Source organism: Mercenaria mercenaria, unplaced genomic scaffold (assembly GCF_021730395.1).
Source record: "Mercenaria mercenaria strain notata unplaced genomic scaffold, MADL_Memer_1 contig_3773, whole genome shotgun sequence".
NCBI classification, from domain to species: Eukaryota; Metazoa; Mollusca; class Bivalvia; order Venerida; family Veneridae; genus Mercenaria; species Mercenaria mercenaria.
The window spans coordinates 2,696-66,442 of record NW_026461945.1 but is presented as its reverse complement, the minus strand read 5'-3'; the positions used below and the strand labels follow the sequence as shown (position 1 = coordinate 66,442).

Below are 63,747 nucleotides of genomic sequence, written 5' to 3'. Positions count from 1 at the left end.
GATCTGTATGAAAGTTGGTCTGAATGTTCAGCTTGATGATATCTAGGTCAAGTTCGAAACTGGGTCACGTGCCTTCAAAAACTAGGTCAGTAGGTCAAATAATAGAAAAACCTTGTGACCTCTCTAAAGGCCATATTTTTCAATGGATCTTCATGAAAATTGGTCTGAATGTTCATCTTGATGATATCTAGGTCAAGTTCGAAACTGGGTCACGTGCACTCAAAAACTAGGTCAGTAGGTCAAATAATAGAAAAACCTTGTGACCTCTCTAGAGGCCATATTTTCCATGGGATCTGTATGAAAATTGGTCAGAATGTTCATCTTGATGATATCTAGGTCAAGTTTGAAAGTGGGTCACGTGCCATCAAAAATTAGGTCAGTAGGTCAAATAATGAAAAAACGTTGTGACCTCTCTAGAGGTCATATTTTTCATGGGATCTGTACGAAATTTGGTCTGAATGTTTTTCTTGATGATATCTAGGTCAAGTTTGAAACTGGGTCAACTGCGATCAAAAACTAGGTCAGTAGGTCTTGAAATAGAAAAACCTTGTGACCTCTCTAGAGGCCATACCCTTGAATGGATCTTCATGAAAATTGGTCGGAATGTTCACCTCGATGATATCTAGGTCAAGTTTGAAACTGGGTCACGTGCCTTAAAAAACTAGGTCAATAGGTCAAATAATAGAAAAACCTTGTGACCTCTCTAGAGACCATATTTTTCAATGGATCTTCATGAAAAATGGTCAGAATTTTTATCTTGATAATATCTAGGTCAAGTTCAAAACTGGGTCACATGAGCTCAAAAATTAGGTCACTATGTCAAATAATAGAAAAAACGACGTCATACTCAAAACTGGATCATGTGGGAAGAGGTGAGCGATTCAGGACCATCATGGTCCTCTTGTTATCTAGTACCTACTTTCACATTTCTCAAGCTGCTGCCTCCAAATTTGAAGCACATGCATAGTTTTGTATACCGAAATGAACTTTGACCTTGAAATTGATCATGTGACCTACTTTCACATTTCTCAAGCTACAGCTTTCAAATTTGGACCACATGCATTGGCCACATGCACAGTTATGTGTACTGAAATGAAATTTGACGTTGATTTTGACCTTGAGCTAGTCTTGAAATTTGGAACAATAAAAAATGGCTCATTGGTGGGCGTCATGATCTCTTTGTGATCTCTTGTTTAAGATACAGTCTTGAAATTTGGATGGCATGTACAGTTTTGCACACCGATCTTAAAACTGACTTTCAGTGACCATGAATGTAACCTACTGACCTACTTTCTAATATTTTAGCATCAGTTTGCCATTTTAAACATGTGGCTCATATTACCCAGGTGAGCGATTCAGGGTCATTATGACCCTCTTGTTTAAACTTTTGTACTGAGTTACTTCCCCTAGTCTAATTTTATGCCCCCGAAGGGAGGCATATAGTTTTTGAACCGTCTGTCAGTCTGTCGGTCTGTCCGCAATTTTCGTGTCCAGTCCCTATCTTTGTCATCCATGGATGGATATTCAAATAACTTGGCATGAATGTGTACCACAGTAAGACGTCGTGTCCCGCGCAAGACCCAGGTCCGTAGCTCAAAGGTCAAGGTCACACTTGGACGTTAAAGGTCATTTTTCATGATAGTGCATTGATGGGCGTGTCCGGTCCATATCTTTGTCATTCATGCATGGATTTTAAAATTATTGGGCATGAATGTGTACCACAGTAAGACGACGTGTCGCGCGCAAGACCCAGGTCCGTAGGTCAAAGGTCCTAAACTCTAACATAACTATTCATTCAAAGTGCCATCGGGGGCATGTGTCATCCTGTGGAGACAGCTCTTGTTTATTATTAGTCCTATGTAAAAAGTAAATACATTTTTCTGTGGTAACATGTGTCGGTAACACATTTTTATGCCCCCGAAAAGTGGCATTTAGTTTTTGAACCGTCTGTCTGTCTGTCCACAATTTTCGTGTCCGGTCCATATCTTTGTCATCCATGGATGGATTTTCAAATAACATGGCATGAATGTGTACCACAGTAAGACGACATGTCGCGCGCAAGACCCAGGTCCGTAGCTCAAAGGTCAAAGTCACACTTAGACGTTAAAGGTCATTTTTCATAATAGTGCATTGATGGGCGTGTCTGGTCCATATCTTTGTCATCCATGGATGGATTTTCAAGTAACTACGCATAAATGTGTGGCACAGTAAGATGACGTGTCGCGCGCAAGACCCAGGTCTGTAGCTCAAAGATCAAGGTCACACTTAGACGTTAAAGGTCATATTTCATGATAGTGCATTTATGGGCGTGTCCGGTCCATATCTTTGTCATTCATGCATGGATTTTAAAATTATTGGGCATGAATGTGTACCACAGTAAGACGACATGTCGTGCGCAAGACCCAGGTCCCTAGCTCAAAAGTCAAGGTTACACTTAGACGTAAAAGGTCATATTTCATGATAGTGCAATGATGGGCATGTCTGGTCCATATCTTTGTCATTCATGCATGGATTTTAAAATAACTACGCATGAATGTGTGGCACAGTAAGACGACGTGTCGCGCGCAAGTCCCAGGTCAAAGGTCCTAAACTCTAACATCGGCCATAACTATTCATTCAAAGTGCCATTGGGGGCATGTGTCATCCTATGGAGACAGCTCTTGTTTTGTATTCATTTTTAACATATCTCTAATATTATACCTCATCCCTCATACTAGTGTTACTTATATGTGCCACGGAAGCCCAGGATGATAATTTTTTACGTTTTAGATTATTCTAAGTATTTTTAAAATTTCTTATGGTTGCCATTCTTCTGTGACAAGACCGTATTGTGGGGGTATAAGTCACTCCTGTGACAGTTCTAGTTTAAAAATGAAATTATATTTAAAATTAGATGATTGGTATTGATAAATATGAAAAAGCTATTAATTATTGTAGATTTCTAGAATGAAAACCCAGGCATAAGGTATAGATTTATTGTATATATAGGTAAATGTAGTATTATATTTATTCAGTGCAGTTCTATCCCTTTCCCCCTTACATACTCATTTTTACACATCTATCCATTACCCCATATATACTCGTTTTAACACATCTATCCATTACCCCATATATACTCGTTTTAACACACTTAAATACACTGACAGTTTAAATGCAAAATACCAATAAAATCGGTGCACGACAATTTGTTAAAAGACATTTGGTCGAATACGACAGTTTGCCGATTATGACATTATGCCTACTGCGACAGTTCGTCGAAGCCTGTAATGCGTCAAATGGTCGAAATAAAAATTAAATAATTAGACACTTGGTCGAATGATGATAATGGCAAAGATTCGACTAATTGTCGCACGCAGATACAATTATCTACTTACTTTCAATTCTGTTGTGAAGGAACATGTTATTTTGGGGTCTACTTGATTGTTTGATTACAATGAGAAGAACTGATTCTCGTCAAATACGCATACCTCATGACCTTAGGGCCGGATACAGCCAATTTGGTAGTGCAACAGTCGGTTGCATGGATTAGAGATGCTGCGGAATCTTCACATGAAGCAGCATCTAAAATTCTAAATAAGGAGCTTGCGACATCTTTTCCTGCAGAGTATCACGGATATTGGCCAAAAAGTCTAGCATCAAACGGACAATTCAACCTCAGCGCCGAAAAGTGCTCCCGGAAATACCTCTCTCCTTGAGTGAAATCAGCCTTCCCGAAATTTGGCAGAAAAATAGCACTGGTGAGCAATGGTTACTATGTGATCACCAGCTAGAAGGTAATGAACGCCTTCTTATATTTTGTACTGATATGCACTTGAGGCACCTGTGTCGCAGCCCGGTATGGTTCGGTGACGGTACTTTCAGTGTTGCTCCCCAGCATTTCTATCAACTCTATACTTTACATGGAATTGTCAAGGGGCAGCTACTACCACTTGCATTCTGTATCCTTACAAGGAAAACCCGCATCATGTACCGTGAAATGTTTTCATCGATTTGTGAGCAAGCCGAGAAGAGAGATATTCTGGTGTCCGAATCTCAGTTTAGGGTGGACTTTGAAGATCCGTGTATTAAGGCATTCCAAGATGTTTATCCAGAGGCGAATGTTGAATGCTGTTTCTTTCACTTGACACAGGCCCACTGGCGCAAGATTGGTGATCTTGGATTAAGAATGAGATATGTTGAGGATGAGAACTTTGCTATTAGTTTGAGAATGTTTACAGCCCTAGCATTTGTGCCTCAAGATGCTGTGTTTGCTGTTTTTGCAGAACTTTGCGAGGCTATCCCTGAGGCGGCATGAATAGTTTTTGATAATATAAATCAAGTTCAGCTGATTAAATAAAGTTGTGTACAGGTTTATTTTTTGTTGTTTAAAAAAATTCCAGCCAATTTTAGACGAGTTTTCTACCAATTTTCGACCAGCTTGGTCGAAAAATACAGTAGACCAACTGTCGTATTCAGCTAAATATCCAGTTCGACTAAATATCGTATTCGGCAAATTGTCGTATTAGACGAAGTGTCTTACGACGAATTGTCGTGGAAGCCAATAAAATATATCAGCAATGAAGCCAACAAAAGTATATTTGTGAAGTTTAAACTATTAATAAAAGATAAATTTCAGAAAACTTGTGGTTATAATTAAAATTTATTGGTAATTTTCAGTTTAAATTCAGGTGGCATTTTTTGAAAATCACATTGTCTTTATATATAATAAGGGGGCTGTTGGTGAATGGAAAAGTACACAGGTGACCCAAAAGCATGTTATTGTTTGCATTCTAACATTCAATTATGGCAAATTATGTAGAAGTGAGACATAAGATTGGAGTTTAGGTCAATGTAATAAAAGATGTGGTTACCATAACAACCATTAAAATCCATAGGTCACTTGTGGAATTTATGCTTATTGACCTGGACCCCTAGGAAGTCTTTATTAGGCACAGCTGTCAAAACAGTGCAATTAAAGTGTTGTTTGCATCATTTCTGAATATATGGACCAAAAAAGTTATAGAAAGTGTCTTTGATCAATGCTTCTTATCAAAATATTATGTAATTAATTAATTTTATGATCTATGACCTATGAAGTTTTGTAAGTTTGGTCCAAGTGTAGATTTTAATGACTGATCAGATGAGTTTGTTGATTTTGAAAATCACTTAATATAATCCTTTCTAGACTGACATTTACCTTCAGTTAATAAAATTGTGCAATATTAACAGTGAAAATTTTTTTTTTTTCTGTAGTATCACATGCTGAAAACAGCTAAATTATAATAGTTTTCTAAGGTCTTAGGTTTGTAGCTTTCTATCTTGAAAACTATTTATCATAAAAGTATGAAAAATATACCATCAGAAAGAAAATTAATTCTGAAAATAAATTTTATTGGATACTAAATGGTTAAAAAAAGTATTCATAGACTAATTTTGATCTGAGTAACACAGGTATAAATTTTGCAATTTTTCTCCAATAACCTGTATTGGGATGGTGTACAGATAATGCTACCAGGCACTAGACAACTTTTGGGGACTGGTACCCATACCCTCAGGAAGGGGAAGTTTAAGCCATGTATATGTAACAAAAAGGGGAAGTTTAAGCCATGTATATGTAACTACTTTTCACACTTATTAATACTGTTTTCAATCATTTCTAACTGATGTCACTATATTGCAACAGTAATCTTCCTTAGTGGCACTATATAATATTAAAAGAAAGAGTTAATATCTATTTGTGTCAAACAACCTATCATCAGGGGAATTTTTTCTGAGAAAGGGGAAAAAAACATATTATTTTAGGAGGGGAATGGTACCCATATTCGGCCCCTAAAATGGCCAAATGAGTGCCCTGGCTACAGAGTGTATTGGTTATCAATAATCAATACTGTTGTATCTATATGGGGTAAAGGAATGTAGGACGTTTTGGCCAGCGGACGTTTTGGCCTGGACGTTTCGGCCTAGGATGTTTTGGCCAGGCATTTATTGGGGGTAGGACGTTTTGGCCAAAAATAAATTGTGGTTCCATATCATGCAAAATATGGTCTGGAGATTATTCTAAGGAATGTTACAGTCAAGGAAGTATAAAAACATTTATTTTTATAGCTCTTTGTTATAGTGTAAGTAAATAAATGAAACTGATAATAAAACATACTCATGGTATTTTATTTTTATTTCTTTATAATCTTTTTATATGTATACATATATATATATATATATATATATAGAAAAGAAAAACATCCAATGGGTTTCCTCTATCTGTATTTCTGTCCAGATAGAGGAAACCCATTGGATGTTTTTCTTTTTTATTTATTATATACTTGTCCAGGAGTAACTTTTAATATTTTCTATTATATATATATACATTGTGTATGTGTGTGTAGTCCTGTTTGGCGCCATATAACCTATACTGTGTTGGTGCGCCGTAAAACCTAAATAAATAAATAAATGTGTGTGTGTATGTGAGAATATTTGCCATTTACAACAAATCAAAAGAATTATGAAAATAAATTTTATTCACAATTATTATTTTTCTTAAAAAAATGATCAATTATACTGTAACATCTCATATTAATATCCATATCATATTTTGCATATTATGGAAATAACTTTTTTTGGCCAAAACATCCTACCTCAAAAATTTTCTTGGCCAAAACATCCTAGGCCAAAATGTCCATCCTCCGGGGTAAAGGGCTATGCAATGACCAGCACTGGTATGAAGTTTCTTTGGTGTTGCATGTAAAAACAAGTTTCATAAATACTATATAAATGTTTTCTCCCATAGTAATGAATGTCATTTGTTTAATAATTACTTCTCCTTAATATGATAAAATATTTCATTTTATTTTTATTTCTGTTTCCTTACCAGTTTAAAAATTGAATTGAATTAAATCTTTAAATTACAGATATTTATATTTGAAAGCATTGCCAAGGTTATGTCTCTAGACATCTTTCAAAACTCTTCATGAATAATATAATATATATAATAAATGAACTATGTTAAATAATAATGATTGATATACATTTTTCTTACTTCAAAGATGTTGTTTCGGCATGAATATGTTTTGTGAAAAATGTCCCTGGGCGAGGGTGGTTGGTAACTTACAATTTCTAATGTAGTTTCTTTTGTTTCTTGATATTGTCTCTTAGTATCAAGTCATCAGCCCCAACGCTGCCCATGTTACCCCCAACTCTTCTTTACCCTCATTCTGAAACTAAATTTTTAGCTCACCTGAGCAATGTTCAGGTGAGTTTTTCTGATCGCTCGATGTCCGTCGTCCGTAGTCTGTCGTCTGTCAACATTTAGCTTGTGTATGCGATAGAGGCTGTATTTTTCAATTAATCTTTATGAATATTGGTCAGAATGATAACCTTGATAAAATCTAGGCCGAGTTCGAAAATGGGTCATCTCGGGTCAAAAACTAGGTCACTAGGTCAAATCAAAGAAAAACCTTGTGTATGCGATAGAGGCTGTATTTTTCAATTGATCTTCATGAATATTGGTCAGAATGATAACCTTGATGAAATCTAGGCCGAATTCGAAAATGGGTCATCTCGGATCAAAAACTAGGTCACTAGGTCAAATCAAAGAAAAACCTTGTGTATGCGATAGAGGCTGTATTTTTCAATTGATCTTCATGAATATTGGTCAGAATGATTGCCTTGATGAAATCTAGGCCGAGTTCGAAAATGGGTCATCTGGGGTCAAAAACTAGGTCACTAGGTCAAATCAAAGAAAAACCTTATGTATGTGATAGAGGCTGTATTTTTCAATTATTCTTCATGAATATTGGTCAGAATGATAATCTTGATAAAATCTAGGCCGAGTTCGAAAATGGGTTATCTCGGATCAAAAACTAGGTCACTAGGTCAAATCAAAGAAAAACCTTGTGTATGCGATAGAGGCTGTATTTTTCAATAGATCTTCGTGAATATTGGTCAGAATGATTGCCTTGATGAAATCTAGGCTGAATTCGAAAATGGATCATCTCGGGTCAAAAACTAGGTCACTAGGTCAAATCAAAGAAAAACCTTGTGTATGCGTTAGAGGCTGTATTTTTCAATTGATCTTCACGAATTTTGGTCAGAATGATAACCTTGATGAAATGTAGGCCGAGTTCGAAAATGGATCATCTCGGGTCAAAAACTAGGTCACTAGGTCAAATCAAGGAAAAACCTTGTATATGCGATAGAGGCTGTATTTTTCAACTGATCATCATGAAATTTAGCCAGAATGATAACCTTGATACAATCTAGACTGAGTTCGAAAATGTGTCATCTGGGGTCAAAAACTAGGTCACTAGGTCAAATCGAAGAAAAACATTGTGTATGCAATAGAGGATGTAGTTTTCAATTGATCTTCATGAAATTTGGTTTGAGTGATTGCCTTGATGAAATCTAGGTCGAGTTTGAATATGGGTTATCTGAGGTCAAAAACTAGGTCACTAGGTCAAATTAAAGAAAAATCTTGTGTATGCGATAGAGACTTTTTTTTTCAATTGATTTTTATGAAATTTGGTCAGGATGATTGCCTTAATGAAATCTAGGTCGAATTTGAATATGGGTCATCTGAGTTCAAAAACTAGGTCACTTGGTCAAATCAAAGAAAAAACTTGTGTATGTGATAGAGGCTGTATTTTTCAATTGATCTTCATATATTTTGGTCAGAATGATTGCCTTGATAAAATCTAGGTCGAGTTTGAACATGGGTCATCTAGGGTCAAAAACTATGTCATATCTAAGAAAATGCTTGTTTTATCGCACGAGACCAATTTTTTGGTCCAATCTTAACGAAAATTGGTCAGAATATTTGTTTCCATGAAATCACTAGGTCAAACATGTTTTACACTGTTATGGTGTGTTTCTTAGGTGAGCGACCTAGGGCCATCTTGGCCGTCTTGTTTAAAACTTTTTCTTGATACCGTGTCTTAGTATCCTGTGTCATTATCTGCTTAGACCCCGCCCCCACTTCCCCAACCCCACAAAAAACAATCTTTCAAACTGAAACTGAGGTGAGCAGTCATGATGGCCCTATTTTGAAAGATATTAACATGCCTTTTGCAGCTGACGAGCGAACCACCTTTGTCAGGAAGGGAGAGGATTTCAGACTAGATTGTCTGAGTGCTTGGGATCATGGATTTCTTCCTGCTGTTGACTGGTTTGTCAGTGGAAGTCAAGTGGGTACGGATCCAGAAAATGGAATGTATACATCAGGTTCATCGTTGTATGTTGCACATGCAGGTAGGCAGAACTCACACAAACTGGTCCCATTTTCTCTTGCTTTGTAGTATATCATATATTTAGCATTGATTATGTTTTAATGCCCTTTGCAAAAAAGTGAAGCATTAACTTATTTCAGTGTTCATGCAACCATTCAAAATCTTCAGTAAATTTTAGCACACCCAACTCACAAGCCATCATTTTTGTTGAGCCCACTGGTGGTGAGCTCTATGTAGTTGTCACAATGGCGGATGGGTGTATGTGCGTTGTCCGTCCGTCTGAGTTTGTCCGGGTTGTAACTTATCCATGGATCAAGGGATTCTTTAGTAACACATATGTTTGCCTCAATGACATGGTATGTCACATACAAGAACCAGATTGGTACCTTAAAGCTCAAGGTCATACTTTGAGGTCAAAGGTCAAAACTTAGTGCTGTTTTGTTTGTCCGGGCTGTAACTCAGCCATGGATTGAGAGATTCTTAAATACTTTGGCACAGGTGTTGCGTCAATAAGATGATGTGTTATGTGCAACAACCAGACAGGTAGCTTAAAGGTCAAGGTCATACTTAGAGGTCAAAGGTCAAAATTTAGTGCAGTTTTCCTTGTCCGTGCTGTAACTCAGCCATGGATTGAGGGTTTCTTAAGTAACTTGGCACAATTGTTTGTCTCAATGAGACAGTCTGTCAGGCGTAAGTAGTTGAAAGTTCACACTTAGGGGTCAAAGATCAGAAATTGATGCAGTTTCTCTTGTCTGGGCTTTAGCTTAGCCATGGATGGAGATGTTCTTAAATAACTTGGCAGAAATGTTTGCAGCAATCGCCGCCAAGATTAAAGCATTCTTTTAATAGTATCATAAATGTTAGTCCTTTTGACAGCAGGTGGGCTCGACATGTTGCCTATGGGCATCTAGTTTTGGCATTTGTAGTATGTCATTAGGTTTTTTTCATGAACCACTTGATGGTTCTTCGACTAACTTGTCAGAAACCTTTTTATTTTATGAATTTTTCGCTGCTTTATACAAAACTGTCGGACTGAATTTAGGGGGCAAGTAGAGTTCAAAATAGAGAAATCCACGAAATGCTGTCTTATGAACTGCTGTTTTTCAAAACATGGTCAGAAGCAACTTAGCATGGGCCTTTCTAAAGTTGATCAGTTGTTATACAAGATGATTATTTACACTCTAGAAATCACATCTTTGGTTCGTATTCTTCTCCATTTAGAACTTCTTGAGCTTGTCTCATTATTCATGTCCTCTTTACTTGAATATTAAGAGTTATAGCTTTTAAACTTTGTATGATTGTTATCATCATAAGACAAGTATGTTTGCCAAGGGCCATAACTTTGACTTACAATTTGTCAGAATTGTGGCCCTTTATTTTCTTAAGAAATTGGAAATTATGAGCATAATACAGTAATTACAGCATTGTTTAGCACATTCATTATTTTGTCCATCCAGATTTTATGTCTGGTCAGTAACTGTCTAATGCATGGATGGATTTTAAAATAACATTGGACAAATGATCAGCATGATCTTTTTTTAATCATAACTCTACCTTTATTTCTTTTTTAGTATATACTTTTAACAAATTTTCTTGTCCAGTTCATAACTCAGTAATGGCTGCATGGAATTATGAAAATTGCATACAATGATGGAGGACATTTATAAGATATGCAGTAGGGCTGGGACGATTTCAAAATTTTGAAACCGGTTAATCATTTGTTTGAAATCAAATCGAACCGGTTAATCGGCAGCCATATTGAAAATGCTGTTTTCTTTCCTAACGACTGTATCAAGGTATTTCTAGTAGCTGACTTCATTAGAAACTTACGGACTTTATCGATTGCAAGCAATGTGACAATAAGTCATATTTTGGTGTATTTTATTTTAGATATATCACGAGAGGCAAATCTGAGACTATTTATTATGTTCAGTTCATGTGTTTAGCGGAAATATTACTGTGGATCTGTGTGCTGGTCTAAAAATATATAAAGATAAAGTACGACTCGTGATGTTTACTGATTGATAGCGATTAATGGTTTTGCAAAATTGAAACCGGTTTCAAGAATCTTTCTTGTTTACTAATGGATCAGTTTTCTCTAGGGAGTGACTCAGGTCCAACATGGTTCTCTTATTGTCATCTTGTTATTATATGGCATATACTGGGTTGGGCAAGAATTATTTGTATGGATAGTTTATATAACTTTGAAAAACGGAAAAGAAGACAAGCCCCCCTCCCCCCACCCAAAAAAAAAAAAAAGATTTGTTTTCATTAAAATAGAGTAAAAAATATAGTGTATTCCCTTTCAGCTATAGCTAATGCATTCCAAGATATCAGGTGTAAAGTGGTATCTGAAAAGGCGTATAAAAATCACGGAAGTGTTGACGCTGCATTTGATAGTGGATCTGTCACTGAGTTTCACAAATCACTTTCAGGTGAGGATTTTATTCGTTTGCTGGGGTGAACTACTGGTAAAGGTTGACACTCATAACGTAGACTAGAAAACCTTGAACAACTTTCAAATACCGCAAGACTGATTTTGGTAGGATTTAACAAGGGTCTTCACCAGACAGTAAAGTCTTCAATAGACTGGAAGGTATTATCAAGACTGTAAGGTCTTTGCCAGACTGTAGGGTCTTCACTTTACTTTAAGGTCTTCACTAGACTGTTAGGTCTTCAACAAATTAAAAGGTCTTTTCAAGACTGTACGGTCTTCACCAGGATGTAAGGTCTTCACTAGACTGTTATGTCTTTACCAGACTGTACTTTTGGTCATCACCAGACTGTAAGGTTTTCACTAGATTGTAAGGTCTTTTCTGGACTGTAAGATCTTTTCTAGACTGTAAGGTCTTCACCAGACTGTAATGTTTTCACTAGACTGTAAGGTTTTCACTAGACTGTAAGGTCTTTTCTAGAATGTAAGATCGTTGCGAGACTGTAAGGTCCACCAGACTGTAAGGTCTTCACTAGATTGTAAGGTCTTTTCTAGACTGTAAGGTCTTCACCAGACTGTAAGGTTTTCACTAGACTGTAAGGTCTTCACCAGATTGTAAGGTCTTCACTAGACTGTAAGGTCTTCACTACATTGTAAGGTCTTTTCTGGAATGTAAGGTCTCATCTAGACTGTAAGGTCTCCACCAGATTGTAAGGTCTTCACTAGACTGTAAGGTCTTCACCTGACTGTAAGGTCTTCACTACATTGTAAGGTCTTTTCTGGAATGTAAGGTCTTTTCTAGACTATAAGGTCTTCACAAGACTGTAAGGTCTTCACTAGACTGTAAGGTCTTCACTAGACTGTAAGGTCTTTTCTGGAATGTAAGGTCTTTTCTAGACTGTAAGGTCTTAACCAGATTGTAAGGTCTTCACTAGACTGTAAGGTTTTCACTAGACTGTAAGGTCTTCACCAGATTGTAAGGTCTTCACTAGACTGTAAGGTTTTCACTAGACTGTAAGGTCTTTTCTAGACTGTAAGGTCTTCACCAGATTGTAAGGTCTTCACTAGACTGTAAGGTTTTCACTAGACTGTAAGGTCTTCACCAGATTGTAAGGTCTTCACTAGACTGTAAGGTTTTCACTAGACTGTAAGGTCTTCACCAGATTGTAAGGTCTTCACTAGACTGTAAGGTCTTCACCAGATTGTAAGGTCTTCACTAGACTGTAAGGTCTTCACCAGATTGTAAGGTCTTCACTAGACTGTAAGGTCTTCACCAGATTGTAAGGTCTTCACTAGACTGTAAGGTCTTCACCTGATTGTAAGGTCTTCACCAGACTGTAAGGTCTTCACCAGATTGTAAGGTCTTCACCAGACTGTAAGGTCTTCACCAGATTGTAAGGTCTTCACTAGACTGTAAGGTCTTCACTACATTGTAAGGTCTTTTCTGGAATGTAAGGTCTCATCTAGACTGTAAGGTCTCCACCAGATTGTAAGGTCTTCACTAGACTGTAAGGTCTTCACCTGACTGTAAGGTCTTCACTACATTGTAAGGTCTTTTCTGGAATGTAAGATCTTTTCTAGACTATAAGGTCTTCACAAGACTGTAAGGTCTTCACTAGACTGTAAGGTCTTCACTAGACTGTAAGGTCTTTTCTGGAATGTAAGGTCTTTTCTAGACTGTAAGGTCTTCACCAGGTTGTAAGGTCTTCACCAGGTTGTAAGGTCTTCACTAGACTGTAAGGTTTTCACTAGACTGTAAGGTCTTCACCAGATTGTAAGGTCTTCACTAGACTGTAAGGTTTTCACTAGACTGTAAGGTCTTTTCTAGACTGTAAGGTCTTCACCAGATTGTAAGGTCTTCACTAGACTGTAAGGTTTTCACTAGACTGTAAGGTCTTCACCAGATTGTAAGGTCTTCACTAGACTGTAAGGTTTTCACTAGACTGTAAGGTCTTCACCAGATTGTAAGGTCTTCACTAGACTGTAAGGTCTTCACCAGATTGTAAGGTCTTCACTAGACTGTAAGGTCTTCACCAGATTGTAAGGTCTTCACTAGACTGTAAGGTCTTCACCAGATTGTAAGGTCTTCACTAGACTGTAAGGTCTTTACCAGATTGTAAGGTCTTCACCAGACTGTAAGGTCTTCACCAGATTGTAAGGTCTTCACCAGACTGTAAGGTCTTCACTAGACTGTAAAGTCTTCACTAGACTGTAAAGTCTTCACTACATTGTAAGGTCTTTTCTGGAATGTAAGGTCTTTTCTAGACTGTAAGGTCTTCACCAGACTGTAAGGTCTTCACTAGAAGATTTGCACTCATAACCTAGACTAGAAAACCTTGAACAACTTTCAGAAACCACTAGATTTATTTTGGTAGGACTTAACCAGACTGCAAGGTTTTACCAGATTTAAAGGTCTTCACTAGACTGTAAGGCCTTTTTGTACCCCCCGACAACAAAGTTGTAAGGGGGGGTATACTGGTTTCAGGTTGTCTGTCTGTCCGTCTGGTCGTCTGTCCGTAGACGCAATCTTGTGCGCACCATCTCTCCTCATCCCCTTGACACAATTTAATGAAACTTCACACAAGTGATCAGTACCAACAGTAGTTGTGCATGGGGCATGTTAGGTTCTTTTAGAAAAAAAATTGGCAGAGTTATGGGACTTTGTTTTTTTGTTACTATACTATATACATAGACACAATCTTGTGCGCACCATCTCTCCTCATCCCCTTGACACAATTTAATGAAACTTCACACAAGTGATCAGTACCAACAGTAGTTGTGCATGGGGCATGTTAGGTTCTTTTAGAAAAAAAAATGGCAGAGTTATGGGACTTTGTTTTTTTGTTACTATACTATATACATAGACACAATCTTGTGCGCACCATCTCTCCTCATCCCCTTGACACAATTTAATGAAACTTCACACAAGTGATCAGTACCAACAGTAGTTGTGCATGGGGCATGTTAGGTTCTTTTAGAAAAAAAAATGGCAGAGTTATGGGACTTTGTTTTTTTGTTACTATACTATATACATAGACACAATCTTGTGCGCACTATCTCTCCTCATCCCCTTGACACAATTTAATGAAACTTCACACAAGTGATCAGTACCAACAGTAGTTGTGCATGGGGCATGTTAGGTTCTTTCAGAAAAAAAAATGGCAGAGTTATGGGACTTTGTTTTTTTGTTACTATACTATATACATAGACACAATCTTGTGCGCACCATCTCTCCTCATCCCCTTGACACAATTTAATGAAACTTCACACAAGTGATCAGTAACAACAGTAGTTGTGCATGGGGCATGTTAGGTTCTTTCAGAAAAAAAATTGGCAGAGTTATGGGACTTTGTTTTTTTGTTACTATACTGTATACATAGACACAGTCTTGTACGCACCATCTCTCCTCATCCACTTGACACAATTTAATAAAACTTCACACAAGTGATCAGTAACAACTGTAGTTGTGCATGGGGCATGTTAGGTTCTTTCAGCGACAAAAATTGCAGAGTTATGGGACTTTGTTTCTTGTTAACATACTATGTACATACAGTCTGCATATGCAATCTTGTGCGTGCCTGATCTACCAAACCCTTACACACAATTTAATGAAACTTCACACAAGTGATCAGTACCAACCCTAGTTGTGCATGGTGCATGTTACATTCTTTTAGATAAATATTCTGCATAGTTATGGGACTTTGTTTTTTGTTACTATACTGTATACATACAGTCTATATACATACAGTCCACATAATTATGCAATCTTGTGTGCGTCAAATTGCAATGTACTGTGTCAGTGCATGCGGGGGGTACATTCATCACCTTTAGTGATAGCTCTAGTTTAAGACTGTACAGAATGTAAGGTCTTCACTTGATTGTGAAGTTTTAACTAAACCACAAGGTCTTCGCCATACTAAAAGGTCTTCACTAGACTCTAAGGTAAATGATTTTACAGTCAATGTCGGAGAACTTTTCCTTCTTTTCTGAACCAGGCAAATTTCTTTACTGCTGCCAGAGCTATATCTCTTAATTTAAATTATTTTATCTCTATGGCTATATACATCTTTTTGGACATCATATCTTCAATTTTGTAACAGACTTTACACAGAATTAAACAGTAGCTTCATGATAATCATAGGAGCCTGATTTGAAAGAATGATAGTTTGAAGCAAATGTGTGTTAGGAGTTTTTAGTTGACAGTTCAGTCAAACTTTCAAGAGAAGCATGTAAAGTCTTTAACCCTTAGTCTGCTGGCGGCAAGTGATTCTGTCTTTGCGACCAGTGCAGACCAAGATCAGCCTGCACATCCATGCAGTCTGATCATGGTCTGCACTGTTCGCTATTCAGTCAGTAAATTTTCAGTAAACACCCCTTTGAATAATAAGTGTTACTGCCCAAATTGAACGATGGACCAGTCTATTTTAGAAATTTAGCAGGCTAAGGGTTAATATATAAAAAATGTAAATATATAGGCTGACATAACCTGATTGTGGCTCATTGATTATTTACTCTGTACAAAAGTTTAGTCAGTACTTTAATGTAAAACAAAATAAGATTTCAATGTATTTATAGATTCACCTATATTTATCAAAGCCTGTAGAGAAACTTCAATAAATTAATTGTACCCAAAGGCACATATTATGTGATGATGCAGATTGTCTGTCTGTATATATGTCTGTTAACAATTTTACATTCCATTAACTTCAGAATGCTTTAATCTACGACCCTGAAATTGCTCATGGGTATCACTTGACCCCTTTTAATTTTGAGATCAGTGGGTTAAAGGTCAAGGTCACAATGTTAGTACAAAAACCATTTCTTCTAAAAATTTATTGGTCTATTTGACCTGTGACCCTTAGTCTTTGCGGTCACATTGCCAGATGGCAGTTGATGAGCAGTTTTGAGGTAAGTGGGTCAAAGGTTAAGGTCACAGTAATGGTTTTAGGAAAATTTGCCACAATATATTGAGAATGACTTGAACTTTGGCCCACAAAGCAGGCAGTGTCATTACTCACGGGCAGTGAATAACCATGACTTATTTTTAGGACAGTGGATATAAGTGTAAATTACAGCCACCATCAGTTAAAAAACATTCTCCATGGACTGCTCTTAATTTTGAGATTTCTCGGTCAAAGGGTATGCTAACTGTTGCCTGATATCAGATGGACTTATTATGTCTCCCCCCCCCCCCCCCCCCCCCCCCCCCTCTGGGGGAGACATATTGTTTTTGCCCTGTCCGTCCGTACGTCACACTTCATTTCCGAGCAATAACTGGAGAACCATTTGACCTAGAACCTTCATACTTCATAGGTTGGTAGGGCTTATGGAGGAGACGACCCTATTGATTTTGGGGTCACTCCGTCAAAGGTCAAAGTCACAGGGGCCTGAACATGGAAAACCATTTCCGATCAATAACTCGAGATGACTTGACCCAGAATGTTGAAACTTCATAGGAAGATTGGTCATGCAAAGTAGACGACCCCTATTGATTTTGGGGTCACTCCGTCAAAGGTCAAGGTCACAGGGGCCTGAACATGGAAAACCATTTCCGATCAATAACTCGAGAACGACTTGACCCAGAATGTTGAAACTTCATAGGATGATTGGTCATGCAGAGTAGATGACCCCTATTGATTTTGGGGTCACTCTGTTGAAGGTCAAGGTCACAGGGGCCTGAACATGGAAAACCATTTCCGATCAATAACTCGAGAACGACTTGACCCATAATGTTGAAACTTCATAGGATGATTGGTCATGCAAAGTAGATGGCCCCTATTGATTTTGGGGTTACTGCGTCAAAGATCAAGGTCACAGGGGCCTGAACATGGAAAACCATTTCCGATCAATAACTTGAGAACGACTTGACCCAGAATGTTGAAACTTCATAGGATGATTGGTCATGCAGAGTAGATGACCTCTATTGATTTTGGGGTCACTCTGTTGAAGGTCAAGGTCACAGGGGCCTGAACATGGAAAACCATTTCCGATCAATAACTTGAGAACGACTTGACCCAGAATGTTGAAACTTCATAGGATGATTGGTCATGCAAAGTAGATGGCCCCTATTGATTTTGGGGTTACTGCGTCAAAGATCAAGGTCACAGGGGCCTGAACATGGAAAACCATTTCCGATCAATAACTTGAGAACGACTTGACCCAGAATGTTGAAACTTCATAGGATGATTGGTCATGCAGAGTAGATGACCCCTATTGATTTTGGGGTCACTCTGGTGAAGGTCAAGGTCACAGGGGCCTGAACATAGAAAACCATTTCTGATCAATAACTCGAGAACGACTTGACCCAGAATGTTGAAACTTCATAGGATGATTGGTCATGCAGAGTAGATGACCCCTATTGATTTTGGGGTCACTCTATTGAAGGTCAAGGTCACAGGGGCCTGAACATTGAAAACCATTTCAAGTCAGTAACTTGAGAACCACTTGACCCAGAATGTTGAAACTTAATAGGATGATTGGTCATGCGGAGTAGATGACCCCTATCAAATTGTGGGATCACTCTGTTAAAGGTCAAGGTCACAGGGGCCTGAACATCGAAAACCGTTTCCAATCAATAAATTGAGAACCACTTGACCCAGAATGTTGAAACTTCATAGCATGATTGAACATGCAGAGTAGATGACCCCTATTGATTTTTGGATCAGTCTATTAAAGGTCAAGGTCACAGAGGCCTGGTCATGTAAAATCATTTCTGGAAAATAACTTGAGAACCACTTGACCTAGAATGTTGAAACTTCATAGGTTGATTGTTCCTGCAGAGTAAATGACATCTATTTGTTTTTGGGGTCACTCCGTTAAAGGTCAAGGTCATAAGGGCCTGAACATTGATAACCATTTCCGATCAATAATTTGAGAACCACTTGACCCAGAATGTTGAAACTTCATAGGATGATTGAACATGCAGAGTAGATGACCCCTATTGATTTTTGGATCAGTCTATTAAAGGTCAAGGTCACAGAGGCCTGGTCATGTAAAATCATTTCTGGAAAATAACTTGAGAACCACTTGACCTAGAATGTTGAAACTTAATAGGATGATTGGACATGCAGAGTAGATGACCCCTATTTATTTTGGGGTCACTTGATCAAAGGTCAAGGTCACAGGAGCCTGAACAGTTACTTCAGAACCACTAGGCCAAGAGTGTTGAAACTTAGCGGGATGACTGGACATGCCAAGTAGATGATCCCTATTGGAGCCAACCATCAGTGTCTCTTTGACTTTCGCTCCTGACCCCTATTGACATCTTGCCTATAGGACTTTGCATTGGGGGAGACATGTGCTTTTTTACAAAAGCAATTTCTAGTTATAGTTTGGTGCTGGCTATCCATCTGTCTGTGTGCTCAGTAACTAAGAATGCCCTCAAACTTGATAGGCACATTGCTTCAGGCATATTATGCACCACCCAGCAGTACTGTTGTTTTATTCATTCTATGGTCTGTCTGAAAGGTCATTGCCCCTTAATGTTATAAAATTGTTGTTCTTGTCAAATAAAGGCATTATTTATCTAGTTGAAATCTGAAATGGTGTAAATGATGGGAGATTACATCAGAGAATAAAAGACTATTTACAAAATCTTCACTTACAATCACCTGTACTCTTGGAGGTTGAGAAGTGGATAAGATAACTCCAACTGAAATTGTCATGATGGGGATAGATTTAGTTCGAAAATACAACATGTACTATATGATTAATACTTTTAGCAATCAGATATTTTGAGCTTGCATAGATTGATGTCTATAACTTTGTGCACCAGGTAACTTGAGCTGACATAAATTGTTGTAAATAACTTTGAGTAGCCAGGTATCTTGAGCTTACATAGATTGGTGTGTATAACATCGAGCAAACAGATATGTTGAGCTTACATGGATTGGTGTGTATAACATCGAGCAAACAGATATGTTGAGCTTACATGGATTGGTGTGTATAACATCGAGCAAACAGATATGTTGAGCTTACATAGATTGGTGTGTATAACATCGAGCAAACAGATATGTTGAGCTTACATAGATTGGTGTGTATAACATCGAGCAAACAGATATGTTGAGCTTACATAGATTGGTGTGTATAACATCGAGCAAACAGATATGTTGAGCTTACATAGATAATGGTGTGTATAACATCGAACAAACAGATATGTTGAGCTTACATAGATTGGTGTGTATAACATCGAGCAAACAGATATGTTGAGCTTACATAGATTGGTGTGTATAACATCGAGCAAACAGATATGTTGAGCTTACATAGATTGGTGTGTATAACATCGAGCAAACAGATATGTTGAGCTTACTTAGATTGGTGTGTATAACATCGAGCAAACAGATATGTTGAGTATACATAGATTGGTGTGTATAACATTGAGCAAACAGATATATTGAGCTTACATAGATTGGTGTGTATTACTTTTAGCCACCAGATATTTTGAGTTTTTATAACTTTTAGCTGACATAGATTGAATTATTAGAACTTTCTGTTTTGAAGTTAAAAGAATTTCTTTGTGTTTGTATGTTAGTGGTGGATGTGTCAGCCTGCAAAGTGGTACCATGCCAGCTACCTATAGAAGCGAGAGTGTATGGAGGTACACCAGTAAATATATCATGGAAGCTGGATGGCAAACTGCTCAATTCATCAACAACTTTGAATGACAGTGTATCAATCTCTACAACAGATGTTCTAAACAGTACAATTTCTGTATTGTTGATTGTAACTGGAGGACAAAATGTGTGGTCACAGAATGTATCATTAGGTAAAACTGCCTTATTAAGTGTTATTTTACTTGCATTATCGGCTGTTTATATATGAAGTTTTACAAATGTATATTAATTTCATCAATTAACATATCTGTATACATGTATAATTCCAAGCATATTCATGTAAGCTGCAGTATATTGAGTAAATAAGTATTTACTGTAAAAGCACTTCCAGGTAGCACTGTGTATATATACTTCCAGGTAGCACTGTATATATACATCCAGGTAGCACTGTATATATACATCCAGGTAGCACTGTGTATATGTTGAGCGCAAATAACCAATCTGCGCTATTTACCAAACGCGCAGCGCATATAACAAATTTTTGCACCAATCGTTGCGCAGGATAAATTTAACCTGCACGATTTACCAAATGCGCAGCGCAAATAACAAATGTAACTTTATATATCAGAAATTTGCATTTCGTGTTTGATAAATCATGTAGTTGGTCAATTTATTAATAAATATAGATGTCAAATGCTGAATATCTCGGTACTTAAATTAGGTGTCATAAATTTGTTTCTACATCAGTAAATTCACGGCAGTCGGTCACCAGGTGTCAATACCTCCAATCTTATACAAGATGCAATAAAACCCAAACATGCGTGAAGGTGTGATTTCCTCCAGCTTGCACACGTCGTCCCCTGGTATGTTTTAGGCTATTTTTATAATTTTCTACTTCACCCGAGCACACACTTAACAAAATATCGTTTTTATTATAATGAAATATTTTGAAATTTCCCAATAATATTCTTTCTGCCAACGGCAGCATATCTCTCAACATGTCTAAGATAAAAGATGAAATAAAAAAGTCACAGAATTAAAAGAAAATTCTTACAGATCTTATCTATATTATTATTATTATTATTTTATAGTACAAAATCGATTGAATAAAGAGTAGGCCTTTGATTACAGACTAAAACTATAGAGTTTTTTTACAAATCTAAATGGATCTATAATGTTACACCTGTAACTTGCGTGGGAGGTCGGTCCTGCGCTAATAGCAAAGTTTGAAATTACACTGTATTTCAGATATATTTCATTCATAAAACATACTATTTATGTAATTTTCAAATGAATACAGTAGAAAAATGAATAGAAAAAAGAGTGATTTCTGTCATAACGAGAACGAAATATTACATTTTTTATCTGCGCAAGATTTGTGTCTGCGCTAATAATAAATCTGGAAATTACTCTGATAACTTGAATATCTTTTATAAATCATATTAACTTTTACTTTGATTTACGATTACAGACTAAAACTATAGGGTTTTTTTACAAATCAAAATGGATCTATAATGTTACACCTGTAACTTGCGTGGCAGGTCGATCCTGTGCTAATAGCAAAGTTTGAAATTATACTGTATTTCAAACATATTTCATTCATAAAACATACTATGTATGTAACTTTCAAATGAATACTGTAGAAAAATGAATAGAAAAAGAGTGATTTCTGTCATAACGAGAACGAAATATTACATTTTTTATCTGCGCAAGATGTGTGTCTGCGCTAATAATAAATCTGGAAATTACTCTGATAACTTGAATATCTTTTATAAATCATATTAACTTTTACTTTGATTTACGATTACAGACTAAAACTATAGGATTTTTTACAAATCAAAATGGATCTATAATGTTACACCTGTAACTTGCGTAGGAGGTCGGTCCTGCGCTAATAGCAAAGTTTGAAATTACACTGTATTTCAGATATATTTCATTCATAAAACATACTATTTATGTAATTTTCAAATGAATACAGTAGAAAAATGAATTGAAAAAGAGTGATTTCTGTCATAACGAGAACGAAATATTACATTTTTTATCTGCGCAAGATGTGTGTCTGCGCTAATAATAAATCTGGAAATTACTCTGATAACTTGAATATCTTTTATAAATCATATTAACTTTTACTTTGATTTACGATTACAGATTAAAACTATAGGGTTTTTTACAAATCAAAATGGATCTATAATGTTACCCCTGTAACTTGCGTGGCAGGTCGGTCCTGCGCTAATAGCAAAGTTGGAAATTACACTGTATTTCAAACATATTTTATTCATAAAACATACTATTTATGGTCATTTGGACGTACGGGGCTACAATAGAAAACCGTAAAAGTGATCTTTTGTAAACTTTATTCTATTTACTATCTTTCACTACTATCAAATGTATTGCTTAATGCTTTGAAAGGTTAAGGAAATAAACACTATTTTCTAATACTGAACATTCACAGGAATTCGCTACAGACGATATATCATCAAAGCAAGATAATATATTCATTTCCATAGATCGCCTGTCCATATATTTTGCACTTTATATGATCATCCTTTTCATAATCTACAAGTTATCAGAATTATTTTCAGATTTTTTATTAGCGCAGGGCAAACACATCTTGCACAGATAACAAATGTAATATTTCGTTCTCGTTATGACGGAAATCACGCTTCTTTCTATTTTTTTTTCTACTCCGAAAACATTTTTATGAAGTTACATAAATAGTATATTTTAGAATTGAAATATGTTTGAAATATCAACGTCAGTTCAGAAATTGCTATAAGCGCAGGAACAACATCCCGCGCAGGCTACGGATGAAACATTATATTCAGATTTTCAAAAGCTACATTTTTAGATTGTAATCGAAAAACGAAGTAAAAGTTAAAATGGTTTATAAAAGATATTCAAGTTATTGGAGTAATTTTCAGACTTCTATTAGCGCAGGACACACATCTTGCACACCTAAAAAATGTAAAATTTCGTTCACATTTTGATGAATTTTATTAGTTATTCATTCTATTTATCTCACTATAAAACACTAAACAATTATATAAGTATAAAAGATCTGTAAGTTCGTCTTTTAATTCTGCTTATTTTTGTTTTATTTTGGTGCGTGGCATTCCCTGTTTGATATTTTTCTTTGTTTTTAATCTTGGCCATGTCAAAGATATGCTCACGTCGGTAAAAGAATTGCGCTTTTTCAATATGATGAAAAGAAAAGCGATATGGTGAAATGTGGTAAGTGTGTGGCAATTCAGTCTGTTATGTAAGTCTCCTTTATGTTCTATATCCGGTATAAAATGACTGCGTGTGATCGAATGAAGTAAAATACTTTAGTTATAAAAAGAATAGAGAGGACGATGTGGCTATCCGAAGGAAATCACACCTTCACGCATGTTTGAGTTTTATTGCATATTGTATCATATTGCAGGTATTGAAACCAGGTGACCGACTCCCATGAATTTAATGATGTTGAAATAAATTTATGACACATTTTTAAAACCAAGATTTGCAGTATCAGTCTGTAATTGTTAAACAATGTAAAAGTTAGCATGGTTTATGGCAGATATGCATATTATCAGAGTAATTTCCAGATTTTCTATTAGCGCAGGATCGACATCCTGCACAGGCTACAGCGTTTAAAAGTTAAAAAAAGTATAAAAATAAATAAAAAAATACTTGTGTTATTAAATATACTTGGGATGTTTTGTATCATTTTAACGTTTTTTAACACCTATGACAAATGACTCTTAATACCGTCGTCAACAGAAATTTATAGGCCATAAACTACCAGGGACGTGAGATCTCATTGAAATTACCGCATAAATACGCTCATTTACTTTAAAAAAATGTTTTTCTTTTTCTTTACAAATTCACACGTTTACGCGTGCCTGATCACCGTCAGTTTTACAATTTTATGTAGGCCTACAAGTCTAACACTCTAATGATATTCAGTTTTATCGGGAGATATCTTCTATATGTTAAAAGCGCAGACTCATTTACCAAACGCGTAAGACAGTTGCCCTGCGCATATAAGAAATATATAAGGTTGCCCGATTTACAAATCGTTGCGCAGATAACAAATTGGTTATTTGCGCTGCGCGATTTACCAAATGCGCAGATTGGCTATATGCGCGTAACATATATATACATCCAGGTAGCACTGTGTATATATACATCCAGGTAGCACTGTATATATACATCCAGGTAGCACTCTGAAAATAATTATATCTAATAAGCACTGTATATGTCAGCTAGTACTTGTATAACTACCTCAAGTTTGTCATTAATGAATACAATCATTTAGCTGTCCTGAAGTACTTTAAGTTAGCACTATAATAGTATATCCAGTTAGCTGTCTATAAATGCTTTCATTTAGCACTCTGTTAGTCCAAGTTTTCACTCTATCAATGCATTCTGTTAGCTCTGTATGTCTGAGGGTTGCTTTTTCAGTCCTGATTAAATATTTTCTTGGGTTGTTTTTTTTTTTCAAATACAGACATTCAAAGTATGGCACCAACATCATTTTGCTGTTTCAATGTTTGGTTAGTTAACACTGCTTGAAGTAGTTATAGAGTGCTAGCTGACTTGTACAGAGCTACATTCGTACTTAAATGTCATGCAGTAATAGGTGAATGTTAGAAAACAGCCAATTTTTTTTGTGGTAGTACACATTTATACTGTGTTAAGCTATACATGCATACAGTGTATATTGTTATAAACCTAATGCATAGTACTGTTCATACACATAAACATTTTTAATTTTTTTAGAACATAAACTGTTTGAAGTAATTGTTTTTAAATATGAAATTTGGATCTAATATACCTTTAATTCAGATTTTCACACAGCAAGGCAATAGTTATGGCCCTTGATTTAGTCAAAAATATGCATAAAAAGGGCCTAAAATTTAGTGTTGCATGTATCTAAAAAAAAGTCTTTGACCTAGGATTATGAAGCGTAATTATATCTCCCACCACACAGTGGTGTGGGAGACATATTGATTTACTCCAGTCTGTGTGTCTGTCTGTCTGTCACAAAGCTTGTCCGCACTCTAAGTCGAACATTTCTCATCCGGTCTTCACCAAACTTGAACAAAATGTGTTTGACCATGAAACCTCAGCCAAGTTCGATAACTAGCCAAATCGGTCCAGGCGTCATGGAGTTACGGCCCTTGAATTACCAAAAATCAGCCGTTTTACTCTTGTCTGCACTCTAATTCAAACATTTCTCATCCAATCCTCACCAAACGTGAACAAAATGTGTTTGACCATGAGACCTCAGCCAAATAGGTCAAGGCATTTTGGAGTTACAGCCCTTGAATTATTGAAAAATCTGCCTTTTTACTCTTGTCCGCACTCTAAGTCGAACATTTCTCATCCGATCTTCACCAAACTTGAACAAAATGTGTTTGACCATGAAATCTTGGCCAAGTTTGATAACTAGCCAAATCGGTCAAAGTATTTTGGAGTTACGGCCCTTGAATTACTGAAAAATCTGCCTTTTTACTCTTCTCCACTCTCTAAGTCGAACATTTCTCATCCAAACTTCACCAAACTTGAACAAAATGTGTTTGGCCATAAGACCTTAGCCAAGTTCGATAACTAGCAAAATCCGCCCAGGCTTTTTAGCTCATCTGTCACATAGTGACAAGGTGAGCTTTTGTGATCACCCTTCGTCCGTCGTCAGTCCGTCCGTCCGTCCGTCAACAATTTCTTGTCTGCACGATAGTGGTTTCATTTATGATTTTATTTTAACCAAACTTGCACACAACTTGTATTACCATAAGATCTCGGTTCCTTTCTTGAACTGGCCAGATCCCGTTATGGGTTCCAGAGTTATGGCCCCTGAAAGGGCCAAAATCAGATATTTTGACCTTGTCTGCACAATAGCAGCTTTATTTATGATTTGATTTTTACCAAACTGGCACACAACTTGTATCACCATAAGATCTTGGTTCCTTTCTTGAACTGGCCAGATTCCATTATGGGTTCTGGAGTTATGGCCCCTGAAAGGGCCAGAATTAGCTATTTTGACCTTGTCTGCACAATAGCAGCTTCATTTATGATTTGAATTTAATCAGACTTGCACAAAACTTGTGTTGCCATAAGATCTCAGTTCCTTTGTTGAACCGGCCAGATCCCGTTATGGGTTCCAGAGTTATGGCCCCTGAAAGGGCCAAAATTAGCTATTTTGACCTTGTCTGCACAATAACAACTTCATTTATGATTTGATTTTAACCAAACTTGCACACAACTTGTATCACCACAAGATCTTGGTTCCTTTCTTGAACTGGCCAGATTCCTTTATGGGTTCCAGAGTTATGGCTCCTTAAAGGTCCAAAATTGGCTATTTTGGCTTTTGCAGCCATAGAGACTTCATTTATGGTTTTATTGTACCCCCCGACAACAAAGTTGTAAGGGGGGGTATACTGGTTTCAGGTTGTCTGTCTGTCTGGCCGTCTGTCCGTCTGTCCATAGACGCAATCTTGTGCGCACCATCTCTCCTTATCTCCTTGACAGAATTTAATGAAACTTCACACAAGTGATCAGTACCAACAGTAGTTGTGCATGGGGCATGTTAGGTTCTTTTAGAAAAAAAATTTGCAGAGTTATGGGACTTTGTTTTTTTGTTACTATACTATATACATAGACACAATCTTGTGCGCACCATCTCTCCTCATCCCCTTGACACAGTTTAATGAAACTTCACACAAGTGATCAGTACCAACAGTAGTTGTGCATGGGGCATGTTAGGTTCTTTTAGAAAAAAAAATTGCAGAGTTATGGGACTTTGTTTTTTTGTTATTATACTATATATACATAGACACAATCTTGTGCGCACCATCTCTCCTCATCCCCTTGACACAGATTAATGAAACTTCACACAAGTGATCAGTAACAACAGTAGTTGTGCATGGGGCATGTTAGGTTCTTTCAGAAAAAAATTTGCAGAGTTATGGGACTTTGTTTTTTTGTTACTATACTATATACATAGACACAATCTTGTGCGCACCATCTCTCCTCATCCTCTTGACACAATTTAATGAAACTTCACACAAGTGATCAGTAACAACAGTAGTTGTGCATGGGGCATGTTAGGTTCTTTTAGCGACAAAAATTGCAGAGTTATGGGACTTTGTTTCTTGTTAACATACTATGTACATACAGTCTGCAGATGCAATCTTGTGCGTGCCTAATCTACCAAACCCTTGCACACAATTTAATGAAACTTCACACAAGTGATCAGTACCAACCCTTGTTGTGCATGGTGCATGTTACATTCTTTTAGATAAATATTCTGCATAGTTATGGGACTTTGTTTTTTGTTACTATACTGTATACATACAGTCTATATACATACAGTCCACATAATTATGCAATCTTGTGTGCGTCAAATTGCAATGTACTGTGTCAGTGCATGCGGGGGGTACATTCATCACCTTTAGTGATAGCTCTAGTTTGATACAAACTTGCAAAATATCTTCAACAACAATAAATCTTGGATTCCATGACAAATCAGATCCAATCGTAGGTTCCAGAGTTATTTTATATCTGATTACCTCCCCTTATTGTAGTCAAAATGGATTTATATCAGTAAATACTTATAGGACTTATTTGAAATTTCATTATTGTCATTAGTTGGACTGAGCCTATCAGGGTAGATAACTATGGACTGATTTTATGTCAAATTACCTCCCTTTATTTCAAATTAAAATCGGTATATCTCTGTAACTAATGAAGATACTGATCTGAAATTTCATTTATGTCAACAGATTTATTTGGCAGATCCTTCTTTTGATCACTTACAATAATTTTCTTTTTAATTACTTCCCTTTTACGTTACTATAAATAGCTTATTTTTAGTAACTTTTTTATTATTGGCCGTAGGGAAAAACCGAGACCACTTTTCTGTGGTACAACATGGATGGTACCTCCAATTTTTAGGTGTATTTTGACATATCTGTACCTTGTAAGAATTTTTTTTTTTCTTTTTGGTTAAATTTCTTTCCTTTGTTGTTCCTGTCCTTTGGACTTAGATATTTTTTTCTGAGGACCTTCTTGTCCTCAAGTGCAATGATAACAGGTGAGCGATATAGGGCCATCATGGCCCTCTTGTTTGATTTATGGCCCTTGAATTACTGATTGGATCCACTCGTCCAGACCATCTAATTGGATCCACTCATCTAAGCCATCTAGAGACACTAGACATTTTTCATAGGGGCAGTTGTGGGAGACATGCGCTTTTCTCAAAAGCATCTCTAGTTTTAGTAGGAATATTAGTCTGCATGTGAAGTTGTGCACTTGAGGTTTTGTTTTAGATTTCACTCAGTTAGACCAGAGTTATGGCCATTGACTTATTAAAAAATATGCATAAAAGGGCATAAAAGTCTGTGTTGCATGCATCTTAAAACATATTTGACCTAGGGTCATGAACAGGGTTGGCATGGTATTTACCGGTGCGGTAATTCCCATACCGGGAAATACTCCTAAAAATTGCAAAAGTGGGAAATACTGGGAAATACTCAAATTTTCAGCAAAAAACAGTTTATTTTGACAAAAAAACCCACAAAATATCTGTTAAATAACTAGCATTTGCATGCACACATACACTATGGCAAAAATCATATTATATTCCACTGTCGGACCCCTGGTGACCATGAAAGTTCCTTCATCACCAGTCCAATTCCTCTTTGGACCTTAACATGCGGAAGCAAAACACAAGTTTTGCTGCTTTTTTCACTCCAAGTCTATTTCTAAGTTTTGTTTGATTGACAGCAAAATTAGAAAACACTCTCTCAATGCCACCAGAGCTAGCTGGCATAACCAGAAGTTTTTTTGCTAGTTCACAAAGTTCCAGACACACAGTTTGTGATCGTTCCACAGCACGCCACCACACTGCTGGCTCGAAGAAAGATCGTTTCTTAGATGGTGTACTTGATGATGGTTCACACTCAGATAACTTAACATGGTCAATATCAATATCCGGCTTTGGAAGCACTTTGACACATTTAGTTCTATGAGTCCTTAATCTGTCACTCTTTGCACTGACAATACATCCACAGTCTTTACACTTTGCTTTTTGTTTTGAACCATCATCAGATTCTATGATATCATAAAAATTCTACACAGGATCTTTGGGCTTCATATTAATGCTAACTGTCACAGGATGAAAAGCGGAATGAAGTACTTTTGAAAAATAAAAAGCAATTACATGTATTTTGAGAAAGTGAATAAATGCTCAGAGGTTTGACTGATGAATTTCTTCACTGTTCTGTGAAATCACAGTGGTGGGAATTATTTTACAGCAAAGTATTGTTACTTTATTTGCAACAAACATGTGCAATAGGATAGTTAAATATAGTGCTTGGGGCTATACTGTATATTCTGTATCATTATAGAATCTGTCAATAATCCACCAATTAGCAGTAACACCTCCCCTGTATTTTGGAGTGTATAATTGGACTATTTGAAAGGAGTGTAATCTTGTCTGAAGTTAGTATGATAAAATTTTTGGGTCAAATTTACAACGAATGTAAGGCCTGAAGAGTATTCCCCAGTATTTCCCGCCATCCCGGGAAATACGAATATTTCCCGGCTTTTTGCCAACCCTGGTCATGAAACATAATAGGAATATTATTCAGCATGTGAAGTTGTGCTTCTGGGATTTTTTTGGGGATTTCTTTCAGTCAGACTAGTAATTATGTCTCCCACCACACAGTGGTGTGGGAGACATATTGATTTACTCCAGTCTGTGTCTGTCTGTCTGTCACAAAGCTTGTCCGCACTCTAAGTCGAACGTTTCTCATCCGATCTTCACCAAACTTCAACAAAATGTGTCTGCCAATAACTGCTCGGCCAAGTTCAATAACTAGCCAAATCGGGCTAGGCACTTCAGAGTTATGGCCCTTGAATTACCAAAAAACACTCAGATTTCTTGCGCAGCTTTGCCCTCAAACCGGCGCCTATACTACTAGTAGTATAGGCGTCCTTTTGGTGTCAAGAAAGCGCATGCACATGTGAATTAAGTAAACAGTATAAAGACTGACTTACTATTTAGATGATTAGGCAGTTGTGGGAGACATGCGCTTTTCTCAAAAGCATCTCTAGTTACCCTTGATTTGAGCAAAAATATGCATAAAGGGCATACATGTATCATATGTGTCTCAAAAAATATTTGACTTAGAGTCATAAAACATTAGGGGATTGTTTTATAGCATGTGAAGTTGTGCACCTGGTGTTCAGTTTGAAAAATACACATTAAATGCTAGAATTTTGTGTTGCATATATCTTAAAACAATGTTTGGCTTAGAGTCATGATACCATTATTCAGTATAAAAATTTGTGCATTTGACTTTTGCTTTGGCTTTCACTCTGCAAGACCAGTTATGACCCTTGACTTAGTCAAAAATATGCATTAAGGGCATAAAAGTCATAAAAGGTTAGAGGATTGTTATGTATCATGTGAAGTTGTGTACCTGGTGTTCTGTTTGGAATTTCATTTAGCCAGATTTGGGTTATGGTCCTTGACTTAGTTAAAAGTATTCATTAAGTCCTATTGACACACATCTAGTTGTTGTTAATCCCCCCCCCCGTGGCGGAGGGATTATAGGAATGGTCTGCATCCGTCCTTCCGTCCGTCCTTCCATCTTTCCGTCCTTCCGTTGTAACAAAATCGTGTCCGGTCCATATCTCCTAAACCCCTTGAAGGATTTTCATGAAACTTGGGTCAAATGATCACCTCACCAAGACAATGTGCAGAATCCATGAGTCAGCCTTGTCGGTTCAAGGTCAATGTCACAACTTAAGGTCAAAGGTTTGAGCCTGCCATTTTGTGTCCGCTCTATATCTCCTAAACCCCTTGAAGGAATTTTATAAAACTTGGGTCAAATGATCACCTCATCAAGACGATGTGCAGAACCCATGAGTCAGCCATGCCGGCTCAAGGTCAAGGTCACAACTCAAGGTCAAAGGTTTGAGCCTTCCATTTTGTGTCCGCTCTATATCTCTTAAACCCCTTGAAGGAATTTTATAAAACTTGGGTCAAATGATCACCTCATCAAGACGATGTGCAGAACCCATGAGTCAGCCATGCCGGCTCAAGGTCAAGGTCACAACTCAAGGTCAAAGGTTTGAGCCTTCCATTTTGTGTCCGCTCTATATCTCTTAAACCCCTTGAAGGAATTTTATAAAACTTGGGTCAAATGATCACCTCATCAAGACGATGTGCAGAACTTATGAGTCAGCCATGCCGGCTCAAGGTCAAGGTCACAGCTCAAGGTCAAAGGTTTGAGCCTTCCATTTTGTGTCCGCTCTATATCTCTTAAACCCCTTGAAGGAATTTTATAAAACTTGGGTCAAATGATCACCTCATCAAGACGATAACCCATGAGTCAGTCATGCCGGCTCAAGGTCAAGGTCACAACTTAGGGTCAAAGGTTTGAACCTTCCATTTTGTGTCCGCTCTATATCTCCTAAACCCCTTGAAGGATTTTCATCAAACTTGGGTCAAACGATCACCTCATCAAGGCGATGTGCAGAACTTATGAGTCAGCCATGTCGGCTCAAGGTCAAGGTCACAACTGAAGGTCAAAGGTTTGAGCCTTCCATTTCGTGTCCGCTCTATATCTCCTAAACCCCTTGAAGGAATTTTATAAAACTTGGGTCAAATGATTACCTCATCAGAACGATGTGCAGAAATTATGAGTCAACCATGCCAGCTCAAGGTCAAGGTCACAACTAAGGGTCGAAAGTTTGAGCCTTCCATTTGGTGTCCACTCTGTATCTCCTTGAAGGATTTTCATCAAACTTGGGTCAGATGATCACCTCATCAAGAACTCATGAGTCAGCCATGTCAACTCAAGGTCAAGGTCACAACTAAAGGTCAAAGGTTTTAGCTCTGTATCTCCTAAACCCCTTGAAGGATTTTCATGAAACTTTGGTCAAATGATCACCTCATCAAGACGTTGTGCAGAATTCATGAGTCAGCCATGTCAGTTCAAGGTCAAGGTCACAGTTAAAATCAAAGGTTTTACCCTTTCACTATCCATAGCAGTGGCGGGGGATTTAGCTGTCTTTCAGACTGCCTTGTTCAATATATCTGGTGATATATCAGAGTATTTTGGCACATACTAATGTGTTCTTTCTAATTGATAATTCCCTATAAGTGTGTTTGCTGTAACCATTTAATTCTATATAGAATAAAACAGGAGCAAAAATTGGGACATTTGAAATTGTTCTAATTACCATGTTAGGTGCTTTCAGCAAAAAAATGCAGAGTTACGGGACTTTGTTTTTTGTTACTATACTATATACATAGTCTGCATATGCAATCTTGTGCACGCCTAATCTCGTGAACCCTTGCACACAATATAATGAAACTTCACACAAGTGACCAGTACCAATCTAGTACCAGTCTAGTTGTGCATGGTGCATGTTAGGTTCTTTCAGGAAAAGGTTCTGCAGAGTTATGGGACTTTGTTTTTTGTTACTATACTGTATACATACAGTCTATATACATACAGTCCACATAATTATGCAATCTTGTGTGCGTCAAATTGCAATGTACTGTGTCAGTGCATGCGGGGGTAGGGGGGTTACATGTAACATTCATCACCTTAAGTGATAGCTCTAGTTGTAACTGTTTTTGTAGGTGAAGATATTTGTATTTTGAAATTTATTCCATTTTGAGTTGTGTCAAGCTTTTTTACCTTTTGTAGACTCCAGTGAGCATGCCGAACACCAACGTACAGAGACTGAGGGATTTGCTGGGTGGAAAATTGCAATAATTGTGGCCACTTTGATTGCTGTTATTTTAGTTCTAGTAGGGATAATTCGCTGTTGCTACCGTATTAGACAAAGAAATACAGGTACATATCCGATATATTAAACAAGAAGGAATGTTGAAGTTTGATCCGGATTTTGTTAACTGTAAACTTCCTTTGGGATCACACAGAGATACAATATAGGTTATCACAACAACAGCTAACTAGAAGAATTATGCTTGTAAACTAAACCAAATTTGTCACAAGGATCTACTACATGAATACAGAAAATTTTAAGTACATGGGTAGGACATTGGGAGGATGAGTGATCCCACAAGGAAGTTTATAGTTGATAAAAACTGGATCAAACTTCAGTATTCCTTCTACTCAGGTAAGTCTTCTTTAATAAATCCATTTTATAAACTGCATAACTCCCTTAGTAGACCCTGCAGAGATACTAGAATTAATTTTTTATGAATATTTAGATTCTAAAATATCTATACAGAAATTAAGTGATATTTCCTATGCAATTTATATGTTGTGCTTCTTTCATAATTAGGAACATCAAAAATAACTTTTCATAATAGTTGAAAGCCTTTTTGTCTCAAAGCTACTGCTTTTAATCACAACTTGAAGTGACAAGTCTGTCCCAGTCTTTGCTGTTTTATAAAGTATTTGCATTTCTTTTCCAATGTTTCTGTAAAATGTGCACCATAGTTCTTGCCTGTACCAACTTTAGAAATGTTTGTTTTATCTGTCATAAAATAGATTGAGACTCTTTTTTGATCAGAATGTTTGTCTTGATGAATTCTAGGTCGACTTCAAATAGGCGTCATCTGGGGTCAGGAATTAGGTCACCCAGTAAAATCAAGGAAAAACTTTGTGAATACAATATGGGCTACATTTTAGGCAGTATGTTCATGAAATTTGATGAAAATATTTGCTTCGATGAAACTTAGGTCAAGTTTATTTATGGGTTATGTTGGGTCAAAAACTAGGTCACCTGGTCAAATCAAGGAATAACCTTGTGTATGCAATAGGGGCTGCACTTTAGACTGGATATTCACGAAATTTGATCCTGCCAATTGTTTTGATGAAATCTAGGTCGGGTTCAAATATGGGTCATGTTGAGTCAAAAAGTAGGTCAGCCGGTCAGATCAAAGAAGTACCTTGTGAAAAACCTTATGTATACAATAGGGATGGCTTTCCATGTCTATTACGTCAAAGTCACTTAGGCCTCAACATTGAAAAAAGTTCCCATAGTATTTATTGAGAAGCTGTTAACCTACACCCTTCAAACTTGCGGTCCAAATGGAGTAGATAACTCCTGTTACTTTTCAGATCAGTAGGTTTAAGGTAAAGGATGCAGCAGCCACAATGCCCCCTTTCTGTTTCTTTCTTGAAAAATTGCCCCAAAAGAATTAACAGTCATTTTCAGGAAGATTATTCTAGCTGTTCTCAGGTGAGCGACCTAGGACCATTTGGTCCTCTTGTTTTTATTTGGCATAAATGTTTGCCTCAATGAGGAGTGTCACATGCACTCCCAGACCTCTATCTCAAAGGTCAAGGTCACACTTAGGGGTCAAGTTGATAAGTTCTTAGGCCGTAACTTTGACATGCATTGATCAATCTTTTCTTTTATTTGACTTACAATTTTTGTGCCCCCCACATGAGTGGTGGGGGGCATATAGATTTGCTCTTGTCCGTGCGTCCGTCCATGCGTCTTAGCGTCCGTCTGAAGTTCGTGACACGCCTAGCTCAAAAAGTATTTGATATAAATTAATGAAAACTTGCATGAGTCTTTATCATGATATGAACTTGCGCACTTCCTATTTTTCATCTGGGTCCGCCCCCTATTTCTAGAGTTATGGCCCCTGAAATAGTCAAAAATGCACATTTTCACCTTGTGACACGCCTAGCTCAGAAAGTATTTGATATAAATTGATGAAACCTTGCATGAATCTTTATCATGATATGAACTTGTGCACCTTCTATTTTTCATCTAGGTCCGCCCCCTATTTTGCAGAGTTATGGCCCCTGAAATAGTAAAAAAATGCACATTTTCACCTAATTATGTGCCTCACTCAAAAAGTATTTAATATAAATTCATGAAACCTTGCTTGAGTCTTTATCATAATGTGACCTTGGACACTTGGCATTGAATGATTTCCCCTTATTTGTGACAAATGTACCAGTGGGGGGGCACACCCTGTGTCCTACAGACACATTCTAGTTTTTTAGCTCACCTGTCACATAGTGACAAGGTCAGCTTTTGTGATCACCCTTCGTCCGTCGTCAGTCCGTCCGTGCGTCAACAATTTCTTGTCTGCACGATAGTGGTTTCATTTATGATTTATTTTAACCAAACTTGCACACAACTTGTATCACCATAAGATCTCGGTTCCTTTCTTAAACTAGCCAGATCCCATTATGGGTTCCAGAGTTATGGCCCCTGAAAGGGCCAGAATTAGCTATTTTGGCCTTGTCTGCACAATAGCAGCTTCATTTATGATTTGAATTTAATCAAACTTGCACAAAACTTGTGTCACCATAAGATCTCGGTTCCTTTTTTAAACCGGCCAGATCCCTTAATGGGTTCCAGAGTTATGGCCCCTGAAAGGGCCAAAATTAGCTATTTTGACCTTATCTGCATAATAGCAGCTTCATTTATGATTTGATTTTAACCAAACTTGCACACAACTTGTATTACCACAAGATCTTGGTTCCTTTCTTGAACTGGTCAGATTCCATCATGGGTTCCAGAGTTATGGCCCCTTAAAGGTTCAAAATTGGCTATTTTGGCTTTTGCAGCCATATAGAAACTTCATTTATGGTTTTATTTGATACAAACTTGCAAAATATCTTCAACAACAATAAATCTTTGATTCCATATCAAATCAGATCCAATCGTAGGTTCCAGAGTTATTTTATATCTGATTACCTCCCCTGATTGTAATCAGAATGGATTTTTATCAGTAAGTACTCATAGGACTTATTTGAAATTTCATTATTGTCATTAGTTGGACTGAGCCAATCAGGGTAGATAACTATGGACTGATTTTATGTCAAATTACCTCCCTTTATTTCAAATTAAAATGGGTATATCTCCGTAACTAATGAAGATACTGATCTGAAATTTCATTTATGTCAACAGATTTATTTGGCAGATCCTTCTTTTGTTCACTTACAATAAATTTTTTTTAATTACTTCCCTTTTACGTTACTATAAATAGCTTATTTTTAGTAACTTTTTTATTATTGGCCGTAGGGAAAAACCAAGACCACTTTTCTGTGGTACAACATGGATGGTTCCTCCAATTTTTAGGTGTATTTTGACATATCTGTACTTTGTAAGAATTTTTTTTTCTTTTTGGTTAAATTTCTTCCCTTTGTTTTTCCTGTCCTTTGGACTTAGATATTTTTTCTGAGGACCTTCTTGTCCTCTAGTGCAATGATAACAGGTGAGCGATATAGGGCCATCATGGCCCTCTTGTATAGATTTATTTCCCTTTGTTGTTTCTATAAATTACTTTTTAGCTCGACTATTCATAGAATAGTAGAGCTATTGGACTCGCCCATGCGTCGGCGTCCGCGTCCCGATTTGGTTAAGTTTTTGTATGTAAGCTGGTATCTCAGCAACCACCTGTGGGAATGGATTGAAACTTCACACACTTATTCACTGTGATAAACTGACTTACATTGCACAGGTTCCTTAACTTTATTTTGCTTTTTTTACAAAATTATGCCCCTTTTTTGACTTAGAAATTTTTGGTTAAGTTTTTGTATGTAAGCTGGTATCTCAGCAACCACCTGTGGGAATGGATTGAAACTTCACACACTTATTCACTGTGATAAACTGACTTACATTGCACAGGTTCCATAACTCTATTTTGCTTTTTTACAAAATTATGCCCCTTTTTTGACTTAGAAATGTTTGGTTAAGGTTTTGTATGTAAGCTGGTATCTCAGTAACCACTTGTGGGAATGGATTGAAACTTCACACACTTATTTAACATAGAAATTTTTGGTTAAGTTTTTGTATGTATGCTGGTATCTCAGTATCCACTAATGGGAAAGGATTGAAACTTCACGCACTAGTTCACTGTCATGATATGATATGCAGTGCAAAGGGTCAATAACTCAACTTCGCATTTTACAAAATTATGCCCCTTTTTCAACTTAGGAGTTTTGGGTTAAATTCTTATATGTAAGCTGGTATCTCAGTACCCACTAATGGAAATGGATTGAAACTTCACACACTTGTCCACTGTCTTTAGCTGATAAGCACTATGCAGGTTCCATAACCCTATTTTACTTTTTTACTAAATTATGCCCCTTTTTAGACTCGTATTCATTCAAGCGACAAGGCTGTTGAATAGTTGAGTGTTGCTGTCCTCCGACAGCTCTTGTTTTGTAACTTCTTCATTATTGACTGTAGGGAAAAACCGAGGCCATCTTACTGTGGTACAACATGCATGTTACATCATATTTTTAGGTGTATTTTGACCTATCTCAACCTGGTAAAGATATTGAAATGAAACTTGTTTTAATTGGCTGAAATGTTTGAGTTATTCAAGCAGTGTGTTAACAAATAATGGGTTTGACATTATTGCCCTGTGGGCTTCAATATTCTAATTTTTTGTGCAGTAACTAAACCATATATGCTGATTGGTCGTCATATAAATTGGTTCATTAAATTGGTCGTGTACAGATAGTTGTAAAAATAAGATTATCGGAAAATCAAATGTTTTAACACTCAACTGGCTTAAAAATGGCAATTGGGCAAATGCTAATTCATATCTCTCAGAAAGTAGAAAAGGAATTCTTTAACTTTGGGAATTTTAGCTTTGGAATTGGGAAGAAAACAAACCATTTGTCATTGAGATTTGGGCCAAACTGGCCTGAAAAAAAAGACAACACTGTATAATCCTCTCTTTCTCAAGTTTGTTCAAGTAGTTTTGCTTGCCACCAGAGCTAAATGTAGAAAAGAAATTTAAATGCCTTCATATGAACCAGTGGATGCATCTTCCCCAAACTTATTCTATCTATCTCTATCTTCCATATACAGTCGAAACTCGGTATCTCGAATTTCAAGGGACCGTGCTTTTTATTTCGAGATAACCGAAATTCGAGTTATGAGAAGGGACGTATGGACGAAATGATGATAAAAGTTAGTTTAATTATGAGAAGTTTTAATGAAAAATAAACACTGTTTCCATTATGCTGTGTATACGCTGTCGGCACTAATGAAAATAATACTAACCTCAAATGCTTTTTAGCAAAGTTCCTTTTTGTACCACGTTTCTCTCGCGAAGGATTGACAGCATTTCGATCTGACATTTTGAACGAATGATACATTTCGCCAAGAAGTTAATTTTGATAGATTCTCATCGCGATTACCTCTAATTAACCCTTATCAAAGATCCCAGCTGTTCAAACTAATTAATTCATTAGTTTAAATTAAAAGCAATTTTCATAACGTCTCAAAAACAAATGACCGCTGATTAAGAAATCTAATGTTTACATCTAACAATTATAATCATGGCATGTGCAAACAAGTATGACATCATCTCGCTTTGATTATCACCGCACCTTTGGTATGTCGGCATCGCAGCTCTCTGGTTAGGCAATAAACATTGTCATGTATTAAAAACCAACAACAATCACAATGAGATGTGTGAAATGTTATCGCATATTTTCCTCACTTCGACTTACCGAGTTTACAATGCACTTGAATTTTACTAACGGGACTGAAAATCCCTTTCGACATATCCGGAGTCTCGGTAAGTCAAATTTTGACGTAACCGGAGTTGAATTACGTATGTAAAGAAGGAAATTTGACGGGACTTGAAAATTTCTTCGACTTAAGCGGAATTTCGAGGTAAGCGAGTTCGACATACCAAGTTTCGACTGTAGTCAAACCCCTGCTGGGGACCTAGACTTTGCGCGTCAACTAGCAAGAATGTTAAAATGAGTAAAAAAGTAGTAGTAAAAAGAAAGTAGGAGAATGGTTAAAAACAGGTTAAAAATAGGGCAGGTGTATTTAAGGTGAGATGTGCTCAATCTGACTTACAGCCTGACTGAACACTGGCCCAGACGAGTTGACAACATCTGAGGGCAAGGCATTCCAATGATATACTGTTCTAGGGTAGAATGAAAATTTATGATAGTTGGATGAGGGTGAGACTTGAACGAATGCCTGGGAATGAGTGGTTCTGGTTCTGGAAGATCTAGTGTTGGGTGTTAGGTAGTCCTGTAGTGGGATGGCGACCTGGTTATGCAAGATGTTATAAAACATAACAAGGCGCTGGTCAATGCGACGGAGTGCAAGGCGTCGCCAATTTAGAGAAGTCAGCATGTTGTCTACACTGGATGTATGGCTGTAATCACACTTGGCCCAGCGTGCAGCCCTGCGCTGCACAGATTCAAGCTGATCAATAAGAGTTTCAGAGTTGGGGGACCACACAGTGGAACTGTACTCCAGCTGGGGCCGTACAAGTGTTTTGTATGCTTGTGATTTTAACCCTTCTGGGTGCACTTTGATGTTACGTCTTAGGAAACCCAATGTTTGATTTGCTTTTTAGCTCACCTGAGCACAAAGTGCTCGGGGTGAGCTATTGTGATCGCTCACCGTCCGGCGTCCGTCCGTCCACTTTTTCCTTTAAACAACATCTCCTCCTAAACCACCAGGCCAATTTGATGAAACTTCACAGGGATGTTCCATGGATGGTCCTCTTTAAAAATTGTTCAAAGAATTGAATTCCATACTGAACTCTGGTTGTAATGGCAACCGAAAGGAAAAACTTTAAAAATCTTCTTCTCAAAAACCAGAAGCCTAGAGCTTAGATATTTGGTGTGAAGCATTGTCTTGTGGACCTCTACCAAGTTTGTTCAAATCATGACCCCGGGGTCAAAATTGACCCCGCCCCAGGGGTCACTTGATTTTACATAGGAAAATCTTAAAAAATCTTCTTCTCAAAAAACAGAAGCCCTAGAGCTTACTGTAGGCTTACTTATTTTAGCGGTGTACTAATAACAGCGCTTTTAGCGCTATCGCACGTGCGCTAATTCATGTCCGCGTATTAATTTGTCCAAGAATTTTCATGTACATTTTCATTTGATGATGTTTTCTTCGAACTTTTGCAAATATGATATTCCTGTTCATTGTTCATATTATTATCTTAAATATATGATCATGCAAAATAAAATATTTAAGCTTGTAGTTTGTGTTTTTTTTCTCATTTGATCAAGTTGTTATCAATTTCCATATCACCTTCGGGCATGTCCATTGTTGCAGTCGCTCATTTACGGAAAGGTGTGAAGGTTTGTATTAAGACACAATGCATGTAGGACAAAGGGGATCCAATGATTAAAATGTGTGACAGTCTCGTTTTATTTCAACAATTACAACTAGTATGCAGAATATAAAACACGCAAATTATTATAATTAAATACAAGAAGACAATACAGTTACGTAGGCAATATTATACTTTATATACTGTATGTAAACATAAAGCAACATCACAGTTGAAAGTATCATTGAAAAAAATACAAGTATCATCACGACAAACTGTCTGAAAGTCATACTTGGTACATGTTTTTAGCTCACATGTCACAAAGTGACAGTGTGAGCTTTTGTGATCGCGCAGCGTCCGTCGTCCGTCCGTCCGTGCGTAAACTTTTGCTTGTGACCTCTCTAGAGGTCACATTTTTCATGGGATCTTGATGAAAGTTGGTCAGAATGTTCATCTTAATGATATCTAGGTCAAGTTCGAAACTGGGTCACGTGCTGTCAAAAACTAGGTCAGCAGGTCTAAAAATAGAAAAACCTTGTGACCTCTCTAGAGGCCATATTTTTCACAAGATCTTCATGAAAATTGGTCAGAATGTTTACCTTGATGATATCTAGGTCAAGTTCGAAACTGGGTCACGTGCCGTCAAAAACTAGGTCAGTAGGTCAAATAATAGAAAAACCTTGTGACCTCTCTAGAGGCCATATTTTTCATGGGATCTGTATGAAAGTTGGTCTGAATGTTCATCTTGATGATATTTAGGTCAAGTTTGAAACTGGGTCAGCTGCGGTCAAAAACTAGGTCAGTAGGTCTAAAAATAGAAAAACCTTGTGACCTCTCTAGAGGTCATACTTTTGAATGGATCTTCATGAAAATTGGTCAGAATGTTCACCTTGATGATATCTAGGTCAGGTTCGAAACTGGGTCACGTGCCTTCAATAACTAGGTCAGTAGGTCAAATAATAAAAAAACCTTGTGACCTCTTTAGAGGCCATATTTTTCATGGGATCTGTATGAAGGTTGGTCTGAATGTTCATCTTGATGATATCTAGGCCAAGTTCGAAACTGGGTCAACTGTGTTCAAAAACTAGGTCAGTAGGTCTAAAAATAGAAAAACCTTGTGACCTCTCTAGAGGCCATATTTTTCAAAGATCTTCATGAAAATTAGTCTGAATGTTCACCTTGATGATATCTAGGTCAAGTTTGAAACTGGGTCATGTGCCTTCAAAAACTAGGTCAGTAGGTCAAATAATAGAAAAACCTTGTGACCTCTCTAGAGGCCATATTTTTCATGGGATCTGTATGAAAGATGGTCTGAATGTTCATCTTGATGATATCTAGGTCAAGTTTGAAACTGGGTCAGCTGCGGTCAAAAACTAGGTCATTAGGTCTAAAAATAGAAAAACCTTGTGACCTCTCTAGAGGCCATACTTTTGAATGGATCTTCATGAAAATTGGTCAGAATGTTCAACTTGATGACATCTAGATCAAGTTTGAAACTGGGTCACGTGCCATTAATAACTAGGTCAGTAGGTCAAATAATGAAAAAACCTTGTGACCTCTCTGGAGGCCATATTTTTCATGGGATCTGTATGAAGGTTGGTCTGAATGTTCATCTTTATGATATCTAGGTCAGGTTCAAAACTGGGTCACATGAGCTCAAAAACTAGGTCACTATGTCAAATAATAGAAAAAAAACGACGTCATACTCAGTTCAAAACTGGGTCATGTTGGGACAGGTGAGCGATTCAGGACCATCATGGTCCTCTTGTTAAGTTTATAGCTAACGGATTTTTCTATTGCGTCCATTAGACCTGTAAGGCGCCACCCTGTCATGACTGATTCTTTTTTCACATTTCTGTGTGCATCGACCAGCCAGGCAGCATGGATAGGTATAACACTTAAGTAAATAATTTCAAATAAATCATAATTTCTTTAGCCCGCTAACAGTGAAAAAAAAGTTGATTTCATAATCAGTATGACGTATAAATACAGCAGAAACTCATTACATAAAAACATCCCGACTATTTAGTTTATTTCCAAAAATCTTTGTGAAGCTCCGTAAATCTCCGAGAGCCTTATCTCGGACAACGCTAAAATTAGAAATTAGCGGTCTCGCGAATGCGCTAATTCACGTCCACGCATTAATTAGATATTTCACCAAAAATTGCGTTTGCGCTAAATTTTTGCCGCACTAATAAATGTACGCCTACAGTAGATATTTGACATGTAGCATTGCCTAATGGACCTCTACTAAAGTTGTTCAAATCATGACCCCGGGGTCAAAATTGACCCCGCCCCAGGGGTCGCTTGATTTTACATAGGAAAATTTTCTAAAAATAAACCAGAAGGCCTAGAGCTTAGATATTTGACATGTAGCATTGCCTAGTGGACCTCTACAAAATTTGTTCAAATCATGACCCCCGGGGTCAAAATTGACCGCGCCCCAGGTGTCACTTGATTTTACATAGGAAAATTTTCAAAAAAATTCTAAAAATAAACCTGAAGGCCTAGAGCTTAGATATTTCACGTGTAGCATTGCCTAGTGGACCTCTACAAAATTTGTTCAATCATGACCCCCGGGGTCAAAATTGACCCCGCCCCAGGGGTCACTTGATTTTACGTAGGAAAATCTTCAAAAATTTTCTAAAAATAAACCAGAAGGCCTAGATCTTAGATATTTGACCTGTAGCATTACCTAGTAGACCTCTACAAAATTTGTTCAAATCATGACCCCGCCCCAGGGGTCACTTGATTTTACATAGGGAAATCTTCAAAAATTGTCTAAAAATAAACCAGAAGGCCTAGAGCTTAGATATTTGACGTGTAGCATTGCCTAGTGGACCTCTACAAAATTTGTTCAAATCATGACACACACACCCCCCCCCCCCCCCCCCCCCCCCCCCCCCGGGTCAAAATTGACCCCGCCCCAGGGGTCACTTGATTTTACATAGGAAAATCTTCAAAAATTGTCTAAAAATAAACCAGAAGGCCTAGATCTTAGATATTTGACATGTGGCATTGCCTAGTAGACTTCTACAAAATTTGTTCAAATCATTATCCCCAGGGTCAAACTGACCCCGCCTCATGGGGTTACTTGATTGTACATAGAAAAATCTTCAAAATTTTCTAAAAAAAACCTAGAAGGCCTAGAGCTTAGATATTTGACCTGTAGCATTGCCTAGTGGACCTCTACAAAAGTTGTTCAAATCTTGACCCCCCAGGGTCAAATTGACACAGCCCCAGGGGTTACTTGATTGTACATAGGGAAATCTTCATAAATTTGCGAAAAATAAACCAGAAGGCCTAGATCTTAGATATTTGATATGTAACATTGCCTAGTAGACTTCTACAAACTTTGTTCAAATCATGACCCTCGGGGTAAAATTGGCCCTGCCCCAGGGGTAACTTGATTGTACATCGGAAAATCTTCCAAAAAATTTCTAAAAATCATCAGTTTGACATTTGAAACATGTAGCTCATATTACTCCGGTGAGCGATCCAGGGTCATCATGACCCTCTTGTTTGGTGATGTTGTCAGTGTGGTCATTCCATGTAAGGTTGTGTGATATAGTTATGCCAAGGTATTTTGCAGATGGTACTGTTTGTAAGATAGTTTTGTGTAAAAGGTACTGTGTTGGTATAGGTGTTTTACGCTTAGTGGTCTGTAATACTTGGCATTTAGATGGATTGAATTTCATGTCCCATTTTGTTTCCCAGAATTCCAGTTGCTGTAAGTCTTGTTGTAGTAGGCTTGAATGGGAAGAGACAGTCAGAGAAAGGTAGATAGCCGTGTCATCGGCAAAGAGTCGAACTTTAGAGTGTTTAACAAAGTCAGGTAGATCATTGATATACATAAGAAATAAGAGAGGCCCGAGGACCGAACCCTGGGGAACACCTGAGGTGACTGGTATGGTGCCTGATGTGGACCCGTTAACTACCACTGACTGTGACCTGTTATCAAGGAACCATTTTAGAGTATGACCCCTTACACCATAGAAATGCAGCTTGTAGAGTAGTTTTTCATGGTTGACCATATCGAATGCCTTTGAAAAGTCAAGGTATGAGGTCAACTTGACTTTTCAGGTTCAAGAATTGAAGGATATCTTCTACTAACATAAGTAACTGTGTTTGACAAGACCTCTTTTCTCGGAAACCATGCTGCAATTTATAGAACATATTGTTCTTTGTGAAGTGTTTTGTTATGCTAGAGGATACAATGTGTTCCAGGGTTTTACACAAGATACAGGTAAGGGATATTGGGCGATAGTTGGCTGGGTCTGACCTAGAGCCTTTCTTAAAAATGGGAGCGACATTCGCCATTTTCCATATATCTGGCAGAGAACTGGACTGCAGTGATTTTTGGAAGAGTTTTGTAAGGATAGGGGAGATCACTTGGCTAATATTCTTAAGTATGACCGGTCTTATTTGGTCGGGCCCTGCAGCTTTATGGGGATTAAGGTTGCTAAGAAGTTTTTCGATACCTTGTGTTGAAATTTCAATATCAGGCATAGGTTTGTGTGGGCTGTACGTTTCTTTTCCTGGGATCTCTTTACCTTTATCTGCGATATCCTGAACCTTCATATCAGCCAAAGATTTCACAGAGAGAGGAGATTTCGAAGTAAAAACTGACTGAAATGGCTTATTGAGTACTGTGGCTTTGTCAGGGTCCTTTGTGTGAAGTTTGTTGTCATGTTTGAGTGTGTCAGTGCCAGTGGAATCTTGTTTTGAGTGCTTGAAAAGGCTGTAAGCATCCTTGTTTAGTCTTATCTCAAGATGGTTCAAATGGTTCAGCTTGGTCCCTTTTAGATGCCACCAGAGTTAAAGATAGGAAAAAAAACTTTGAATGACCTCTTCTAATGAACCACTTTATAGATTTTCACCAACCTTGTTCTGTAGTATCCTTTTATGGTCTTCTCTTAAGTTTATTCAGGTAGGTCAGCTTTGCCCCATTTGAAGGACTAGCAGAGGTAGAAATAAACACACCTGTGAATGATTTTCCTCACAAAGCTATTAATGGATCTTATCTAAAATTGATCAGTAGCATCCTTTTATTGTCCTCTCTCAAATGTGTTGAAATTCTTCAGCTTGGATCCTTTTAAGGGCCACCAGGTCAAAAGATTAAAGAAATCCTGTAAATAACTTAATGAGTTGCTTAATGGATGTTCATGAAACTTTGTGAGAAGCAAGGTCTAAAGATCATGGTTCTACTCAGGTCAGTGACTTAGGCCAATTTGGGTCTCTTGAAGTTTTTGATTGACTTGAAACTGTTTTACATTTTGCTATTTTTGCAGGTACAGCTCAGACAAGAGAGGAAGGTGTGCCTTTGAAAGACCTGTCAAAAGGTGATGAAGGGGAGAAAGCCTGCAGCAGCTGCATTGGTAGATGTCTAATAATTGTTAGAAATAGGTTTTTGCTATACAATACTAGTACATGTGCCATGAGATTGTACTAATGTATATAATATGGGAGGTGTGTATAACTGTCCTTTCCTATCTTTATCTGTTCTGTCAAATCTGAAATTTCATTCTAGACAAAATTGATCCAGAAAAATATAGATGCTAATTCATGATAAGAAAGGTACCTTGAAGGATTCATTATGCTAAAGGTTGTAGATGTTCATCAAATTTGGTATGTACCGTCCTTGTATGGAACATTTCTTAGATGTTTCTATACCATTTGCCTCAGTACTGCACATGGACCACCATCCATATATGGAATATTGAAAGCCTTTTGAACATTTTTTTTATCATGAAGTGCTTCTGATGATATCTACACCTCAAATAAACTATAGTTTTCTTGTTTGGACCTTGTTCAAATTAGATCAAAGGTTTTTCTCCACTACAGAAAGGTGTTGTCAGTGCAAAAGACAGAAATTGTCAGTGCAAAAGAAAGAAATTGTCAGTGCAAAGGACAGAAAATGCTTTAAATAGTTTGTTCTCATCAAACATGATATTGTCTTAGCTTTTTCTGTAGCTTCATTTGTTGTTCATTCTGATGGTTCATTTATAGTAAGTGGTTGCCAGGTCTCCATTAGCAGAGCTCTTCTCTTGAATCCTTTACTAAATCTTTTTTAGTTGAGGGATTTTGGACCAACTTTGCCTTGGTATATATTACACTGTAAAGCTGCTTATTGACCTTGAGAACTTTGGGAAGGAAAAGGTGAAATATATGTATAGCAGTGTGTGTTTCTTCATTGTTCACTGTACTGGTTACTCTGCTATCTGTGACATCAGTGTGTGTAAGCATAAATTTTTATATATATAAATAAGATACATTTTGATTGTATTGATGACTTTGTGTTTAGTTTATGATTTAGTAGACTCAGGATATTTGTGCAGACCTTAAGATATTAACATTCAGATAAAATGAATTTACATTTCATAAATTACTGGACTACGTTTTATGTTTGTATGGGTTTGCTGGAGAACTGGTGTATACAAATCATTGCAACAGTGTACTACTGGTTAAGACGTAAAAAAGTACTTTCCACAATTACACTAACCCATTATTATAAGACAACAAGGCAACAGATGATAGAATTAGTGAAAGGGATGTTCAGATATTTTGTAGAAGAGTTTTTTTCACACTGAACGTGAATCACAATTCAGATATATTTTGTTATAATAATTATTTTCTGTATTAGATCAAGAACTTCAAAGTATTATAAGCCAATCAAACTCCTTTCTATTGTTTACTAAATGTATCTGTTACTGTTATTATAGAATTGTGCAAAAAATCAAACTGTTAATGAACAAATTTAGTTATTTCTGAACATATTTAGTTTAATTTTTATTTTTTTACATTTTATATGCAAGTATAAACTGTCCTCATTGTTGTTAATTAAGTGATGTGTGTTGTGTCTGTACTTACATGGTTATATTCTGTTACCTGTGTTTTATTTAATTACATTTTATCTGGCTGTGAGTTTTAAACAGTTAAACACTTAATATTATTACATTACTCCTTACATTCAACACATGTTTACTGGGCTAATTTGTCAAAATTCAAAATAAAACAATTAATTTCTGATGTCATCTTAACATAGAACACGTATTGAATGGCTTGCCAGTCAATATTCAGAACTATTTGAACCTTGGACAATAATTTTGACTATTGACATGGTATGAAACTATAGTATGTGTTACTTAAAACTTTTGTTGCAGCAAAACCCCGAAGATTGTCTATGCAAGTTATCTCAATGAGAGGTGATGTATTTTATACAGCCCTGTTAATAAAAAACTTGTGTAAAACTTGTGAAATATGTGTCTTTTATTCACAGTAGCATCTTAATTTTACATCCCCTTTTCAACCTGAATTAAGTATAGAAAAAGAAAAGTTTATCATGTTTTAAAGGTACAAAGATTTCATCCTGTGATATATTCACTTTTTGCAGACTATGTTCATTTTCTGTGTTTGAAAGTAACTATTAGCATGGTGTGTTATGTGAATGAATTATCATTTAAATGTTTCCATTTTATATTGTTGCATTTGTTCTGACAGCTGATCTATATGATCTGACAGAATATACAAAGGGTGTTCAGTCTATACTGGGAAAAGTGCTCTTATATCATCAAAAAAATGATGAAACTGTTATACAATGTAAATAAGGGAATTTTAAGTTGATATGTCAAATCGTTTTAATTTGTTTTGGACACAATAATTGTTTTGCTGCAAAAGGTTTAAGGGACAATGCCGTGAAGAAAGCAACATTATATCAGTTGTATAGGAGGTTCAGAAATATAGTATCCTGATGATTCATGATTCAGTCGTAAGAAGACAGTAGCATTCAATCATGTTTTGAAAATTAAAGAGCTCCTTGGTATGGATCAGATAATTACAGAACGTTTTGGATGTATTCGTAAGAAGTGTAAAAATGCAATTGATGTTGAGAAACATTGAACCTCTGTTAAGTCACAAGTTGTATTGATTAATTATGTCTCCCCCAGGAGACATATTGTTTTTGCCCTGTCCGTCCGTCCGTCCTTCCATCCGTCCGTCCGTACGTCACACTTCATTTCCGAGCAATAACTGGAGAACCATTTGACCTAGAATGTTCAAACTTCATAGGGTTGTAGGGCTGCTGGAGTAGACGACCCCTATTGATTTTGGGGTCACTCCATCAAAGGTCAAGGTCACAGGGGCCCGAACATGGAAAACCATTTCCAGTCAATAACTAGAGAACCACTTGACCCAGAATGTTGAAACTTCATAGGATGATTGTACATGCAAAGTAGATGACCCCTATCGATTTTGGGGTCACTCCATTAAAGGTCAAGGTCACAGGAGCCCGAACATTGAAAACCATTTCCGGTCAGTAACTTGAGAACCACTTGACCCAGAATGTTGAAACTTCATAGGATGATTGGTCATGAAGAGTAGATGACCCCTATTGATTTTGGGGTCACTCTATCAAAGGTCAAGGTCACAGGGGCCTGAACATTGAAAACCATTTCCGATCAATAACTAGAGAACCACTTGACCCAGAATGTTGAAACTTCATAGGATGATTGATCATGAAGAGTAGATGACCCCTATTGATTTTGGGGTCACTCCGTCAAAGGTCAAGGTCACAGGGGCCTGAACATTGAAAACCATTTCCGATCAATAACTAGAGAACCACTTGACCCAGAATGTTGAAACTTCATAGGATGATTGGTCATAAAGAGTAGATGACCCCTATTGATTTTGGGGTCACTACATCAAAGGTCAAGGTCACAGGGGCCTGAACATGGAAAACCATTTCCGATCAATAACTAGAGAACCACTTGACCCAGAATGTTGAAACTTCATAGGATGATTGGACATGCAAAGTAAATGATCCCTATCGATTTTGGGGTCACTCCATTAAAGGTCAAGGTCACAGGGGCCTGAACATTGAAAACCATTTCCGGTCAGTAACTTGAGAACCACTTGACCCAGAATGTTGAAACTTAATAGGATGATTGGTCATGCAGAGTAGATGACCCCTATCGATTTTGGGGTCACTCTGTGAAAGGTCAAGGTCACAGGGGCCTGAACATTGAAAACCATTTCCGGTCAGTAACTTGAGAACCACTTGACCCAGAATGATGAAACTTCATAGGATGATTGGTCATGCAGAGTAGATGACCCCTAACGATTTTAGGGTCACTCTGTTAAAGGTCAAGGCCACAGGGGCCTGAACATGGAAAACCATTTCCGATCAATAACTTGAGAACCTCTCGACCCAGAATGTTGAAACTTCATAGGATGATTGTTCATGCAGAGTAAATGACCCCTATTGTTTTTGGGGTCACTCCATTAAAGGTAAGGGTCACAGGGGCCTGAACATTGATAACCAGTTCCGATCAATAACTTGAGAACCACTTGACCAAGAACGTTGAAACTTCATAGGATGATTGAACATGCAGAGTAGATGACCCCTATTGATTTTGGGGTCACTCTGTGAAAGGTCAAGGTCACAGTGGCCTGTTCATGTAAAATCATTTTTTGGAAATAACTTGAGAACCACTTGACCTACAATGTTGAAACTTAATAGGATGATTAGACATGCAGAGCAGATGACCCCAATTTATTTTGAGGTCACTTGATCAAAGGTCAAGGTCACATAAGCCTGAACAGTGACTTGAGAACCACTAGGCCAAGAGTGTTGAAATTTAGCGGGATGATTGGACATGCCAAGTAGATGATCCCTATTGCAGCCAACCATCAGTGTCTCTTTGACTTTCGCTTCTGACCCCTATTGACTTCTTACCTATAGGACTTTGCATTGGGGGAGACATGCGCTTTTTTACAAAAGCATTTTCTAGTTTCGTTTCATATGACAGGGTCATAATAATGTTGGGCTTTAATGTAGTGCATTGCCTTAGAAATGATAGATAAGTAAATGTACATGTTCTGATATCTGTAATTTTTTAAGTATTTGCATTTAGTATGTTCTTTAATATTTATGATGTTTGTAAAATTTGACCAGAAATATATATACAGGTATTAGAGCACTTTTCCATGTAATCTCTGAACATCCTCTTATACTATACTTGTACGTGTGACATTTTTCACCAGTCATGTAGTATTTGATTCACCTTGTCTGTTACAAGGTTTCCTTCTTGTTTATTTTTTAGATACTTGATGAAACTACTTGGAATTTGGTGGTGTGATACCTAAAGTCGTGTTTTTGTAAACAAAAGAAAATTTTATAGAAAATTGATTTTTAAACGATTTTAAACTCTATTTTACAACTTTTTGATATTGGAGAACACAATATGGACGTGCTGAGATCAATTATATTCATCATAGTTATTGGAAGAAAAACTGGTAACTTTATATTTACTGAAAAACCTGAGAATGAGCTGTACCCCACCCACTTTTTTGTAACAGCGAGTGATCTGACCATTTCATATGGACAAAATACGTTTTACCAGAACTTTGTCAATTCATTTACTGATGTTTCTAAAAGAACTTCACACATTTGCATTACTAAAAGTCAGAAAACTACCCCAATGTGGCTTCTACTGTGTGGTGACGTTCATCCATGCCCCGTTCCCGTCCATAGAGAAAATAGTGAAAAATCTGGCATTAACTTTAATCGAAAGCGTGGTTTGCATTTCATTCATCTAGATACACGTAGTTTGATACCAAAATTGGAGGAAATTCGTATTCTAGCCAGAAAATACAATCCTGCATCTATATTCATATCTGAAACTTGGCTTGATACATCTGTGCCAGACTCTGAAATTCATATTTCTAATTATAATGTTCAAAGAAGAGACAGGCCGGACGGTCGAGGAGGTGGCATTTGTGCTTACATAAGGAATGACCTGGCGTTTAACCCCCGTCATGATTTAACCATCCCGGATCTGGAGGCTACCTGGGTGGATATTCTTCTGTCCAAATCCAAACCCATACTTTGTGGAGTCATCTACAGACCACCAAAACAGCTTAACTTTTATAACATCCTGGAAACACTGTGCCATTCTTGTGATGATTTTATTACACGTGAAACCTTAATTTTCGGAGATTTTAACACAAATGTTAGTGGTATTAAATGTTCACTTCTTAACAACTTATCATCTTTTTGTGAGCTTTTCAATTTTAAGCAGTTAATAAAGGATCCTACCAGAATCTCACAATCATCATCTACAACAATTGACCTCATACTTGTTTCAGACAAAGATAAAATTTCAAATAGTGGTGTTGTTGATGTATCTTTGAGTGACCATTCTTTGATATTTTGTACCAGGAAAATTACTCGTTCTTCAATTGGTAAACACAACAATGTTAAAATCAGATCTCAGAAAAACTATAATAGAGAAGATTTTCAACAGTCATTACTTTCATCTGACTGGTCATCTGTTATACTTAGTGATAATTTAGTGAAGCATGGTGTAATTTCAAAAACATTTTTCTGTCTGTTTTGGACATGCATGCCCCTGTAAAGGAAGTTCGCATTAAACAGCGAACAGAGCCATGAATCAGTATTAGAGACAAAGCTTTTAATTTGTACAAAAAGAATAAAACAACTGAACATTATGAATGTTTTAAACAACATAGAAATAGTACTCAAACTCTTATTCATAATGCAAAGAAAAATTATTTCAAAGAGAGTGTAGAAAGCAATAAATCAGACTCTAAATCTCTCTGGAAATGTTTAAAACAGCTTGGTTTGCCATCTAAGAAAGGTGTTAGTTCTTCTAGCAACATTGGTTTGAAAATTGATGGAGAAGTCAGCTTTGATTTTTTAAATGTTGCTGAAAAATTCAATAGTTTTTATACAACCGTTGCATCAAAATTAGTTGAAAAACTGCCAAGTAGTTGTTTTAAATATGGTAAATCATTTGTAAATAAATTTTATTTATCTAAAGGTATTTTTCCAAATAGTTTTTCATTTTCAATTGTTTCTGAAAACAAGATTCTGAAGTATCTTAACAGACTCAGTGCTAATAAGGCTACTGGTTTAGATGGCATCCCCTGTAGGTTTTTAAGGGACAGTGCTTCAGTTATAGCCAGTCCTTTGACTCATATTATCAATCTTTCAATTATCCATGGTTCTGTTCCCGATGATCTTAAGAATGCCCGGGTTATCCCTCTTTATAAGAAGAACGATAAAACCGATGTTGGTAACTATCGACCTGTGTCTATTTTATGTATACTTTCCAAGATTTTTGAAAGGGTCATTTATGATCAAATGGAAGGTTACTTGAATGAGAAAAAAATTTTATACAGTTTTCAGTCGGGGTTCAGACGTGGATTTTCCACGGATACCTGTCTTATCCATCTTTCAGATTTTGTCAAGTTTCAAATGGATAAAGGTAACATGGTTGGAATGGTTCTGCTGGATTTACAGAAGGCGTTCGATACAGTTAATCATAGTATTTTGTTAATGAAACTGAATGCAATTGGCCTTAGTTCAGATGCTGTTCTCTGGTTCCAATCATATCTTTCTGATAGACACCAGTTAGTTGCTGTTTCAGGTGTCCATTCCAATCGTGCCCCTGTAACCTGCGGGGTTCCCCAAGGTTCAATCCTTGGTCCCCTTTTATTTTTAATCTATGTCAATGATATGTCAGCTGTGGTCAAAAATAAGTTATTACTGTATGCTGATGACTCTGGAATTCTTGTATATGGGAAAAATATAGCTGATATTGAGTCTATTTTATCTATGGAAATGGAAAATGTAAGTGAATGGCTTATTGACAACAAGCTTTCACTCCATCTTGGTAAAACAGAGTCTATTCTCTTTGGGTCTAAGCCTAGGTTAAAGACACAAAATGTTTTAAATGTTTCTTGTAATGGTACAAACATTCAAGCAACCAGTTCAGTGAAGTATCTGGGTGCTACATTAGACCAAAATCTTTCAGGTGATGAAATTGCACGTTCAGTGGTCACAAAGTCTAATGCCCGGTTAAAATTCCTTCATAGAAAGAATCAGTTCTTATCTCTTCATACTAAGAAGCTTTTAGTAATGTCTCTGATACAGTGTCATTTTGATTATGTATGCTCTAGTTGGTATCCAAGTTTGACCAAGTATTGGAAAAATAGGCTTCAAACTACCCAAAACAAAATGATCAGATTTGTTTTGAACATGGATAGTAGGTCTCATGTTGGGTCAGAGCAATTCAAGTCTCTAAATTGGTTGCCTGTCTCAAAGAGAGTAGATCAGATAACTCTCTGTCATGTCCATAGAATAAAGTCAGGCACTGCACCGGAATATCTTAAGGAGCATTTTACATCCCATTTTCCAGCCCATGACCATTTTACCAGATCTAGAGTGTCTGCACTTCCATCATCAAATTCTTTTGATTCTAATTATTCCTTTGTTGATACTGGTCGGTTTTCTTTGCCAGAGAGGATGGGTAACTTTGGCAGAAAGTCTTTTGCTTACAATGGGATTGTTTTGTGGAATGGTCTCCCTCAACATCCTAGGGATATTGAATCTTCCCATTCATTTAAGCATGCCATCAAATCCTATTTAATGCCTAATTGATTTTAATAGTCTTTCAGTTGTAGTATATTAAAATCTTTTAATTGATTTAAACAGACAAGTCTTAGAAATATAATTCTTATCTCAGTCATTTATATTTTTTATTCTGGCTGCTGTACTGATTTCATTTAAATGTAGCTATACTTACATTTTTAAAGTATAAATATTTTTATTCTCGTCAGAAGTAGTGAGTTTTCTATTTTGGCTGACAACTTTGTGATCATATTATCATTCATTGATCATTCCTCATGAAATATTATGTGATAAATCTTTACTGTGATACATATATGTGATCTCAATTAGCTTTCATAAATTATTTAGTATTTAACATTATGTATCTTGCTTTATTACTCAAAAATATAATAGGTAAACATGACTTTCTGTGTCATGCTGCCAACAACAGGGACCACAATGGAAATAAGAAGAATCATTTCATCTTTTTTGTGTTATCCCTGGTATTGGTGAGCATTACATGGCTTTGCTGAGTAATATGATATAATTGTCTAATGATTTGTTGGTTTGTCACTATTTAATATTTATTATGCATTGATTTGTCATTTGTTTTATCGCTATATTGCCATGTCATGTACACTTGTGCCAAATAAAACTTACTTACTTACTTGTATCATTAACCCTTCCAAAGGACTTGTCAGTTAGGAAGTAGTAGGAATATGGTCAGTGTTCACACTGTATTGATTGGTTTTGAATTTATTTTTCAAGGTCCATATTTTTTTATTTTGTTGATATCAGCCATTTACAACAGACATATCGAGGGCTTAGCGAAAGACTATTGTAACTGTATATAAATAAAGAACACGATACAATAGTATTGCACTAAACCCTCGATATGTTTCTTTCAGTTTTTTTCTGTATTTATTGTTGGACTCGTAAAACTTTCAGAAAAAAATATCTTAATGTAGATAGTTTCTGAAATTTTGAAGAAAATGCTTAAAAAACTTCATGGGCATTAAGTTTGTATAGGAATTTTGCAATGAAATATGTTTTGGAATAAGAATAAGATGATGAGAGATGTTTTAAAAAATGGGAAATACTCCAACTACAGCCACCCATGGAGCAGTTAGGAGATATTTAAAGGTGGTCAATCACATTTAAGCAAAATTTAGTGACATTTTTTACTTTTTGTATATTCTGTTAGAGATTTATTTAAAAAACAAAAATACCCATTACTTAGAGTTAGATCCCTGTTAGAAATGTATACTTTATTGATTTTCATAAAAATTTGTAATTACTCCCCTTTAATATGAAAATATTTAAAATGCTTGGTATTTCTTTTTATTTCCATATAATTCCGAGTTTTACATTCGCATTGGATAGATATACCAAATATTTAACAATCTGAATTAAAAGGTGGGTTTTAAAATGCATGTAGCTTCTGAATTTCATTTTTTTCCATTCTATCTTGGTTGCGCAACCAAGATAGGCAAAGGGAGGTAATAATAATTTTTCAAATTTGCATTTCTAATGAATTCAATCTATATATGTAATTGTTAATGCAATTATTTTACGAATATAATACAATATATCGGTTAGTTATACATTTTCTTCGGTAAAGTATGTTTATCACATTTATACTTATGATAAAATAACTCGATCTTGGTTGGGCAACTGCAATAGGAAAACCAATTTTTAAAAAAATATCTCCAGTGAAAACCTAACTTGTATTAAGCGCTAACTGAACATAAATGAGTGTAAATGATCAGATGTTAAAGTTTAAAACAAATCCGTTACTTAGCCAATATCTGATTATCCACCTTTAAATTACTTTAGGTTCTTTTTTTTTTTCTTTTTTTTTTAAAGAGGAAAGTTTCTACAACAAAAATGTCCCAGTTATATAAGTAGTGAGTGAAGGTAAAGGTAAAGGTAAAGTGAATCCTCCTGACAAACAGCTTCTGTCTCAAGTTTATGTTTAGCATTGTTTTTTCCTTTTATAATAACCTTTTACATAGTTTGGAAAATGTTTACTTTTTGCAGTAAAATAAGAAATGTACTATTGTGAAATATTTCATACACTTTAGTGTTTTTACTTAACAGTATTGACAGCTACAGCATCTTATCCTGATCACACTGGGTTACACCACAAAAAATCCATATTTACTTCCATACAATATACTTAGAAGTTTTCATATTTGTGACAAGACTTGCTGAGAAAAAATATGTAATTGTGTTTGTTTAATTAAGGTCAGTCTTATTGAATCGCATCTTTGCATCATTTTCGTTTAATGAATGTTTCCACTGAAAAGTTTGTATAAAAATTCTCTATGTTATACCATGTAATCGTCTAAGTAACTATTCTTGTAGTAAAAATTTTGGGAAGAAATCAGATTTTATGCTCATGACATTAATTGATCTCTCAGGTTATCATTTTCTTTGAAATTCATGTGCAATAAATTTAGACTACTTTCATAAAAATTGAAATGACTAATAAATGTTGATGATGTGCGAAAATTGCCACCTCAGCTTTGAGAGAAGTTGGATAATGATCTTTGGTGTCAGTTCAATGTTTTGATAAACAGTCTTCCTTAGAAATGAGATTTGAGATTATTTGCTAACACGTCTGAGGGACGTAGTAGACTTAATCTAAATAAATAGTCTTCCTTAGGAGTAGTTACATGTGGTTCTGGAGTAACTTGCGGTACTGTTTGACTCTATATAACCTGTACTGTGTAGGTTCACCAAAGTTGTAGTTTTGTAATCCTTCTATCTGTATGCTGTTTTAGTTGATCTGTCTGGGTACCTGTATGCTGTTTTAGTTGATCTGTTAGGGTACCTGTATACTGTTTTAGTTGATCTGTTAGGGTACCTGTATGCTGTTTTAGTTGATCTGTTAGGGTACCTGTATAATGTTTTAGTTGATCTGTCTGGGTACCTGTATGCTGTTTTAGTTGATCTGTTAGGGTACCTGTATGCCGTTTTAGTTGATCTGTCTGGGTACCTGTATGCTGTTTTAGTTGATCTGTCTGGGTACCTGTATGCTGTTTTAGTTGATCTGTCTGGGTACCTGTATGCTGTTTTAGTTGATCTGTCTGGGTACCTGTATGCTGTTTTAGTTGATCTGTCTGGGTACCTGTATGCTGTTTTAGTTTATCTGTCTGGGTACCTGTATACTGTTTTAGTTGATCTGTTAGGGTACCTGTATACTGTTTTAGTTGATCTGTTAGGGTACCTGTATGCTGTTTTAGTTGATCTGTTAGGGTACCTGTATGCTGTTTTAGTTGATCTGTCTGGGTACCTGTATACTGTTTTAGTTGATCTGTTAGGGTACCTGTATGCTGTTTTAGTTGATCTGTTAGGGTACCTGTATGCTGTTTTAGTTGATCTGTCTGGGTACCTGTATGCTGTTTTAGTTGATCTGTCTGGGTACCTGTATAATGTTTTAGTTGATCTGTTAGGGTACCTGTATACTGTTTTAGTTGATCTGTTAGGGTACCTGTATAATGTTTTAGTTGATCTGTTAGGGTACCTGTATGCTGTTTTAGTTGATCTGTTAGGGTACCTGTATGCTGTTTTAGTTGATCTGTCTGGGTACCTGTATGCCGTTTTAGTTGATCTGTCTGGGTACCTGTATACTGTTTTAGTTGATCTGTTAGGGTACCTGTATGCTGTTTTAGTTGATCTGTTAGGGTACCTGTATGCTGTTTTAGTTGATCTGTCTGGGTACCTGTATGCCGTTTTAGTTGATCTGTCTGGGTACCTGTATACTGTTTTAGTTGATCTGTTAGGGTACCTGTATGCTGTTTTAGTTGATCTGTTAGGGTACCTGTATGCTGTTTTAGTTGATCTGTCTGGGTACCTGTATGCTGTTTTAGTTGATCTGTCTGGGTACCTGTATGCTGTTTTAGTTGATCTGTTAGGGTACCTGTATGCTGTTTTAGTTGATCTGTCTGGGTACCTGTATACTGTTTTAGTTGATCTGTCTGGGTACCTGTATGCTGTTTTAGTTTATCTGTCTGGGTACCTGTATGCCGTTTTAGTTGATCTGTTAGGGTACCTGTATACTGTTTTAGTTGATCTGTTAGGGTACCTGTATGCTGTTTTAGTTGATCTGTTAGGGTACCTGTATAATGTTTTAGTTGATCTGTTAGGGTACCTGTATGCCGTTTTAGTTGATCTGTTAGGGTACCTGTATAATGTTTTAGTTGATCTGTTAGGGTACCTGTATGCTGTTTTAGTTGATCTGTTAGGGTACCTGTATAGTGTTTTAGTTGATCTGTTAGGGTACCTGTATGCTGTTTTAGTTGATCTGTTAGGGTACCTGTATGCTGTTTTAGTTGATCTGTCTGGGTACCTGTATGCTGTTTTAGTTGATCTGTCTGGGTACCTGTATGCTGTTTTAGTTGATCTGTTAGGGTACCTGTATGCTGTTTTAGTTGATCTGTTAGGGTACCTGTATAATGTTTTAGTTGATCTGTTAGGGTACCTGTATGCTGTTTTAGTTGATCTGTTAGGGTACCTGTATAATGTTTTAGTTGATCTGTTAGGGTACCTGTATGCTGTTTTAGTTGATCTGTTAGGGTACCTGTATAATGTTTTAGTTGATCTGTTAGGGTACCTGTATGCCGTTTTAGTTGATCTGTTAGGGTACCTGTATGCTGTTTTAGTTGATCTGTCTGGGTACCTGTATACTGTTTTAGTTGATCTGTCTGGGTACCTGTATGCTGTTTTAGTTTATCTGTCTGGGTACCTGTATGCCGTTTTAGTTGATCTGTTAGGGTACCTGTATACTGTTTTAGTTGATCTGTTAGGGTACCTGTATGCTGTTTTAGTTGATCTGTTAGGGTACCTGTATGCTGTTTTAGTTGATCTGTTAGGGTACCTGTATGCTGTTTTAGTTGATCTGTTAGGGTACCTGTATGCTGTTTTAGTTGATCTGTTAGGGTACCTGTATGCTGTTTTAGTTGATCTGTCTGGGTACCTGTATGCTGTTTTAGTTGATCTGTTAGGGTACCTGTATGCTGTTTTAGTTGATCTGTCTGGGTACCTGTATGCTGTTTTAGTTGATCTGTTAGGGTACCTGTATGCTGTTTTAGTTGATCTGTCTGGGTACCTGTATACTGTTTTAGTTGATCTGTTAGGGTACCTGTATGCTGTTTTAGTTGATCTGTTAGGGTACCTGTATGCTGTTTTAGTTGATCTGTCTGGGTACCTGTATGCTGTTTTAGTTGATCTGTTAGGGTACCTGTATGCTGTTTTAGTTGATCTGTTAGGGTACCTGTATGCTGTTTTAGTTGATCTGTTAGGGTACCTGTATGCTGTTTTAGTTGATCTGTTAGGGTACCTGTATGCTGTTTTAGTTGATCTGTCTGGGTACCTGTATGCCGTTTTAGTTGATCTGTCTGGGTACCTGTATACTGTTTTAGTTGATCTGTTAGGGTACCTGTATGCTGTTTTAGTTGATCTGTTAGGGTACCTGTATGCTGTTTTAGTTGATCTGTCTGGGTACCTGTATGCCGTTTTAGTTGATCTGTCTGGGTACCTGTATACTGTTTTAGTTGATCTGTTAGGGTACCTGTATGCTGTTTTAGTTGATCTGTTAGGGTACCTGTATGCTGTTTTAGTTGATCTGTCTGGGTACCTGTGTACTGTTTTAGTTGATCTGTTAGGGTACCTGTATGCTGTTTTAGTTGATCTGTTAGGGTACCTGTATGCCGTTTTAGTTGATCTGTCTGGGTACCTGTATGCTGTTTTAGTTGATCTGTTAGGGTACCTGTATGCTGTTTTAGTTGATCTGTATTTTTGAAGGGGCCTATTCCCTGCTATTTATTTTTGTTACATTTAAAAGAACTTTTTTATTTATAGAAATGTAAACCATATCTTTATCATGCTTTTAGTTAAGTTGTAGTGATTATGCTCTATTTACAACTGCTTGTCAGTACAAGTTGTGCCATATTCCCACATATATGTGCAATATACATGTGTTTTAAAATCCTAGTGTCATAGGTTATGATGTGAGAAGATATTCTTTAAATTTTGAATTATAATAATTGTTTTTAAACAGATAAAATGATAATTATCACATGTTTGACATCACGGGAGTGAAATAAAGTAATTACATAATTTTGTTATTACATAAGCATAATAAAGCTCCGAAGTTGACTTCGTTATTTATCTTGTTACAAATTCTTTATGAAGTATACTCTTGCAATGCAGTAAAAGTGCATGTTCTGTTAATATTGAAGAAAAAAATTATTTCATCATTTTGTAAGCTTATTTAAAATATTTTAACCATACAGATTTAAGCTTTAATGCAGTTATAAGTACTTTTTGTGCCTCCAAGATTTTTTCAGGGGGATGGGGTGAGGGGCACCAGGGAGATGGGGTGAGGGGCACCAGGGAGATGGGGTGAGGGGCACCAGGGGGATGGGGTGAGGGGCACCAGGGAGATGGGGTGAGGGGCACTTATATTTCTCTTGTTCCCGTATGTCTGTCTGTCAGTCTATCATTCTGTCCAAATCATGTCATGTATATCTCAAAAAGTATTTAGCCTAGAGTCATCTAACCTGACAGGATTGTTATTCAGCATGTGAAGTTGTGCATCTGGTGTTTTATTTGGAATTTCACGAAGCAGCGCCAGAGCTACTTCCATTGACCAAGTCAAAAATATGCATACATTGACAGGGAGTGGAGGCACCAGTGTCCTATGGACATACATCTTGTTGTCTCAGATATATTTTGTCTTATTGTTCACTTGTTATGTCATGATTTCATGTTTTAGAATTTATTGTCAAAGTCTATAGATATGATAAGTGTATTTGTTATAGATATTTTAATTTGTTATTTAAATAATGCGTTGTAATTTTTATGATTATTTCAAAGTGCTTCTTGTTTCACTTAGTGAAAGATACTTCATACAATCAAACAGACATATAAAAGCTTTAAAAGCATGTTTTACTTTAATTTAGCAATATAATATGTTGTTGTTGTTGTTATTTACTGTATGCTGAAGGAAAATTTTGCTCTTGAGTCATTTTATTTTATTAAATATGAGAAGTTATTACATTATCAATTTTATTTTATATTCTAGGTTAAAAATTCAAGGTGAAGTGATTGACTTAGGGCTACTTTAGCCGTTTTGTCTTATTGTATGTTCAGCATTTACCTAGGAATTTTGGTCATTCAATAAAATTAATATAATCTATTGGTTGTCATAACTACAAAGCATAGGTTCATTACAGAAAGTTTTAAAAAAGCATTGATAGTGATTGATACTGATTGTAATTTTGTATTAGCTGCTTAAGAACGTGACTGCTGCTAACTGGTGTGTGCTTTACCACTTGAATGTTTTGTTTCAAATTTTTTTTAGGGTACTTTTGTGTAAAATCTAGTGATCTCTGTAACTTTAAAAGATATATATATATTAAATTCCATCCTTCAACATTCCTGGTCAATGGCCTCTGTCTTTCTGTGGCCTAGCCTTAAAAAGGCTGTAGTTTTCATTTTCACTGTGTCTACCAATTTCAACAGTATTGAAATATACACATTCTCAGTGTTCACTGTAACAGTTATTAAGTTTCGTTGCCAGTCTCAGAAAACTGTTATGACTCACTAAAGTTAAGTTAGCTCTGCATAGCTGATAAACCAGAAGTCATGGTGTAATATTATTTTCAGGAAAACATAAAATTAAACTTTGATCTGGTATAATAAAACATTACTTGGCAGTTTGCATTTGAATTCATAAATTGGCAAAGTTGGTGTCTTTCTAGAGTTTAAAAACAATTCTAACTCAACCAGCTAATAACCTACATACATGTAGGGCAAAATCTATCGCAAGTTATTCTGCAATAAACAGACCTTGAACTATGTTGCGCCAGTGTTTTGAAGTAAGTCGTGTTAGAATTAAAATAATAAGTACCTAAATAAAGTTTATAGTAGAATAACCTGAGTTTGAAGTTCTTATGTATATAGATATATCACGAAGTAGGGAGCCTAAGTTAAAAACTAGGTCTCTAGGTCAATCATAGAAAAACCTTGTCAACACTGTAGAGGCCGCATTTTCTGCTTGATCTTCATAAGACTTTGTCAGAATTTTTGTCTCTAGGAAAACTAGGTTAGGTATAAAACTGAATAATCTAGATAAAAAACTAGATCACTATAAATTCTGTTATTTAGTTCACCCTTGGGCTAGCTTTTCCTATATGGCCATATGAAAACTGAAAAATTTCCTTCTCTTAAATTACTTGCCTGATTTTGCAATATTTTTACAGCAATGTTACTAAAGTGACCCTCTAGTAACTATAACTTTTATGAAAACATGACTTGCAAGGACCTTGTTTTCTATAGATGGCTATAATATGAAAATTTCAACAACAAAAAAACAACCTCAAAAACTGCTTGCCTTATCTTAAAATTATTTGACAGAAATGTTATTTCGGTGACCTTGTGCCAAAATTTGTGCCATCTATGAAACTGAGCAGTTTAGGGAAATCATGGCCCTCTTGCTTTCAGACTGGATATATGTGGACCATATTGTACATCGGTTTTGAAAAATGTATCCAATGCCGTATATGTTATCCACTTTAAATAAAGTCCTTACTTACTATGTTTGGAATTATTTCCATAAAATTTGACATTTGCCTCATATAATAAAAGGAATGATTAAATAAAAAAAATTTTTTATGAAATTTAAATTTCTAATTCTTAGTTTTCTCCACTTTTATAGTACAGTTTTATAAAGATGAATTTTGAATTATTTTTGTGATTAGGCAAAAAAAAGTTTGTTTCTGGTAACATGCCAGTATAAAAATTGCGAAAATATTGATTTTTTCCCAATGCCATAAAAAACATTTATGGTTGCGACAAATTTTTAGGGTAGGTTAGGATACTGGAAGCAAACAATTTTTTGGGGTCTTATCTGTTTGCAGTTGGTATGTTATTAGATAGATAGACCAACCCAGTGCATTATCAATTCATTGTGATACTGACATTATGTGATGTTTAAATGTATCTTGTCATGATAAAATGGACCTTTTTGAAGTTTAGTAACAAATATTTTTTTAGGTTATTTGGCATCAGTGACTTCTAATTTCTTGCAATAAATAAGTGATTTCAAATAGAGCACTTTATATTTTTTTACTTTGCTCAGTTTGAAATTTAGAAAGGTTCAGCCAAATGGTACGTTTTAGGATGACAATTTACATTTTATCAAATTTGTTGTGATAGATTTTTGGACCTTCAGGGTAACAGTCTTGTCTGGTCTGTAGTTTGTACTATTTGACTGGTCTGCACTCAACACATATTTACTGCACTAAAAAGTCTAAAAAATTAAAAGTAAAAGTGTGAAAATTAATTTCTTATGTCATGTTACAAAACACTTACTGAATAACTTGCCAGTCAGTATGCAGAACTTTGGGCAATAGTTTGACTATTGACCAGCAAGTCATTCAGTAAGTGTGTACTGTAGACTGGTTTTATTAGATACCTTATACATATATACTGATCTCTGAATGAATAACTGAAACCATTGTAATCTGTGTGAGTATCTGAATAGGATAACTGACTCCTGATCTAGCCAAACTTACCTTGATAAATAGATTGACAAATTCACATTTTAATGAATAACCAAATTAGTTTGTAGGGATAAGTTTAACTTCAAAATATTGTTTCATTCATTGAATTGTACATTAAGATGACTTGAGAAAAAGTAATTAGTTTTCAGCATTCCGAAAGCAAAATGCAGATTCCTTTTGCCATTCTAGTACTCGGATTCAGCAAGACTTTGTAGGCAAGACTTTGGTGAAAGGAAGCACCTTATTTTAAATTGAAGAGAGGAGTTTGTTACCCTGTAGATTGTCCATGTTAAGTGTTGTGAGAGTTCTTTTGTAGGTATTTTGTATTTAGGACCTTTTTGTGTATTTGTATACATTTTTTTTCTAAGTTATATAATTAATTATTAAATAAAGAATAAAAAAAATTGAACCTTTTTTTATTTCTCTTTCCTTGTTATGGGCTTCCTGAAGAGAGCAAACAATCTTGCAAGCCTGAAACAGCAGTTGAATAGCTGACCATCTTGCAAGCCTTAAACAGCAGTTGAATAGCTG

The 63,747-nt window shown here is 36.4% G+C and overlaps 2 protein-coding genes across 2 annotated transcripts; both read left to right on the top strand.

The window, feature by feature from the left end:
• Positions 1-3,014: 3,014 nt before the first annotated feature.
• On the top strand, positions 3,015-4,465 carry LOC128553388 (uncharacterized). The gene has a single exon (XM_053534526.1). The coding sequence runs from the start codon at positions 3,806-3,808 to the stop codon at positions 4,292-4,294; it is 489 nt and encodes a 162-aa protein (XP_053390501.1). The 5' UTR covers positions 3,015-3,805; the 3' UTR covers positions 4,295-4,465.
• Positions 4,466-9,029: 4,564 nt separating this feature from the next.
• On the top strand, positions 9,030-52,057 carry LOC123559608 (uncharacterized). The gene is made up of 5 exons (XM_053534527.1): positions 9,030-9,219; positions 11,507-11,632; positions 20,162-20,395; positions 32,894-33,043; positions 45,525-52,057. Exons 1-5 carry the CDS (start codon positions 9,030-9,032, stop codon positions 45,683-45,685), a joined length of 861 nt encoding a protein of 286 aa, XP_053390502.1. The 3' UTR covers positions 45,686-52,057.
• The last annotated feature ends 11,690 nt before the right edge of the window (positions 52,058-63,747 follow it).

Coding starts and splice junctions, on each gene's coding strand:
- LOC128553388 (XM_053534526.1), top strand. CDS start 3,806: ATGCACTTGAGGCACCTGTGTCGCAGCCCGGTATGGTTCGGTGACGGT.
- LOC123559608 (XM_053534527.1), top strand. CDS start 9,030: ATGCCTTTTGCAGCTGACGAGCGAACCACCTTTGTCAGGAAGGGAGAG. Junction 9,220..11,506: donor GTTGTATGTTGCACATGCAG/GTAGGCAGAACT, acceptor ATTCCCTTTCAG/CTATAGCTAATGCATTCCAA. Junction 20,396..32,893: donor GTCACAGAATGTATCATTAG/GTAAAACTGCCT, acceptor TACCTTTTGTAG/ACTCCAGTGAGCATGCCGAA.